Genomic DNA, 68,646 nt, shown 5'->3' with positions numbered 1-68,646 from the left:
ATCTCACGTCCACGGTTGCGCTCTTGACCGATTCGTTTTGTCGAGAACAATCGATGATTATGAATGGATCGTTATGTAGAAAAGACGTGACGGTGAGATGCTCGGCTCGAGATACTCGTATCCGTAGTAACCTTTGAAACGCGCGTACGTTTCATACAACACGGACCATCTGTTTTTGTCGAAATCAAGATTCATATCGTACGGATAACATTCCGAGTTCAGATAGAGTTTTACGTTGGTTAAGTTGCAGTCGTCGAATCGGCTCGTGTCCTCAGCCATGACATTTTTGCGACCTGCTTGCAGAGCGAAGATGACGTATCGCGGCTTCTCGAGCTGAGTAGCGGTCTTGATGACTCACGAATGCTTGATTGTACGCTGTAACAGCAGAAACTCGTACAGATCCCACGAGCGAAAAATCATGCTCAAGTATCGTCCGCTCTCCAAAGTGCGCAGCATCGATAGTTTTTTTATCTCGCTCAATAACACGTGCGACATTCGCCATAGTATCTTGAATAAGTCGACCACAGGATCCAACGCCGAATTTCCCATCAGGCAATTGTTGTCGTTACGCGATCGTACCAAGATCAACTCGTGACGAGCGTTCATTATCACGCGTCTCTAATCCTCGCAAAATCCCAACAGTGCGTAGAGAGGTACGCAAAAGTTAAAATATTGTTGTACCCCGGATGGGCTACAACGTTAATTTTAGAGATAGTCGGGTTCGTTAAGCCTAAGGAGTTGGGACTCCGAGCAGGATTAAAAGAATGGAAGGAAATCTTCTTGAAATCACTAACACACTTTCTTTAGGTTACTTGGTTTATTTAACAATTGCACAATTTTTTGGATTTAGTATTACTTATTTTATTTCTTTCACACATGGTTAGACGTCGGCGGGCGCGTATCGCGTTACTCTGGCGGCTGTCGACCGAATATGTCACCTGAGACGCTGATAGTACGGCTCGCGTGAACTTCGCTGTGCTTGTGTAATATCTTGCGCGATAATTTATAATAACGATTCCGAACGACACGTCATGCTTGATTGACTCCTGACTCTGCTGATTCCGCCTTGTGTAACCGGTTATATAGTCTGATCGATGCATCGATCGGTTGCGTGATATTGATTAATCAATATTACGCTCGATTTGATCATCAAATTTAGGCATTTGCTGATCAGCTTTTTCGCAATGTTCTCGCGATGCATTTCTGCGGTCTTTCGAAAGACTGGTCGCAATTTCGGCGGTCACACATTTGTGTCATCTTTCGAAAGACTTTTCGAGATTCATGCGACCTAATTTTGTTGCCATGCGGATTACTTTTATTATTGGTTGTAGACCTGGCTACAACAATATCCATCCGCGCTAGTATGCGCATCCCAACCGGCATTCCTCAGAATCACGCTTCTATTGGATGATGTCGTTAAGTAATGTTTGAGCGTGCTAGTTACGCCCACGTTTCTGTTACGATCAATCTCCACACCATCAAGCTCGTATCGAATCTCATCGAACAGGAATGCGACAAAATTATTTCCCAACACCACATCAGATCCTCCGACAACTCTGTTCTTCGTTAGTTTTCCCTCGATATATAGAAAGCTTTCGTACGGCAATGTGTACAGATCCTGTTGCTGTATAGGTATTCTTATCTCATTGCTGTACCCGAACGTCGTATTGGCGAACGGGTTGTACGCATGAGTCTCAATCTTGATGATGCGATCGTCAAAAATTGGCTCGTCTTCGATGTTTAGGATATCAATCATTTCACAAGTTGCGCACCGCGAATCCTAAAGCTTGTAAAAATTTAACGTTCGACGCGTTAAGTTTCTTCCTCTTCTTGACGCAGCCGGATGAACGAATATTGTTGATCGATGTTTTCTTTGTAAAAGATGCGTTATCTCTCTGCGTATGCTTCGCTTCGTTCAACACGAGCATCTCAAATGTCACGCTCGCGCCGTTATCGCTGTCGCCGTCGTACGTGCAATCTGATGGTGATTTCTTCTCCTCTCGAGCAATCGTCCGTTCTGATCAACAATGCGTATCGTTAGCTCCGTAATGTTCCGTACGATGACTGGCAGGTAAATGATCGGCCTTTCCGATATCTTATATCCTGTCGGTACGCTCGGCGAAAATTCGTGGATCGTGTGCACACTTTTGTCATTGCTGTATGCGCCCGCGATCACGTTGCATTCTACACGGATAATGTTTACGTTCATTATGTTGATCGACATGTCCGATTCATGTCACCTTCGCGGTTGCAGTATACGCCTCGAGAAATCCGCAGCAGCGATCCAATGTTATGAGACTTGTTAAAGTTTATTCTGTAGGCGCATTTAATCTCACACCTCATCGTGTTGTAATTTGCGCGGAGCATTATTCTCCAATCTCGTCATCGCCGCGCGCGGTGTCACCAGCGTTACCCTCAGGCGCGTCGCGTCGCGGACGTTTCCGTAAAATCTCACGTTTCAAAAATTCATTTATGGCATGCAGTTCATACGACCCCTTGGGAATCATAATTTTTGCGTCGTCTTTGCCAAAATAAAATGTATTGTTCGAAACGTTTATATTCGGTATCGTGTGATAAGTCTCCAAAATTGTTAGACCAAGCTCGTAGTCATCGTCGCTCAAATCTATGGCTGGAGAGTAATTTGTCGCGAGAACGCTACTCTTCCCGCTCAGCGTAAGCGACATGTTGAAAAAACCGTTCGATGAATACTGAGACGCCACGACATTTCGGACTTTATAAATTCACGTATGTCGGCCGTTTTGGAGAAGAAACCACAAGCACAGCTGTCCGCAGACGCTCTGATCGTACGTCTGATAGGACGTTCGATTGTACTCTATTGTAGCATCGTCTCCGAAATATCGTATCAGTTCCTTGGGCGGTTGAAGATTACCAAAACTGTCAAAGTACACAACGCGATTGTTTCTCTTTGCATACGCTACCCAATGATTACCGGGACTCGTCGTGTCATCCAGATTTACGATACCATTTTCGTTTCGACGAGCGCCGCTAATCGGTAATGCGTCACGCATGAAAACACCTCTAAAGTACGGTACGCGCATACGCTTCGCCAGCTGGTCCAATTGTACGTTGGTGGTTACACCCGTAGGTATTTTTATTGAATCTTTGATGTTTTTTTTTCTTTTTTTCTTTTTTTCGCTGTTATGCCTCGTCCGCCTTTGTACGGGACGAGATACAGTCCCCGTCCGTATTTGTATGGAGCAAGATACAGTCCCTGTCCGCGCGTTTCCATCGCGCGACGTTGCAGTTCCTCGAGTTGCGCGGCTTTCCTGTCGTTTATCGCTTTCACCACGCTGGTTGCTCTGTCGATTAAGGACCCGAGAGCACCCAAAATTGGCAAAATCGGTAACACGCCGCCTCGTTTCGCCATTGGAAGTATTCGTTTCTTTTTTTTACCGACTTTTTTCTTCGCCTTCATACCCATGTCGATCTTGGTCTTGGCTTTCATCGCTGCCCAAACGGCTGCAGCTGCAGCTCTTTCGCCCAGAGCCGAATCTCGCGCGATTACGCGTCTTAAGGCTTTATCGGCCAGTACCTTGTCCGCCGCGTGTCTGTCGGTGAGATCGTTGCTCTGAGAATACGCAATGTCGTGTTCATAGCACGCCGCCTCCAATGGATTCATGCCCGTTTCACCTCTGGCTAATCGCTTTTTCAGTCGAGTACTCGGACCGCAAAACTGATAGCCGGGGATATGTAGTTCGAAAGGAAGCGCGTTTGATCGCTCGATTGAGCAGACCTCCAATGTAGCCTTCGTTTGACGCTGCTGCTGGCATAGGCCACAATCCTTTATCTTCGGTGCAGGACCGTCTATATGATCTCGATCCCACGATTGATTATAATGCTCGACACAGCGACGATAAATTTGAACCTCCAAATCCTTTATATGTTCGGGAAGCTTGTCCCACACGTGGTTAATATAGTCGCCGCACACGCGTAACAGTATGACTTTCGATATATATACCTCTGACGGCCGTGAATGCCGCCATATTCTTCTGGCATTACATCTGACGGCCGTGAACGCCGCCATATGTATCTCGCTTTTCTTCTACGGACGTGTTCCTGTCGGCCGTGAACGCCGCAGTCTCACCACGTCCAGGAAGGGTTCTCGCGGCCAGCGACGCCGCTCAATCCGCCCGTGTCCGGGCGACATGCTCCAGGCCGCGGTCTCAGCACACCGATCTCCATCGATTCGGGAAGCCGCTGCGCAACAGGAGGACCTCCGCCGGCGTGCATCCTCTCTAGGCGTGCATCCTCATCCGCCCACGATGACTCGTCATCTCCGGGACGATCGACGCTGCCCACCATCCGGCAGTCACCGGCACCACGATGCTCGCCGCCGCCGACTTCGCGACCATCTACGCCGCCGCCTGGGCGCACACCTCCCTCGCCATGCACAGACGAGGAGGGACGGGTTTCCGGACGCCAAACCAGGTGCTCAACCGGTCGCTTCAAGCAACGGCTCCTGGACCTGTTTGAGTCAGCTTCCTCCTCAGAGGATAGCCTGCCCCGGCCGCCTACTCCACACGAAGAGGACGCACCCTCGACCTCCTCGAGCTCAACCGCACCCGAGCGACCACCGACTTCTGGCTGCTCTTTGGAGTTTGGCGCGCCACAGGACAGGCCGTGGCACATCTGCGCCATCGAGCTCGGCCACGTGCAGCATTGGCCGCCGCGCCGTGACACTGGCCGCTTCTACGCCGAAGCCGCCACGGAGACCGCGGGACTGCCACCGGCCCAGGTCGTGCCACTCACCCCCCGGCCACGCCGAGGAGCCGGGGCTCGTGAGAGACACAGGGAGCGGCTACAAGAGCTTGCGCGTGCACGCGCAGAGACCGACTCGCCCACGCGTTATTCTCGCGGGACTCAACCAAGTCCCGATAGTCTTTTGTAACATTTTTTTCTTTTTGTTTGCGAGAATATAATGGCTTTATATTAACTCGGAGTTCCTTGATTGTTAGCGTGCATGCAACCTTCACATATCCTTCAGCTTGCGCTCCTATTGTTAAACGCATAGCGACACTTGGCTGCTAAACCTTCCGCTTTGCTTGGTGCCGACACTCGTACCGTTGGTCTGCCACACAGCTAGTCGAGAACAGACACTCCCCTCGGACTGAGAACCAGCTTTCACCAGCCGATTGCGGGCGACGCAGTGCAGCAGGCCACACACACTCGCTCGAGATGCGTAGTGTGCAACACACGATCATCATCCACACCATCAAGCACACCAATGCCAAATACAAATTACTGTAACACACACACACACACACATACAAACAACAACCCACATTATAAATTAATCGCATATCGACGAAACGAGCCAGTCGATTAACGTCAGTGAGGAAAACAACAATTTTAAATTGTATATCTTATTTACTATTAAACATCGTCGAAACATACGATCTGATGGACGTGAAAAAAATGTTAGCTCCGAGAGGCGACGACTCGTTGAAGAATTGCACGCTCCGGCGAGGAGAAATTTTCCACGAAGACGTGTCATAATTCGGGGATACGACGATCTGTGGCAGGCTGATATCGTCGAGATATCACCCGTACTCGAGATTCAACAGAGGCCATCACTACATACTCACGGTCATCGATGCGCTGAGCAAGCACGCCTGGACCGTACCACTCAAGAGCAAGGCCAGAAACGAGACGGCTAACGCTATCGCTAAGATAATTCGAGAGAGCGAAAAATGTCCGAAAAACTTGCAAACGGATATGGGGAAGGAGTTTTACAACGCTGATGTGCAGAAACTCTTGAAAAAACACAACGTTAATCATTATTCTACGTACATGTTGTTGAAGTCATCGATCGTCGAACGATTCAATCGCTTAAGAACGACATGTGGAAGATGTTTACGCTCAATGGCACTTACAAGTGGATAAACGCTCTACCGCGTCTCGTGTCAGATTACAACGCGCGCAAGCATCGCACTATCGGCATGCGACCCGCTGACGTAACTCCCGCGATCGCCAAAAGACTCTTGGATACGGTATACAGCGCGATAAAGATCGCAGGTCCAGCAAAATTCAAAGTAAGCGAATCGGTATGCGTGAGCAAGTACAAGACAATTTTCGAAAAAGGTTACACGCCAAATTGGACCACCGAGGTGTTTAAGATCGTTAAAGTGCAGCGTACTAATCTCGTAACTTATCTGCTCGAGGACTATTGCGGAAAATCGGTCGCGGGCGTGTTCTACGAGCACGAATTGCATCGCGCAACTCATCCGGACGTGTATCTCGTGGAGAAAGTACTACGCAGGAAGGGAGACAAGGTTTACGTCAAGTAGTTGGGATTCGATGGATCGCACAATTCGTGGATAAACAAAAGCAGTGTGATTTAAGTTATTTTTTTTATTTTACAATGTATAAAAAATAAATATACAATGTATACATGTATACAAAGAGTTTTTATTATTTTTTTCTTCCATTACATTTTTTTAAACTATACATACAACTTACGAGAACACATGTAAAACTACATGTATTATAAACAATGTATGTATTAAGCCGAGTATACATTAAATAAATCGAAGAGAGAATTAAAGCTAATTCCTCAGCAAGCAGGATCTTGGTTGCTATTATAAATTTTATATATAAAATAAATTTGAACAGCTAAATTTTATTATAAAATTACATATAAAAACTACAAAAAATACATACATCTATACTATATATATAACAGTATCATATAAAACTACAAGAATACATACATAAAAACTACAAAAAATACATACATCTATACTACATATATAACAGTATCATATAAAACTACAAGAATACATACATATGTTCATACATACGTACATAGATATGATACATAGGTACGTACATTACATATATACGTACATACGTGTATATATATAAGCTATATAAAAAAATATAAAAATATATGTACATTGCATATACATGTATATTACAATAGAATCCGCCAATGTCCCCACGGTAACGTCTCCGTCGAATCCGATACGATATATCGTTTATCATCGTACGGACTCAGAGCGATTTTCGACTCGGACACCGTATATACTTGGTGTAACTTGAATCTTATACGCGACTGGCGACTGGCGAGTCAATCTCTTCATTCAAGCACCGCGTGTAATCGTCGAACGTTATTGTTCCCGCTACGACGTTATTCTTTACACCTTTCGCCTTTTTAATGTCTTTTCTGCCGTCCACCCTCACCGCGTACATCTTCGCTCTGAGTCCGACGAATTTCGTCATTATCGCACCGTTATTCTCATCCTTCATTAGACCGGGTACTTTTTTATTCACGAGAGGCATCCCGTACGCGTTGCCCGGCGAATAATCGCTCGTATCGAATCCAGCGATATCGCGTTTCATTGTCTCGTACACATCGACGCACTCGATGTGGTATACGAGACTGTCCGTGTCGGTGTACATTACTTTACATTTCTCGCGATACAACGGTGACATGTATTCGTAGTGAAATTCGTAGCAGATTTTCGATATGTCGAGTATACACATACCCACATAAATCGGTTTGTCGAATTTCACCTCGAGTGAACGTTTACGCAGTTCGACGGCGATTAAGTTTTCCGCAAAGACGCTGCGGCTGTTGAAATTTGGTTTCGTTCATTGTTTCCGCGCCATACCGTCCATCCCATTTTGTTATCAATTTTACATCCACGTGATTCCGAACATTTTCTATTGTTTTACCGAATACCGCATTGTTCATTAATTTGTACAAATTTTTCTCAAAATCATTTTTCGCGCACGTTCTAAAGTGTGTGTTGAGTTCGATGTAATCGCGGAGCCAAGTGAATTGAACAAATTATAATACGCGGTGTATCTTTGTGATACGAAGACCGTAGCGCGTACAATGTTGCAGATTGCGATAATGGATGACGTACCGCTTCTTGTCATATAACATGGCGAGAAGTTTATCCTGCCGCATGCCGGGTGCTTTATCGCGCATCGGACAGAAAGGTAAGTCAGTGTGTCGATCGTGCAAATGACAAAGAAATTGAATCACGATTTAAAAAAAAGTGAAAAATTTTTTTAATATTCATTTAATGCAAAAAATAAATCATACAATGCACTTTTATTTATTGTATATACATTCATTTGTGGATCTTTATTAATTATGTAATTATTCAATTAATTATGTAATTATTCAAAGTGAGAATATCCTGTAGAAAAATTTCACCAAACTTCTTCATCATCATCTTCATATCAACGTAAACCAAAAAGTATCTGCAAATCAAATACGTCTTCGCGAGTAATTTCTCCCCATAAAAAGTATAAATACTCCTTATATTGGCGACGCTGATATCGTATCCACCGCCGATGATTAATATTCATAAAGTTATTAATTTTGATATCATATATGCACAAATACTACAAAAAATAATAAAAAAAATCTCAATTTCACAATTCACAAAATACATCACATATCAAATAAAGGAAAAAAGAAAAAAAGAGAGAAAAAGAAAAAAAGGAGAAAAAGTTACGTACCCCATTCGGGTGGTGTCTGAATTTTTATAAGATTCCGTACTTGCACGGTTTCCACAACTGAGATACCATCGAGATATAATATCTGTCAAATTACAAAAATATTGAATTTAATATTTTTACAATATTGAATTTAATATTTTAAACATTAGAAAGATACATGTGAATAAATATACGTACTGCTTCAGTTGAATAAGTAATTTTTAATAAATCTCTAATATAAGTCAAATAATCAAATTCCTGCGATGCATTTTCATTTGCCATTTCTTCTCGTTGAGCGTTAGATACTATGCGATACTTTTGCGTTTTTTGTATGCAATCACGTTTTTTTTGTATGCACGTCAGCTTTCTCTCTCACATTAGACTTCTGTGATTCTGCACACCCCATGACCCATGATATATCATCGACAATTTCTTTGTCCCTTTGTCGGAGCATCATCATAGGTCTCCCCGATTTGTTTATAGCAGCCGGAGTATCGGCGCTTCTCTTGACACGCCGCGTTCAATCTCATGCAATGAATCTTGTGGAGGCATATCATTGAAACGTCTTCGTGGCATCACTCGATACTAATTTTGTGCGCGAAAAATCACCAGTGCGCGAAAAACAATTGCTTTTGCGTGAAGAACTTTTACTGCAACGTGTCTTCGCAATGACAATTATCACGCATCATTATCTGCGCAAGATACAACGAGGCAGAGTACAACGGTAATTTCGTATATGTGAAGGAAACAAACTATTTATTATGTTGACAACAATCGTTGGTGTTGCGAAACTGCCATGGTCAATACACTTATATGAATATATTAGTTCATTGGCTTCGGCACAGAATGAGGAGGAAGAGGAGGAAGAGGACAATTATTCAGAAGTCTTCCCCCGCAGGTTAATCCCACGGTATGTGGATAAAGTCCCTCTCCTGCGAGTAATCCGGAGGGAGGTAAAATTATTTCTTGGATTACTAACATTTTCTTTTTGTGTATTTGTTAAAGTGACTGAGTGATTTTTTCTTGGATTGTTAAACATTTTTTGTGTGTATTTTTATGTGACATTTTCTTTGATTGTGACATTTCTTTTTGTATTTTTAAGTGACTTTTTTTATGACTCTTCTATCTCAACCTGGTGTCTTTTTTTATTTTTTACTCGGCGGCGGGCGAAGTGGCAGCGATGAACGCGGCGGCGCCCTCCCCCCCTGACGTCATGTCCACGCGCCCTATCCACGCGCAATTTTTTTATATCATCTTCGCCGCCCGTTTATCCATTTGTTTATAGCGCCTTGCTATCTTATCCTATTTATTTATCTCACCTCGTTTCGTCTTTCTTCACTGTCCCCCCCCCCGTGATGTCATGTCCTTTGAGTCGCAATTTTCTATTTGTTTATCTATGTATTTATCTTCTTGTTTATCTATTTGTTTATCTATTTTTTTATTCACTTGTTTATATCCCCTTCACCGAATCCTACTATCTTATCTACCCCCTCCTCCCCCAACGGCTCAGTTCAAAGGATCGCCGCTTCTGACTTTCCCCTCCCCTCTTCCCCGCGCCCTCCGCCCCCCCCCACACACCCGCACTCCCCTCGCAGGACCAGGGTGAGAACCCGCCTATTATTACTACTATTGTATCAAAAATTACAGTCTCGATCCTGCTCATTACACATTGCCAGGTTTCACGTGGGACGCCGTGCTGAACCATACGCGTATAAAATTTGAGTTGCTCACCGACATCGATGGTTATGTTTATCGAGCACGGTGGTCTCAGTCAATGTTCCGGCAGATACGCGCAAGCCAATAACAAGTACATGCATTCGTACGACCCGTCGAAACCATCGTCGTATTTGATATACTACGATATGAACAATCTATATGGATGGGCGATGTGTCAACCGCTGCCCTATGCCGAATTTCGATGTGTTGAAGACGTTGCGAAATTTGACGCGAGCGCGATCGCTCTGGATTCGGGTTATATTCTTGAGGTCGATCTCGGGTATCCGCATCATCTGCACGACCGACACACTGACCTACCTTTCTGTCCGACGCGCTAAGGATGCCATTTCATGTACGATTGCAGCCACGCTGCAGCACGTAGAGAGGATAGGCTGGCACATTAGCGCGAAGACTCGTCCGTGTACGCTCCGCGCTTCGGCCAGCTTCGAGCGGTAGAGAAGGAGTACCAACAACTGCTGTCTTCTTCTTTCTCGAGAAACGCTGTACTGCTGATTTGAAGCTGGCGTCTCATAACATGACACGAATTAATCATGCGAGGCGCGATGCCATTGTCGATCATTTTTACACTTTTATACATTTATTTTATTAAGTTAATAACATATTACAATATATTTTTTTCATACATAAATAAAAATTAAAATTTGTAAATACAAAAATCCATTCTTTGCCAATATATACGCTTTTTATTTGCAAAAAGTAATTATTATATTAAAAAAAATTTATTGTGGTCTTACAAAGATATTTAGATATAATTATTAAAAATTTAGCGTTTGTATATTGTATTCCTTGTACTTTTATTGTATTTATTTTCTATAAATATAAAACGTATATATTGTTGCTCGACGGAAACCGCGAGAAGGTGGTGGTCTCTTCTGTCAGAAGGGAAATGTAAAAAATTATTTATTTAAATTATTAATAAAAAATAATTTAAATAATTTAATTATTGTAATATTAAAAATTAATTTTTTAATATTACAAAATTGATTTTTTACATTTCCCTGTGTGTGTGTGTGTATGTGTGTGTGTGTGTGTGTGTGTGTGTGTGTGTGTGTGTGCGTGCGTGCGTGCGTGCGTGCGCGTGTGTATATGCGTGTGTGTGTGTGTGTGTATGTGTGTGTTATGTATAACTATACGCATACATATTACTGATACAAATTCGCTTTTTTTTTTCTCATAATATCTCCCGCAAACAAGATTTTTTACACGCTTATTCTCTTTAAGCGTGATGTCTGCTATGGACAAGATTTTTTACACGCTTATTCTCTTTAAGCGTGATGTTTACTATGGACAAGATTTTTTACACGCTTATTCTCTTTAAGCGTGATGTCTGCTATGGACAAGATTTTTTACACGCTTATTCTCTTTAAGCGTGATGTCTGCTATGGACAAGATTTTTTACACGCTTATTCTCTTTAAGCGTGATGTCTGCTATGGACAAGATTTTTTACACGCTTATTCTCTTTAAGCGTGATATCTGCTATGGACAAATTTTTTACACGCTTATTCTCTTTAAGCGTGATGTCTGCTATGGACAAGATTTTTTACACGCTTATTCTCTTTAAGCATGATGTCTGCTATGGACAAGATTTTTTACACGCTTATTCTCTTTAAGCGTCATGTCTGCTATGGACAAGATTTTAATAATCTAATATTTAACATTTTTAACCTGTCCACGAGGGACTAGCAATTTCATTGTCATTCACGGCATGTAGCCTTAAAGTACTGCGTTTTTTTTTAGCAATATTAGCATATAATTTATCTGTTGACATAAGAGACAAATACTTTTCTTCAATCATCATGTTTAAACATGTTTCTCCTCTCGCCCTTAATCCTGATTTTAAAACGCACGTGGCATTAATGAAAGCCGACGATAATCTATTTCGATTTTTTGTTTTTAAATTACTTAAAGAGGAAAACATTCTCTCTGGGTCGGCATTTGAATTTGGAAGTGATCGAACAGCATTCAGAACATTTGTTAAATTTGGATATTTAGTAATATTATTTGGATGTTTTGGATGTAAAATTTCCTTCCACATATTATCAAAATTTAATTTGGAAAGATTTTGCTTCTCTTCCATAGTAAAATCTAATGGCAATGCAATCCATTCTTTCTTTAAAGCATCTTCATCAACACTACTTATAGTTTTAGCTATAAAAGAAACATCATTAAATGAAGTTTCTCTATCAGTATTGAATAAGCTTACAAAAGGTCTAAAAACTTGTAATTTTAATAAAAATCTATTATTTATCGGTAATCTTTTACGAATTTCTTCTGCAGCAGTTACATAAAACATCAAACAATTTTTTCGAACAGTTGTAACTGCGTCTTCGTGTCCTTGCAGTATCAGTAATTCGTAAAAATATTCTTCGCATTCTGTACCTAAATTAATTTTATGAAGAATTTTGTGATTCTCTGATAAAGAGAAAACTGTGTTTACAGAAAAATTTTAGGTTTTAAATATTTATCTTTTAAAAAGTTTCGGCAAATTTGAAAAAGAAACTGTAAAGATTTTGGCTGCAATAAATGAATTCGTGTTTTTGATGCTTGAAAAAATGCATTGAATGCGTTAAAGAAATTTAAAACGTATTTTTAAAAAAGAAAATAGGCTTTTGTTTCAATATTACCCGTTATAGACAACAGATGTTCTCCACGTTGTGTTTTTTCACTTACAACCATTTCGTTCAAAAAATATTTAATTGTTTCCCAAGATTCCAGAAGTCTTTCTACACATAAGTAATAAGAAAGCCAGCGTGTATCACATAATTTTAACAATTTGTGATTTGTTTCTTGGAAACACTCAGAAAATTCATTGTAAACAGATAATCGTTTGGGGCTATTGTTAATAAAATTAGAAGTTTTTTGTAATAATTTTTCGCAAAATTCTGGTATTTTATTACATGCAGCATGCGCTATTAATACGGCAGAATGGCAAGAGCATGTTAATAAATGTTAATAAATGTGGACATACTTCTTCTAATTTTTTTTTTAAACAATGAAAATTTTTCTATCATAATAGATGTATTGTCGCATGATAGAGCTATAATATTTAAAAATGGTATTTTCATTTTCCACATTTCACATTTAAATGCTTGAAACAATTTTTCTGCGCTGGAATCTTTGGCATCAATATTAATTACCAGGTGTATGCATAAGTTTTTTCCGGTTTTTTAGTAAAAAAAGACACGTAATTTTCAAGGGAAATTAATTTTTCTTTTATTCAAAATATTGGCCATCGGCTTCTACACATTTCGCCCATCTTTCAGGTAATTTATGAATACCATGCCAGAAAAACTGCTTGTCTTTTGCGGCAAACCATTCGTCGAGCCATTTTCCAACTTCCTCGAAATTGCTGAAGTGCTGCTCTGCGAGCGCGTGCCCCATTGATGCGAAGAAGTGATAGTCAGATGGCGCCAGGTCTGGGGAGTACGGCGGGTGCGGAAGGATGTCCCATCCAAGCGATTTCAAGGTGTCTTTCACTGGTTTTGCTGTGTGAGACGGCGTATTGTCGTGTAACAAAATCACTTTGCCATGTCTTCTGGCCCATTCCGGTCGTCTTTCGATTAATGCGTGGATTAAATTAATCATTTGTTGGCGATAGCGTTGTGTATTAACGGTTTCGCCGGGCTTCAAGAGTTCATAATACACAATACCGCTCTGGTCCCACCAGACACAGAGCATAGTCTTCTTACCGAAGCGATTTGGCTTTGGTGTTGATGGTGTTGATGGCTTCGCCAGGTGAAAGCCACGATTTTTTCCGCTTCGGGTTTTCAAAATAAATCCATTTTTCGTTACCCGTCACAATTCGATACAAAAATGATTTCTTTTCGTGGCGTTGAAGCAGCATTTTACAAGTGACTTTGCGATTTTCCATTTGACGTTCATTCAAATCGTGTGGGACCCATTTACCGAATTTATTGATCTTTCCCATTGCTCGTAAACGTCTGCTGATTATTTCTTGTGATACATGTAATGCTTCTACTAATTGCCGTTGAGTTTGAGTTGGATCATCATCCAATAACTCCTGCAATTGCTCGTCTTCGCATTTTTGTGGTCTACCAGAGCGCTGACTGTCTTTCACATTGAAATCACCACTTTTAAATTGTCGAAACCATGTCTCACATGTTCTAATCGATGGAGCGTGTTCACCATATGTTTCTACCAGCAAACGATGACTTTCAACAGCCTTTTTCTTTTGATTAAATAAAAAAAGCAATGCGTGCCGCAAATGTTCTTTTTCAGGCACAAAACTCGACATGATCACTGAACGATAAAACAAAGACGCTAGTTTTTTGCGGACTCAACTTGTGTGTGTTTGTAGTTTTAAATGTCAGACGACCAAAATAATGTATGTGTCAAATTAATACGTTGCGTACTTTTCGCTGGCGACATCTCTTAGTTAAACTGGAAAAAACTTATGCATACACCTGGTAATTTAACTAATTGTGAACGAACATCTAATGTCTCCGGGTCAACGTATCGTACCATAAAATCGTATCGTACCATCATCTATTTAGTATTACAAATATCAGACGTTTCGTCAATAAATATTGAAAATTTTGTGTTCTGAATTTTGTTAACGTTCCGTTTCAATTGGACAAAACGTTTGTAATAATATTTTTACATTTTGTACGACCGATGCTTATGCTTTTTAATATATTAGGATCTTTTCCTATGTTGAAAAAAATGAAGAATCTCTTTTGCAATTTGATGAGAAATATTTTTATCGGCAATTAATGTGGCATATCTAATTTCTGCTAATTTTTTACGCTCATCAAACGACAAAAGTGATTCATTATCTTCCGTTTGCAAATTTTGATTTGATTTATTTATCTCACTGAAACTTTTATATTTATCTAAACGTGCTTTGGATTCTGCGTGACGATATATTTGTGCTAAACTACCAGTAATAGTTTTATTGCAAATGGAACAAAAAGATAAATTTGCATTGTTAGGTACTTCTCATAACCAACATTTAAATTCTTCGATATCTAACCATTTCTGTTGAAAAACTGGTTGAAATATTTTTTTTTTTTCATCATTAGGTAATGATGATCCTTTTTTAAAATTATTTTTATGACATGCAGAATCTGCATGGCGAGAAATTAATGAACGACATGAAAAATTCTTATTGCAAATGCTACAATGATACTGACTATTATTACTTGATACTTCGCGTATTCATGATTGATATCTATTATCAGTAAGCCAAGTTTTTATAAAGCTTCCTTTCGTTTTTTGATTGATTCGTCACACATTTCCATATCAACTATGAAAGGACAAAAAAATCGAAAAAAGATAAAAAGAAATAGAAATATAATATGAAAATTATATGTATGCATGTGTCACGGAAAGAGATCAGGATTCTGTTATTTGTCAAAATATTTTACGATCCTAAATCGTCTCTCTCCGTATACGTATATGTGAATATATATATATATATATATATATATATATATATATACATATATATATATAAAATATATATGTGTATAAATGTGTATATGGAAAGTTATACCTTTTAATTTCGAATATATTCTTCAATATTAAAAAGATGTATAGGATACGATACACGATGTGATCGAAAGACAAATAAAATCGTCACGCATCGTGAGATAAACAATGGAAAATCGAGATCGTTGTTTCTTTCTTATTCGGCGACACAGCAAGCAGCATACTCGACGACGCAATGACAGGTTAGTTACAATTTATTATTATTTAAGAAATATAAATCACATTTTCAATCTAATTTAATATGCTTCATTATCGTATGCGTGTGCGTGTGCCTGCGTGCGTGCATGCGTGTGCCTGCGTGCGTATGCGTGTACGTGTGTACGCGTGTATTAAAATTTTATCATTATCTGATATCAATAGTATAATCAATAGTATAATAATGTTACTATTATAGTTACTATTATAGTTTATGTATTTTACAGAGCAAAAGAAAAAATTTGCTGATATGCTGCAACAGCAGCAGAAAATATGCATGAGCTGCAAATGTAGCAATTAAGAGAGCAGCATGAGCTGCAATTGCAACAGCTGCGGGAGCAGGTAAACTTGCTGGTAAGAAAAAGAATACTTTTGCTGACAAATATAAAAATTTGAACAGATACTGATATATAAATAATTTTATTGAATCTTTAAAATGATTATCTGTGAAATCTGTTATATTCAAATCGGTTGCTAGATTTGAAATTTGTGAACATTATTATTATATTTAAGTGTCCTACATAATAATATTGATGGTCCAATAAAATTATTTCCAGATCTATATCTGGTTAATTTGTAATTTTTAGATTTTTCAGAAGTTTTTTTTATACAGAAACAACAACCGCAGCAGCAACAGCAGCAGCAGCAAGAGAGTGGTATTATTTATTGAAATAATTATATGTATATAAATACACACATATATGTCATGTATAATACACATATATATATATATATATATATATATATATATATATATATAAACATATTAATATTTTGACATTTAATTATTTTCAGTGCCTTATAGACGAAATAATGGTGAGCGTTCCCGTGCAAGATGGACCTTGCAACGAGGGGGAATGAGATATAGTTGGAGGGAGGGCCGGAGAAGAGAAAGAGGCCGGAAGGAAATAGAGGAGGAAGAGACCGAGGAAAAAATATAATTATAAAGAAATATTATTTTAAATAAAAAATATAAAAATAAATTTAAGTGGATTATGTCAGCACTCTTACCTTTTCATTATTGTTATTTGTTGTTAAATGTTTAATGCTTCTTTGATAAATTATTATTAAATTATTAAAATTATTACTAAAAAGAATAATTATTACTAAAATAAATAAAATTATTACTAATTATTACTAAAAAGAATAATTAATACTTCTTTTAATAAAAATTTATCAAAGAAGCATTAAACATTTAAAAACTAATAACAATAATGAAAAGACAACCGTGTTAACATAATTTGAATTTCTTTTTGCGATATTTGCGATATTGATATATTCATATCAGTTATTAGTTTTATTATTATCTATTATTTATTAATATCATAAAAGCTATATAGCCTTTTTATATTCAGCTCCCTTTTATATAATAATATATCTAATATTTATTTTATATATTTATTGATATATATATATATATATATATATATAATATAAATATATATAATATATATATATTTTAATATATATATATTGTTTATATATTTATATATTTATTTATATATTTATTCAGTTTTTAATAGCTATATCTAAATATCTTTATAAAACCACAATAATTTTTTTTTTAATATAATAATTACTTTTTGCAAATAAAAAGCGTATATATTGACAAAGAATGGATTTTTGTATTTACAAATTTTAATTTTTATTTATGTATGAAAAAAATATATTGTAGTAATGTTATTAACTTCATAAAATAAATTTATAAAAGTGTAAAAATGATCGACAATGGCATCGCGCCTCGCATGATTAATTCGTGTCATGTCATGAGATGCCAGCTTCAAATCAGCGGTACAGCGTTTCTCGAAAAAGAAGAAGACAGCAGTTGTCGGTACTCCTTCTCTACCGCTCGAAGCTGGCCGAAGCGCGGAGCGTACACGGACGAGCGCTCGCGATAGTGTGTGTGCCAGCCTATCCCCTCTATGTGCTGCAATCGTACATGAAATGGCGCTCCGCGGAGACACGAACGTACGCGCTTCGTGTGTATGTGTAGCAGCCGCGCGCCGAGCGCAGGACACCATTCCTGCCGGTGCGTGTACATATTGTTGTACCCCGGATGGACTACGACGTTAATATTAGGGATAGTCGGGTTCGTTAAGCCTAAGGAGTTGGGACTCCGAGCAGGATCAAAAGAATCTTCAATAGAGATCTTCTTGAATTCATTAACACACACTTTCTTCATTTTAACTGATTTATTCTTACAATTGCACAGATACTTGATATATTAATGATTATATTTTACACACGGTTAAACGTCATCGGGTGACTCGATGCGTATCGCGTTACTCTGGCGGCCGACGACCGAATATGTCACCTGACATGCTGATAGTACGGCTCGCGGGAACTTCGCTACGAGATTCGGTAATATCTCGTGCGATTATTATAAGTCCGATTCCGGACGACACGTAGTATTTGACTCTCTTGACTCTGTCTTGTATGGTCGATTATATAGACTGGTCAATGCCCGATCAGCATTCTGACCGATTGCGTCGATTGATCGCGTGATATTGATTGCTCAATATCACGCCTGGTTCGAGCAGCAAATTGAGGAATTTGCTGATAGACTTTTCGCAAATGTTCGCAATGTTCTCGCGCGATGCATTTCTGCAGTCTTTCGAAAGACTGATCGCAATTTTGGCGATCACGCATTTATGTCGTCTTTTGAAAGACTTTTTCCGATTTCATGCGGATTAATTTTGTTGCCATGCGGACTACTTTTATTATTAGTTGTAGATCTGGCTACAACAATATGTACGTATATATGTACGTATATATGTACGTATGTATGTACGTGTGTATATACATATGTATGTATTTCTTGTAGTTTATATGTACATATGTATGTATTTCCCATAGTTTTATACATTTTATATATTATCTTAAGTTTCATCGTAGTTACCATCATGTATAGTTTTTTTACGAAAATGTAATGGAAGAAAAAATAAGACTTATTGTATATATTCCTTATATAAATATTTTTTAATTTGTTTTTACAATAAATGAATTTAAAATTTTTTGTATACATTTATATAAATATTTTTATATTTGTTTACAATAAATGAATTAAATCACATTATTTTTGTGTATCCAAGAATTATATGACCCATCGAATCCCAGCCACTTGACGTAAACCTTGTTTCCTTTCCTATGCAGCACTTTCTCTACACGATACACGTCCGGATGAGTCGCGCGATGCAACTCATGTAGAACGCTCCAGCGACGAATTCTCCGCGATAATCTTCGAGTAGATAGGTTACGGGATTAGTACGCTGTACTTTAGTGATCTTAAACATCTCGGTGGACCAATTTGGCGTGTAATCTTTTTCGAAAGCTGTCTTATACTTGCTCACGCGTACCGAATCACCTATTTAAAATTTTGCCGGACCTGCGATCTTTATCGCGTTGTACCCACCGTGCCCAAGAGTTTTTTAGCGATTGCGGGAGTTATGTCAATGAGTCGCATGCCAATAGTGCGATGTTTGCGTGCGTTGTAATCTGACAAGACGCGGCAGCGTCGATCCATTTGTAAGTACCATTAAGTATAAACATCCTCCACATGTTGTTTTTAAGTGTGCGATTGAATCGTTCGATGATCGATACCTTCAATATCGAATACGTGGAATAATTATTAACGCTATGTTTTTTCAAGAGTTTCTGCACATCGGCGTTGTAAAACTCCTTCCCCATATCCGTTTGCAAGCTTTTCGGGCATCTTTCGCTTTCTCGAATTATCTCGGCGATAGCGTTAGCCGTCTCACTTTCGACCTTGCTCTTGAGCGGTACGGCCTAGGCATACTTACTCAACGCATTAATGATGGTGAGTATGTAATGATGACCTCTGTTAAAACTCGAATATGGGCGCATCTCGATGATATCAGCTTGCCATAAATCGTCATATCTCCGAATTATGACACGTCTTCGTAGAAAATTTCTTCTGGCCGGAGTGTGCAATTCCTCAACAAGTCGTCGCCTTATGGAGTTAACATTTTTTTCACGTCCATCGGATTTTGATGATTTCATGTTTTGACGATGTTTGATATTAATGTGTCTAAATAAGATATTACAATTAAAATTTTTTTTCCTTACTGACGTCAATCGACTGATTTGTTTCGTCGACACGCGATTTAATTTATAATAATGCCGGCTTCGCGAAATTCTTCGATGATCGACAGCATCGCGTTGTCATGAGCAGTGTAACCAGTTCGGTGCGAAGCGTCGAGCAATCGGAATCGATCCACCAGTTCGTTGAGATCGTCCCAATGCACGTAATCGATCTTGTTGTCATTTAACTTCATGGTGGATAATATATTATTCATGTCTGCCCCCTTTTTACTGCTTCTTTTATATACGAACGGAGCGATGATAATGTACTTAATGTTAATGTACTTATATCCCTTGTTGCCCATGATGGGATTATGGGTGCTGTAATCTATGAGCATTCGTTGTTAACAGTACACTTTTATACATTTGTTTGTCATCTTCGGTAAATATAGCCTCATCGGGAAGTCCCTTGAAGATCAATTCGTATAATCCTGGTGTACCATTGTATCTCACATTGTCTATGATTATGGAGTCATTTTTGTCAACGTCAAACTTTTTGTACCGAGCATTGTACCACTTTTGTCGAAATAGATACACATTATCGTACACATTATCGATCGCTTTATCTATGTCGTCACCGAGAAAAAGGCTCACGTACTTTCGTCCCAATGGTCCCAGCTGACCATGAAGCGTCTCACGACTTCCATGCGTTTGCAGACTCTGTGAGGCACTCACTGTGTTTGATGGTTGTTTCGAGTGACGATTCACTAACTTCTTTTGTTTCAAAAATATTTTCATTTCGCACGAATAGCGGTATTTTCGGTGATTCTTTAGATAGTTTTTTCGGTAGTTCTTTCGATGATTCTATCGATGTAAAATCAAACGATGTAGAATGAATTTGACGCGGTATTCAATTGTTTTGTACGCTTTTTAGATTGCGGCGATAATTTCAACCATCCAACATCCGTTCAATACGAATCTCTGTTAGCAGTAATAGTATCGTCATCGTCATCGTCATCATCGCTGTTTTCACGTTTCTTTTTTTTCTTAATACTGATATCCTTTGCAACATTGGCATTTTTTTTAATTAGATGTGTTTCCTCGACAATCTGTTTTAGAGGTTCGACGATGGGTTTGAAGCGTCTCTCCAACGCTACATCTTCATTTATTTTACCAGTTTTCAAAGCACGATATTTTTTGCGAATCAAATCGCTCGTTTTCGCAATCTGTTTTGCTGTTTTCTCGCGATCTTTGATGTTATTCATGTTGCCTAGTTGACGTATCGACATCGACTAATTACATTATGGTACCGCGAACGTGTTAAATTCTTTTCTGTAGCTCGTTGACAAACGGACTGTCTTTGTCTATCATTAGGAATCCGTACTCGCGCCGCCAACATTCGCAGCATAACGCACAGAATTCATTATACGACATGTCAGTATTCACATGATCGTTGTAAACATGTTTCAAGTTGGTACCATTCTGTTTAAATAGAATCAGCAGGTTCGCATTGTCGCGTATCAGATGTTTAAGTATCTTCGTATACATCTGACAGAGATAGAAGCAGTCGATGTTCGAATGATGACCCATCGAGAACTCTCTCATCACATCTTGCTTATCACATGCAATGTCATCGAAAACGAAGATCGAATTGGGGCCTCGCTCGGTGGAATGACATCACTGTTGTTGAAAAACGTAAAATAGCCAATTTCGTCGACCAATACCAATAAAGTTTTGAGATATCGATATTTTGGTTGTTGCAACAACTTCGAGTACACGTACACGTTCTCGAAACGTACACTGTGCGAATTTTCGAGCAAACTTATGAGAACGTTGGTTTTACCGCAATTCGATGGACCGCAAATAATCGCGCGTATAGAACCTACTCGATAGGTTTCACCATACTTGCGATTCGTCACTTCATCCCTTATTTGCGCTTTCTCGTCGTAGTTCACGACGTGTATCATCTGCGGATGCCGCACGAATTTCATGTTCACACTGCGTTATCTAGGCTTCGATTGCCTATTTATAGGCGCGCGAAATCGCTCAGTAGCAAAAATGTATCTCGCGCTATCGCATCTATTTGATATTTGGGATTTGCGCGTTGAACAGTTGCAATATATACCGAAGATCATATTGTTACGCATGTGTGGTGACAAGGGCTGTGTTCCCTTTTTACTGGCAGTACTGGCAGTACTGAAAAATTGTTCCGTTATTGGCATACAGTGTGCTGCGGCATCTAGTTCCAATGACATAATAAATGGTAGCCATATTGTTACTGCGACTACTGCAGCTCTCGAGGTGAGGTAGTTACGGTGCAATATGGCGTCGAACAAAACGGAAAAAGTGGATTTGTTAGATGCGGAAACCAACAAAATATATAGTTTATATTTAAATACAGAAGACGCACATAAAGTAGGAAATGGTAAGTAAAATCTATATATCATGAAATATACCTAACATCATATTGAAAAATTGATTATTTATGTAAACATTGTGTTATCTTCAGTAGTAGTAAACCTTATTAATAGTGATCTTATTAGTTTTTTATTGTCTTATTTAATTAAGATGTAATTAATTATGCTTTATGTATCAATAAAGAATATTTATTTTTTATAAAGTTTTGTTACATACATTTTATAAACTTTGCTTCTGCATTATTAAAATATGCAAAAGAAAATATATCCGATTCTGGTACGTATAATAATTTGTTGTACATATTACAATTTTTATATTATAGTATGATATATTATAGTAAGATTATATTGTATGAAATATAATCTTTTATATATGTATCGAATAATTCCATCAATAGATACGCCAAGTACACGTACAACAAATTCTGTGTCAAATATATCGGACAATAACGAAGAAACAAAATATGATACCAATGAAGGTATTTATTAATAATGGTTTTGATGATGATATAAATTTGATATATTTTAAAAATAATATTTAGTATTAATAAATTGTACATGCGTGCATTCGTGCATGCACAATCATGTACGCTTTATTAATATACAGAATATACTTTTTTTTATATTACATATTATTTACATATTATGTAATATAAAAAAAAACATTAATTCTGTATGTTATATTATGAAGCGTACGTGATTGTACATGCATGAATGCATGCACGTACAATTTATCAATACTAAACATTATTTTTAAAATATATTACGTATTTATATGTATTTATTATGTTTTATATTACAGATGTCATATATGGAATAAAAAGGAAATTTTACTGTTAACAAGCTTATATAAAGAATATGAAGAATTGTTTATCTCGGGAAAGATGGAACAACATTTATATTGGAAACGAGTAGCAAAAGCAATGGCAAAAAAAAGATTACAATATCTCCGCAAAGAAATGTTGTACGAAGTTCCAGACATTAAAAAGAACCTATAAACAAATAAAAGATCATAAAAGATCATAATATAAATCCAGGAACTCTAGAAAAACATGGGAATATTTTAATGTATGTTAGCATGTACTGTAAAGATCTGAGCACAAAGATTATTGTGTTAACAGAGTCATAGTGAGACGTAATTTAATATACAATGATTAATGTATATACAGATACATAATATACAGATAGATATTATATATTTACAGGCTATGGATGGAACTATATGATACAAAATCATGAACTGAACCGATATCAACCACCTCATCTGATCCAAATGATCAGCCTGTAAAATTATTAGGTCCTGTAAGGAAAAATAAAAGTATATATACTTTTAATTGAAACATGTATCATAGTTAAGGAAAACGTCCTAGCGACTGGAAATGTACCTATATCCGAACATTTATACAAAACTACTTACTTATTATTATTAATCTCAAATGCTTTTTTTTATTTAATATTAAAGTTTTATTAAAATAAAATTACAATTAAAATTTTATATAATAAAAATAGCATTTAAGATTAATAATATAAAGTTTTTGTGTAAGTTTTTGTGTAATAAAAAAATTTAATTGAAGAGCATGCTGCAACGGTGAATTAAATCACATTTTATAGAAACGAAGAAAATAAACTCTAAAGTTAAAGTGATTAACTAAAGATTCATTTTCTCCATTTTTACTGAAAATGTAGATTGGCTCACTGTTGTAGCAAGCACTTTAATTTTAAATTGAATTAATAAATTAATTTTTTAATTTACATATTAATATACTTATAGATAAAATACCGTGTTACACGTTACATCAAAACATACGTTATTAGAGTACAAGAAACTTCGTGCAGAAAAAAGAAATGCACAACATAAAGAAAAAATGAACTTATTGAAGGATATATCAAAAACTTAATACAAGAAACATTACGAAAAGAATAACGTTGAACTAAATTATTTAAATAAGACTGAAAGTGTAAATTAGAGTTCCTATATTGTGTTATTTTATAAATTATAATTATTAATCTTACGCAAGAGTTCTATATTTGGTTTTTTGTTTTTTTTTTTACAAATTTTTATGTTCTTTATTTTAGTATTATCGATCTATGTTTATATTATGCATACTTTAAAGATAAAAATAAGATGAAGTTTTATTTGTGTGCTTACATAAGCTGTATTTTTTTTCTTAAATTATACGTGCAATTTTACTTTATATTGTTATACGAATAGTCTCAAAACTAAGCATGTGGACATATATTAAGAGTTTCAATATCTGATTCATATAGACATCTGACAAAATAAAAATAATTGGTGCTATAGATGATACATACATACACATAAACCAAAGAAACATAGAAAGTACATACAATATAAGTAAAGATAAACATTGTTTTTCTTTATTATAATAATATGTGATATAATACATTCGAAATGTGATGTAATTATTTGAATAAAAAAATTTTTTTACAAATACATATATTTATTAAAAAAAGTATTTATAATATGTGTTAGTAGGTGAACAAGGGGGGCCCTATGCCCCTCAGGCATGTGAGGGAGGTGAGGGAGAGAGGGGGGTCGTAGAATCCCCAGGGGACATAGGGCCCCCTCTTGAGTCGGTAAGATGATTTTCTTTCCTCAGAGGGTTCGTATCCGGGAGAGAAGGTGGATCCCTCTGGCGGTCGTCGAGACAGGTTTATCCCTCTCGGTCGGTAAGGTCGCGGGGTTTCACCGGGTCGGTTCCCCCGTTCTCGACGCCGCCCTAGTGTTTTTTTCGAGCGCGTTCTCGACGCCGCCCGCGCCTCTTGTTTCGGGCGCGTTCTCGATGCCGCCCTAGCGTTTCCCGCTAGGTAACCCCGGGCGCGTCACCGACGCCGCCCTAGCGTTTTCCGCGCGGTCTAGCGTTTTCCGTGCAGTCTAGCGTTTTTCGCGTAGCCTCGGACGCGTCCTCGACGCCGCTCTAGCGTTTTTCGCGGGGCGCCGCTCTAGCGTTTTTCGCGGGGCGCCGCTCTAGCGTTTTTCGCGGGGTGCCGCTCTAGCGTTTTTCGCGGGGATCTAGCGTGTCCTTTTTCGCGGGGTGTGGCGCTTCCCGCGTCTGGGCGTTTTCCGCGGGTCTAGCGCGTCCTGTTTTCGCGTCGCCTTAGGCGTATCTGTTTTCCATAACGTCGCGATTAGGCGCGTCATCGAGGCGACTCGCGTTCTTGACAGGATGTTGCGGTTTGTCGCGTCGCCTTAGTCGTGTTTGTTTTCCATAACGTCGTGATTAGTCGCGTCATCGAGGCGACTCGCGTTGTTGACAGGATGTTGCGGTTTGTCGCGTCGCCTTAGTCGTGTCTGTTTTCCATAACATCGCGATTAGGCGCGTCTCGCACGTCGCGATTAGGCGCGTCTCGCGTCCGAGCGTTTTCCGCGGGGCTTAGCGCGTCCTGTTGTGGTTTGGCGTGTTTTTTACGTCACTTTAGAGAGTATTTAACTAGGAGTGTCGACGATATATTGTTAGTTTGCGAGATGGAGAGTCAGTCTAATGTTTCGGAGAGTCAGTTTAATGTTTTGGAGAATCAGTTGAAGGATCCGGAGATAATATCGCTCTTAGACGATTCGCTCGAGTTCTCGAGAGAGATGGAACGCGAGATAGTGGAACGGGAGAAACAAGCGATGACAATGGGAAACGGCCTACGATCGAGCGGGAAGAGGAGAATGAGATATCGGCGGAGGTCGAGAGCGATGCAGTCGACTCGCTCGAGTTGATGCGCGCGATGTGGATGTCTATGCATTCGACGTCGTGTAATTTGCGGCTAATGATGGCGTTTTTGTCTAAACATCTGGCGCTTCATCGAGGAACGGAGCCAATCGCGCGTATACGCGAGGCTGAGCGTATGAGGAACGCTATACGTATCGTTACTGATGTCAAAAGGGTCCATGGAACTCGTACTGTTCTGGGGACAGTATGGTTCGCTTGGTCGAGAGTTCCGCGACGCCGGACGAGCGTGTGTCGCTCATGGAGATCGAGATAACGAAGGAGGCTTCTTCGAATTGGATACGAGATTACTGGGAATGTCTGGCGCGTTTGAAAACGACGAAAGGGAATGATGAGAGTCGTGGCAGTGGTTTAGACGTTGTTCGCGTCTCTATCTGGAGATAAGGAGGCTGATCGATTCGTTCAGTATGTGACGAAGTTGAAGGATGGACGACAGCTCGAAGCGAGATCTCCGGGCGAGAAAGGGATCGATTGCGAGTTGGTTCGAATGTACGTGTACAATGTCAAGGATATAGTTAAGAAGAAGAGACGCAACTGGTGGAAGTACTGGTGCGAAATTGAGAGTTCAATTTTTGAACTCCGTGTCAGATCGGAAGAAGCAATTGATGCGACAGTTGATAGATCGAGTCGCCGATGATCTGAGGAAAATACCCGAAGTGCGCGGGAAAGCGAGAAGCGTCGAGTGCGACAGCGAGTAGGAATGTCGCGAGTGTGAATCGCTATGACGCTCGCGCGAATTATCGTCAGGGGGTATTGATTGTGGCGAAGAGTATATGTAAAAAAAATGTACTAATTTCTATGTAAAATATTTCTATGTAAAAGAATATATTAATATGTATACTAATTACTAAATTGAATATACGTATAAGAATATACATGAATATATGTATACTAATTATTAATTGAATATATGTATAAAAACATACACGAATATATGTATAAGAATATACATGAATATATGTATAAGAATATACACGAATATATGTATAAGAATATACACGAATATATGTATAAGAATATGTACACGAATATATGTGTAAAAGTGTGTGCAAATATGATGCCGAAGTTTTTTCTCGTTCCGAGAACGTATGAGAGAGAGAGATGAGAGTGAAAGTCGCGCGAGAAGAAAATTATCGTAGGAGTATTAATAAGAAGATAATATTTCATTAGGAATGTGAATGTTGTGCGAGGCGTCATTTTCGCGCTCGCTACGCGTGACTATGGGAAGTCTGATCGCAACGGTGATAGAAGATTAGTCAGTCTATTGTTTATTTCGTCGTTCTTTATTTTGTTCTTTATTCTATTGCTGTTTTATCATTGTCATGCTTTTATTTTTGTTCTCTATTGTGTACTTTTGTTCTCTATTTTGTATTGTTAATGATATTGCGTATGGGATCTTTAGCGAGATAGCGCTACTTATATTTGGATTCGTTCGACGAGAATAATCTCACGCGATACAGAATAGAAATTAAAGCGATTTTAATTTCTGATTCGCGACTCGGATCGATTCATCGCGTCGGTCTTCGCCCTCTCGCGACCGATGGCAACATCGATCGAACGGTTCGCGCGTATTTCGATCGGCGACGCGCAGTGTCGATTTGACTTCTGTCTCGCGCAATGACGCCCGCTCGTGGAATCGCGTGCGCGATAGCCGTTATCGCGGCGATTCGCGACTCCGTCGCCAATAGCGACGAGGAGGCGATTCGGTTTTTGCAAACTTACAGATATCTGAACGGCGATAACGTACAAACGATATCAGATAACGCGACGTTGACTCTGAGACACGCGATTGCGCTTTTTCAGGAGTATTACCGTATACCTGGTGATGGTGTTCTTAACGAAGCTACATTGGAACAGATGCGTAAACCGCGATGCGGCGTCAAAGATATATTGAATGACTTGGATAATTTTCCGAGGAAATGGGCGAAGACGCATCTCACTTGGAACTTTCATCTGGCGAGCGAGAGCGTTCTACGAGTCACCGAAGTCGCGTTTGAGATGTGGACTGCGAATTCGTCGCTGACGTTCGAGCGCGATTCGATGAATCCCGATATCGTGATATTGTTTCGGAAAGGTTTTCACACGTTTGTAGATCCTCGGCATAAAGGTAGCCGAATATGTCCGTCGTTGCTGGACGGACCAGGAAACATGTTAGCTCACGCTTTTTTACCATCGTCAGAAGTGTCAAAGGTGCACGTGGATAGCGCAGAGAAGTGGCACATCGAGTTAACTGTTAATCCTGACGATACGATTCATCTGTTGCATACGTTGACGCACGAGATCGGTCACGCATTAAGATTACATCACAGTCCTCTAAAAAATGCGATAATGTACGCTGTTGTTCCCTCTAAGACCTTTCCCGTGCGATTAAGCGAGGCGGATTTTCTCGCCATTCAGAATTTATACGGTTTAAGAAATAAAAGCGAAATTGCGGAACCAGTTACGACGACCGTAGCGACGACCACGATTGCAACGCGCGATACGGGGAATTCCGCGGATCTGTGCGCGTTGCGACGCGATGCAGTGTTGGTATTAGAAAATAGAATGTATGTGGCGTATCGACATTATTTATGGTCGGTCGATCTAAACAGAAAATCTTACGGCAGGTCGTTGTTATTGACTATCTGCGTTTTCTTCCCAATAATTTTACGCGTTTGGCGGGTGCGTATCGACGACCCTCGGGCCAACTCGTATTGTTTGTTGACGATACGATTTATATGATAGAATATGATAGAATATCCGAGTTTTGAGCTAGTATCGGGTTGGCCGAGGAAATTGAAAGATATGAATCTTCTTCCTAATGCGAAAATTAATGCTGTGATTAATACTAACGCGGGACAAACGTTCGCGATTTACAACGACGAGATCGTGGCCGAGATCGACGATTGCTCGATGATAGCCGTCAGGCATAATTCGTTGGACACAATATTTCCTGGGATTCCACCCGCTGTAACGTCCGCCATTCGATACATCGACGATAATCTGTACTTTTTTGTTAAACGACAGTTCTTCAAATATAACGAATTTATTAGAAGTGTAACTATGGCCGGTAAATTTGATTTAGAGATTTTTGGTATCGTGTGTCCAAAGGACGGATTGTTAGAGCAATTGCGCGCTCTTTTGAAAACACTCGCTCAGATGAGGAACGTATTTTCGAGCGAGGACGATTTAGAAGAAGAGAGGGAGGAGGAAGAGGCACGGAAGTTTTCGCATAGTGTATAGAGCAAAGGATACGAAACGTTTACGAACAGTATTGCGCGATCTCTTTGATCGTAAAGATGTACGATATCGAGCGCTCGCAGGATTCCGAGACATGCCGAGTCGACGAGAGCGATGATGCGAAAAGGAAAAAGAGAACGCTCGACGATGACAGATCGATCGCGTCGAGTCATAGTAACGCCCATTATACGAATAATTCAGTTAGAATTCTAGAACAAAAATATTCCTTGACTAAGACGGGATACAAGTTTCTTAATGTATGTGTTACTCTTGAGCGCTCCTCGCGCGTGAATATTATTCTGGGAGATAGTCATGGCAAGGAGATCTCGATGTCGCCCGATACGTGGAGGCAGCTTGTCGAGCAACGAGACGTTCTCTTGAAGTATCTGCAGAATACCAACGGAGAATCGTCCTTTCCAGCCCCGTCGCATATTGGAAATATGACCATGCGTTTCGGAAAAATCAACAACTTGACGATATTACGCCTAGAAACATCCGCGGCTCGCTTGGCCATGTCGAAAGAAACAGTAAATAATATGTTCGAGCTCGAGCATTGCATCAGTCGACTCGTTATCTCATTGACCAAGATATTAGGAAAAATCAATGCGAAATTGGCATGTTTCAAGGATATTGCGTTAACCGCTAAGGATAAGGAAAATATCTCAAAAGTTATACGCGATAGCGATGCCTAAGATCGTAACGACATTATCGATTGCGAACTCATTGCTCTGTACTTTAGGATGTAAGATTGAAATGAAATAAAAGTAAGATATATCATAAACAATGTTTTGTGTATTTCCTCAAGCATGTATATAAGTATAACGAGCGATAAAACAATTCGATTATAGTATAAGCAATGAATCTAATTATAATATATAAGCATTGAATCTAATAATATAATGATTAAAAACTAATTTGACATATGATATAAGTCGTTAATGCGATATTACAATTCGGTGATACATTCCCGTCGTTTTGATCATCAGTCGTACAATTTGCACACGTTCTCCATAGCGCAATGCTTCGCGTGACGCTCGCAGTGAAATGTTCGAACGTTGTCCAGAGTGCTTAGGCGCCCTATATCCTCGAAATCCGCGTCAATAGTCTCGACGATCACGTCGTGATCCGCGATGACGTCGCAGCCGAGAATTTCCTCTAACCATTTCTTTTTCTCCAAGCCTTTGACGTACATTCGTTTAGGCGCGTCTCGCGATTGATCGCACACGCTGTTTCGAATTACGTGCTTCGAGAGTCTGTACGCGACGTCGCCGTCGCTCCACTGCAGGTCGTGATGATTGGAGGTTATCTAACACGCTTGAGATTTTTCCGTTTTTGTAAGAAGATTCCAGAGTATCACTTCTCGAAATATTCGATGGGTCAGCTCTTTTCCATTTTTTAATATTGCCACCTCTTTAACCGTAAATTTTTTTCGAACGTAAAACCTTGCAGATCGACGAAGATCGGTATGTTCGGCATCGTTCTCGTAGGAAAACCGCGATTACGTGAGTTTACGTACGACATTCGTCATTATACCCCCAATGGGTTATACCCTACAACTCTATCGTGAATGATGAGACAATAAGCCGTTGTGTTAGCCGGAACGTTCTCTTTGCATTCGAATTCTACGCGAACGTCGACGGTGGCGCTCTTGATCGATTCGTTCTGGTGAGAGCATTCGATGACCACTAGCGGACCGTATTGCAGAAATCTAGTGACAGACATGAACGGTTCGCAAGTCTCACACCCGTAATACGTCTTTCGAAATTTTAGATACATATCGTACAGTACTGCGAATTTGTTTCGCTCGAAATCTAGATTCATATCATCGTAGGAATAGAACTCGGAATTCAAATAGAGTTTTACATTAGTCAGCTTACAATTGTCGAATTTAGAAATGTCTTCTGACGGTACGTTTTTTTTTCCGGTCTGTAGCGCAAAGATCACATATCGCCAAAGATCACGTTTCACCATTGCGTTGCCGCTTTTACCGCCCAGGAATGCTTGGTCGTATTTTGCAACAGCGGAAATTCGTATAGATCTCACGAACGAAAGCCCATGCTCAGATATCGTCCACTGTCCAATGTTCGCAGAAGCGATAGTTTGTTAACGTCATTAAGTATCACGTGTGGCATTCGCCACTGTATTCTTAACAAGGTGATCTTCGATTTCTGATTTGAATACGCTACGACGCAATTGTTATCGTTGCGAGCGCGTATCAGAATAAGTTCGTGTCGCGCGTTTATCACTATGCGTTTGTAATCCTCGCAGAAACCAAGAAGTACGTTGAGAGGCACACAAAAGTTGAAATCGTCCAACGCTATAGGCGGTATTTTCCATCCGGTGTTTTGTAAAACTCTATCTCTCTCATAGCTCAACGATGCATAGTTTTTCATCAAGGTCGTTATGCCGACGTTTCTACTCTTATCGATCTCCACGCCATTAAGCTCGTATCGAATCTCATCGAACATAAACGCGACGCAGTTATTGACTAACTTTGTCCTCGTAACTTCTTTCGCCGTGCCTTCCTTCGCTGTACCTTCCTTCGCGAATCCTCTCTCGTCGCGAATTTTCCCTCGATGTATAGAAAACTTTTACACGGCAATGTATACAGATCCTGTTGCTGAATAGGTACTCGTATCTCGTCACTGTATCCGAACGTAGTGTTAGCATATGGATTGTAAGTGTGAGTTTCTATTTTCACGATACGATCGTCAAAGATCGGGGCACCTCCGATACTTAAAATGTCGCTCGCCATGTCGATTCTTCACAATGAAAAGATAAAAGATCTTAAAAATGCAACGTTCGCGGCGTTCAGTTCGTTCGCTCTTCCCTCGTGTGCCTTCCTCGTCGCGTTGTTTTGCGGTAGGATCGTGGATGTAGCGTTTGCGTTTCCTCTTCCTCTAGAGTACCACTCATTCAGAACGAGCATCTTTTGTTCTCACGCATTTCTCTCTAATGCCTTCGTCGTTGCACGTGAAATCGCGCCGTTATCTCTTCTCCGCGAAAATTGATCGGTCGCCCGTCTTGATCCACTATTCGAAGCGTGATATCGGTAACGTTTCGCGTGATGATCGGAAAATAAATGATCGATGTTGGAGCGTTCGACAGTTTATATCCCGGAGGAACATTCGGCGAAAACTCGTGTATCGTGTGAACCGCTCGTTATTGCTGTACGCACCTACGGTGATATTGCATTCCACCCGAATGATATTTACGCCCATGATATTCACGGGTCCGTCGGACGTATGCCATTTGTTCGGTCGTAGCACGCGCGACGATGAGAATCCCAGGAGTGAACCGATATTGTTCGGTTTCGCGAAATCGATTTAATGCTCGCATCTAATTTCACTTCTCATAGTGATCTCATTGGCTCGAATGATCAGAGACCGCGCGCCTCTCTCGCCTTCGTCGCTCTCGTCATAGACGATGTCGTCGCTCTCGTCATCGTCGCTCGTCCTCTTGCTTTCGTCGATCTTTCGCTTTTTAGAGATAGCGGCGTTTAGATATCTGTCTATCGCACTTAATTCGTACGAACCTTCGGGAATCACGATCGTTTTGTCGTCGTAATAGAACTTATTATTTGTGGAATCAACATTCGGTATAGTGTTGTACGTCTCGAAATTCGTGAGACCTAACTCGTAATCGTCATCGCTCAGATCTAAAGCGGGAAAATAGCACGCCGTGAGAACGCTACTCTTACTGGTGAACGAAAGACTCAGCGACATCGCGACCGATTTTCGAGAGAAATCGCAAGCACAACTGACCGCAAATGTTCTGATCGTACGTCTGATACGATCCGCGATTGTACGTTATATTTACGCCGCCGAGATATCTGTCGAGTTCCCTCGGCGGTCGAAGATTGCCGAAACCGTCGAAGTAAATCGCGTCGTTTCCCCTCTTCGCATAGGCGACCCAGTGAGTACCCGAACCCATCGAGTCGTCGAGATTCACGATGCCACTCGCGTTACGTCGCGCCTTTAATGGTAATGCATCACGCATAAACACTCCTCTGAAGAAAGGTACTCGTAGACGACGCGCCGAGCGGTTCAATTGTTCGTTCGTCGTGATGCCGGAGAGCGGTAACTTGAGAGATCCTAACGTTTCTTTCCATGATTTTTTTTTTTTTCGTTCTTCTCGTCACATCGCTGCCACTTTTGTGAGGCGCTAGATGCAATCCGTGACCCTCCATCGCTCGATTGTAACGTTGCAACTCCTCCAGTTGACGCCGTGCCAGTTTTATTGGCGTTTACCGCCTTCGCGACATCCGCCGCGCCACCGATTAAAGAACCGAGCGCGCCTAATATCGGAAAAATGAATAACAAGCCTCCAGGTTTCACTGTTGGAAGTATCCTCCTCGTTGACGTCTTCTTCCTCTTCTTTCTCAAACCCATGCCTAGCTTTGTCTTTGTTTTCATAGCAGCCCATATGGCGGTCGCGGCAGCTCTCTCGAAGGTGGAATCTCCGGCTGTTATACGTTCGCACGTTTTCTCGGCAAGAGCTCGGTCGGCGTCGTGGCGATCGGCGAGTTTCTTATTTCGCGAATAGGCAATGTCGTGCTCGCGGCACGCCGCATCCAACGGATTTACGCCTCAATCGCGCCAATCGTTTCGCGAGATGGGTGCCGGGCCCACAAAATTGATACCCGGGAATATGTAGTTCGAAGGGAAGCGCGTTTATCGCCGTATTGAGTAGTCCCATGCCGCTAAACATTCGTTACAATTTTTGATAAGAAGCGCAAGACCGTCTATATGCGATTGTTGCCACGGACGATTATAATGTTCCAGATACACGCGACAACGTTGTACCTCGGGATCCGCTCTTAGATGATCGAGTAATCTGTTCCATAGTAGCTCCACGTATCTGTCGAAATCACGCACGAGAACGAACTTCGGGATAAGTTGCAACTGTTGAATGGATAGATTGAGAATATCGCGTTTGTTTGTTAATAGGGAAAACATACCGATCACTGTGCGCGATCGAATCGCCGTCGAGTATAAGTGGAGCAATTATCGGTCGCGTCTTCTCGAAGCGAGCGCGCGTAAATGCGATTCGTTCGACGGTCGCCAGCTATAGGAGTGCTCAATCTCGATCGTAAGGCTCGACGAATCTCGGACGACGCGGTCGGGAGGGCAGACACGGCCCTCTACTACCGAACACGATACGTTGCATCATTTGCGGCCCCTCCAATTGCGGTAAAACGAACGTGTTGGTAAGCATGCTCGAAAGTCCGCATGGCGCACGCTTTGAGAATGTGTACGTCTACTCTTTGCAACAACCAAAATATCGATATCTGGCGGAACTGCTCGAGTCGATGGACGAGATCGGCTATCGCGCGTTCTCAAACAATAGCGATGTCGTGTCACCGAGCGAGGCGCTTCCCGATTCGATATTCGTGTTCGACGACGTGGCCTGTGACAAGCAGAACGCGATCAGGGAATATTTTGCCATGGGTCGACATTCGAACATCGATTGTTTCTATCTTTGTCAGACATACGCTAAAATTCCAAAACACCTGATACGCGACAACGCGAATCTCTTGATTCTGTTTAAGCAGGATGGCACTAACCTAAAGCACGTTTACAACGAGCATGTGAATATGGATATGTCGTCTGAGAATTTTTATGCCTTATGTCGCGCGTGTTGGAAACGCAAATATGGTTTCGTAGTCATCGATAAAGACAGCACATTAAGAAATGATAGATACAGACGAGGATTTAACGATTTCGCCGTGGTATAAAGCGATCAGTTGTGCTACGAGAATGGACGTTGACGCTACTGCGAGTATGAACGTTGACGCTGCGGCTGGTACGAATGTCGCTCGGCTGGAAAAAACGGCGCGAGAGATCGCGAAGACTCAGAATTCTATACGTAAAAAGTACAGAGAGTTAAAGACCGGTGAGATAGAAGAGGAGATCGCGCTGGAGAGACGACTCAAGCCGATCGTTCAGCCGTTGAAACGAATTGCCGAGAATACTACGCGAGACGAGAGAATCGATCCGATCGCGTTCGTCGGCGCTAAGAGAAAACGCGAAACCGATGACGATGATGAGTCACCGTTTAGATCAACGAGAAGACGCCTCTCGACAAGACGCCTCTCGCCCTTGATCGCGACGGTGAGTCCCGCAACTTGAGAAACGAATCGGAAGAATCAATCTCCAACGCGCAATGGGGACCATTAGGTCGCAAATATATGGGCACGCTTCTAAGCGGGGACAGACAGAGTGAGATCGATCACGTTTACGTGTACTTCGATTTAGACGGCTCGATGCTTGGCGATAGGCGATTCGACGTGACCGCCGACGACAGCGTGATCGTGGGCGACACGCGATATCCGGGTACCCCGGGCTTATACGAATTGATCTTCAAGAGACTTCGCGACAATGCTGTGTACACGGAGAACGACAAGCAAACGTACAAGAATACTGTTAATTAGTAGTTTAACTACGCCCATCGATGTGGTCACAATGCACTTATGCCTATTCTAGGAAACAAAGGTTTCAAGTACAAACATATCATCGCGCCACAATTGCTCGATAAGGACAAAAGTGGCGCTGGTATTAGTAAAGCGAGAAAAAAAGAGATCGACTCTATTCCATCCGCTATGCGGGTGAGAAACAAAGGAATCGAGTACGTCCATTGGGACGTATCCCAACGAACTAGTCGATCGTCTTCGATTGCTCGATGCCTCTAGACGAGCTGACAACGACGCTCACGACAACGAGATTCTATCGATACTTGAGGAACTTCGCGAGATCGACGCGATCGAGTAAAACATGGCGCGCGCTTGTGGCGATCGATATTCCCGTTATGTTGGTGAACAAGTTCGGAAGACCGTTGGAGTCGTTCGGCGGAGGCGACAGGGCACGCTCGCGACCGTCGATCGATTTCTTACGTCGCTATATGCGTAATAATAACGCTCTCTGTCTAAGTGATGATTACTACGACGCTAGAGACAAAATTATACGGTGTTTAGCCAGACCTAGAACCGATACCGACGCCGCGAGTAAAAGTTACGTGGACAGCGCGTTTCGAGACGCGAAAGCGAAAATCTCCGAGACGAGCGAATTTTCGACAAGCACTTGAAGTTTATTGTCGAAGATGAATGAGAGCACGGTTAGATCGATCGGCGAATTGGAGGAATCTATGACGCGCGTAGCCAGATTGTTTCTCAAATACGATATGCAGATCGCCGAAATTACAAGCAGATTATCGCGCGCGGTAGATTCGTCACCCGCGAGGGCATGTCTGTGAATAAATTCGAGAAATCTCTGAAGAAGCAACGCGGCATTGACGATCGTTCGACGATCGCTTCCCTGCGGGCGTACATGCGTTGCAGCGCGCTCTGCCTTAATCCGGACGACTACGACGTCAATAGACGTAAGAAGCCATTTAGATACACCGATGATACCGACGCGACAACTAAAGGTTATGTCGACGAAGCGCTTCGCGTAAGGAGCGAAGAATCGAAAGTTCTAACGAACGAGCTACGAAAACAGCTAGAAGATATGAACAAGCGAATTCGGAATATTCTCCTGCAGTATTACGACATAAAAACCGAGGTGGACGTTCTGCGGCATCTCGAGAAGAAAGCGAAGCCTCGCTCGTCGATTATGACAAACGAATAAAGGAGACGAGAGACACGGTGGAACAAGAGCTCGAAAAACGAGACGAATCGCGAGAGAGAAATCTGAGCGAGATCCGAAGGGTCATCGAGACGCTCGGTGACACAGGAGAAACGAACGCGAAATCTAGAGGCATCACTACGACAGATCGAGGAAAGGAGAGAGGCCTTGTTCGTCGATCTCGATAAACGAATAAGAGAAACGAAACAAGTACTCGATAAACGGAATCAATGTATTAAAGATCTGCTCATGTTTCAACGTGAGTTAGGACGAGTGGAGGAAAAACAAGACAAAGTGCAAACTAAAGATTCGAGCGAGATTCGAAAGACCGTCGAGACGCTCAGCGACGCTCAGGAGAAACGAACACAGATCCTAGAGGAATCACTGCATAATCTAGAGAAATCCGTGCGAAACGAGCTCGACGCATCGTCGACGAGCCGCGAGAAAATATCGACGAACGTGGAGAATCTGGCGCGTAGTGTGACAGATCTGACGAGAATCACGAGAGAGCTAACGAATAAAGCGGTAACGAGAGAGACGCTGGCCTCGTTAAACGTGGATAAAATAGTGACTAGAGAAAAGATAAATGAATTACTAATCACACTAAAAATGGATATTCCAAATATCATGAAATACGATTAACGTTTGGAACGAGGAACAGGAGCGAACACGCACGAATAAAATCAACGCGAATCGCGCCTCCTCGTAAAATCAACGATGAGCGTCGAGAAGAGGAGACTCGTCGAGGAGCTTCACAAGCCCGCGCGAAGAAATTTTCCGCGTCGTCGAGTCGTAGTGCGCGATTACGACGACCTGTGGCAGGCCGATGTCATTGAGATGCGTCCGTACGCGCGACAAAACAAAGGCTACAACTACGTAATGACGGTTATCGATATGTTGAGCAAATATGCGTGGGCTGTGCCGCTGAAGAGCAAGAGCGGAAGCGAAGTAGCCGCGGCGTTATCCAAGATATTTCGCGACGATCATCGCGCTCGACATCCGCGAAATCTACAAACGGACAAGGGCAAGGAGTTCTATAACGCCTCCGTAAAAGCGATTACTGATAGGTACGATATACGCCACTACTCGACGTATTCGGTGATGAAGGCGGCGGTTGTGGAGCGATTTAATCGCACGTTCAAGAACAACATGTGGAAACTCTTCACGCTAAACGGATCGTACAGATGGCTCGACGCTCTACCGCGTTTAATCTCGGAGTATAACAATCGCACGCATCGAACGATCGGAATGCGACCGGCGGACGTAACTCCAACCATTGCCAAGAAACTTTTCTTCACGGTATACAGTCACTTGAAGATCGCAGCCCCCGCAAGATTCAAGGTGAACGATCCGGTACGCATCAGCAAATTCAAAACGATTTTTGAAAAGGGATATACGCCTAACTGGACAACTGAGATTTTTCGAATCGCTAAGGTGCAACACACGAATCCCGTGACGTATCTGCTAAAAGAGTATCGTAAAGAACCAATAGCCGGAGGGTTTTACGAACACGAATTACTGCGAGTTTCCAATCTTGATATCTATCTCGTTGAGAAAGTATTACGTAGAAAGAACGATAAAGTTTTTGTCAAATAGCTAGGAATGGACAATACACATAACTCTTGAATTCACAAAACAGCTGTATTGTAATAAATAAAGAATGTACAGTATCATTTATTCTATATTATTAGTACAAATTTTATTTATTCTATATTGGTACAAATTTTTTTATACTACATTAGTATGTAATAACGGTATCTTATAATGGCCCCACGGTAATGTATTAGTGGAGTCCGGTATTAAGTATCGCTTGTCGTCGTAAGGACTCAAAACTAGTTTTAATTCGGACACGATGTAAACCTCGTGCACCATCGAGCGTATGCACGCCTGACGTCTCGATTGCTGCAACGATTCGTTCAAGCAACACGCGAAATCCTCGAACGTTATCGTTTTCGCGACGGTACTCCTCTTAACGCCCTTTATTCTCTTCGTATCGCTCTTTCCCAAAATTCTCAGAGCATACATCTTCGCCCTAAGTCCTATGAACTCCGTCATGATCGCTCCGTTGTTCTCAGCTTTCATCACACCAAGAACTTTCTTATTCGCGCGCGGTATATCGTACGCGTTGTCGTCGGAATAATCGCTAGTGTCAAATCTCGCGATATCTCGCTTCATATTCTCGTAAACGTTTCGACATTCCAGAAAATATATCAAGCTATCGGTATCCGTGTACATAATTTTGCATTTAGAGCGATAAAGCGGTATCATATAATCGTAATAAAAATCGTACAATCGCATCTTAGATATTTCTAAAATGCACATACCGACGTAGATTGGTTTGTTAAATTGAACCTCGAGTTTGCGTAATTCGATAGTCATAAGATTCTCGTCGAAAACGCTCCTACTGTGAAAATTCGGTTTCGCGATTAGTGCCTCTGCATCCCAACGCGTCACGAGTCTCACGTCTACATAATTGCGCACGTTCTCCATTGTTTTGCCGAAAACCGCGTTGTTCATCAACTTATACAGATTTCTCTCGAACTCGTTGCTCGCGCGTTCTCCGTTCCGTATTGAGCTCGATGTACGCACGCAATCAAGGAGACTGTGCGAATCGCGCGATAGATCTTTGTCACGCGTAAACCGTGTCGCACGCATTGCTGAAGATTGCGATAATATATCACGTAACGCGACTTGTCGTAGAGGGCGAGTAGCTTTTCGTTTCGATTTCCCGGCGGTCTCTCGCGCGTCGGGCAAAACGGAAGATTCGCGTGGTCGTCGTGAAGATATCGCGGATATTCGAGATCGACTTCTAGAATATAACCAATATCTGCGTCAGATGGCACGGACATAATATTGAGACTCTCGACATTCTCGACCCACCGAAATTCCGCATACGGTAAAGATTCGCACATGACCCAGCCATAGAGATTGTTCACATCGTAATACATAAGATACGACGACAGCTGAGACGAGTCATATGATGATTCATATTGATTATTAACTCGCGCGTATCTATTCGAGCATTGGCTTAAACCGCCGCGTATACCGCGCTCTACGAACATCACCATATCGATATCGGTGAGCAGATCGAATCGAACGTTCGTATATTTCAACATAGCGTCCCACGTATATCCCGGTAATGTGAAATAATGTGCTGGATCCGAATTATAACTTTCCATACAAGTATCTCGAAAATTTTCGAAAACATCCGCCAAGAGAAGCACATCCGTTTTCAAATATAGATCGCTGTATTCGCCGAAAGTTTTTACGTGAAAACGTTCCCATATCCTTCGCGCGTGTTCGTAATCACTAACACTCACAGTTTCACCAGTTAAAGAACTGTAAAAAGCTTCGATCGACGGTAATTCGGTCACTAACAGTTTATCAACGCTATCAATATATTTATAAGGAAATACGCCCTTGCGTATGCGTGAGCAACTCGAAATCCTCCGCGATGAGATCAGAAAATTCGAATCGCGAGATCCTCAATTTTTCTCGATACGAAACTACTTTTTCTAAACTAGTATTAAGAAACTTAAACGAATCCACGAAACCTAGCTTAACACAAGTTTTCCATTTTCCGTACGTCGAATCGTTGACGATTTTCGAAAACGCGATGTAATTTTCCTTAGTCAACGGTAACAAATCGACTCTACCCTCGAAAGCGTTCGCTATATTCTTAATAATGAAATGTGCATCATAACCGGATAAATTGTGAAAAAAAAACAGGAATAACGAACGCGTTCTGATAGTTCAAATTGCAACTCGCGTGCGCGGGTCCTCTATATCGTTCGGTAAGATGACAGTGATCACGCACACGAATATCGTACGACTCAAAGTTCTTTCCACACACGTGACAATTCGTTTTGAAAAGCGTTCCACTCGTTCGGCGTGAGCTCCGACATCGGTACGCTCGCGCACAGAATCTTCTTCACGCGACACGCGAGAGCGCGCAGCTCCTCGACGAACCACGAGACGCAGTCGTCGCCTCGACGAAATCTATACGCGGATACGATTCCGTCGTACGTGCTATGCAAATAATATCCTACGCTAAACGCCTTGTGGTGTTGATAGGCGAATCTTGTCGAGACTCCCACTGAATCGTTGATTTCCCTTTTCTATGACACACTCCAGATCTGCATACACGACGAATCGTGTGTATAGTCTCTCCTTTCTGTCGTGATTGTGAAAAGAGAGCAACTTGTCGTCCTCGCTCGGAAGAATAACAGCGCAGTCGTTCGCTCTTCTGCACTCGACGCTATGTGCGACCAATTTCTCATCTGAATAAAAATAATGTAGACATCTGAAAAATACAATTTATAATTAATACAAAATTTATCTCGTAACGAGAATAATCTCTCTTACGCTTACCGATCGCATATGTATTTTTTTTTCCTTATGCTTATTTATTTGCGACGTTAACAATCGAGACAAGTGCTTTATCCATACGAAATAACCGACATTATCGTCGCGCCGTTCGTTCGACAAATAGAGCAAATTTACGTGCGTAGACTTTTTGTTTCCCGTAAGCGACAAAGGAACGATCATGATATCGTTTCTCCCCGTTTTCTCTCGAATAGCAAATACATTAATAGACAAATCATTGAGACATTCGAATCTAGCGATGTTTCGTAGTGTCATAGGAAAATCAATACCATCGAAATTCAGCACCAACGAATAGTGAGGATACGACGATGATCTATCCGAGTGTATATCAATGGGATATAGAGCGGCCATCACCGCCCACGCGAAACATGCATTGTCGTATGAACGTACATTAATCACGGCTCTCTTATATCTTATTTTCGGAGGAAGTAACATTCAACATCCAGCGTGCATAGGATTACACTTATTTATATTAATCATTAAATTTAATATCCGAAGTAACGCCCAACCACTATCGCGTTCCTGAAATTCCTCCAGCGACGTCAGAACAACATTCATAACGTCTCCGTCGTACCATTCTCGTAGATCGGACATACCGAATAGCTGACAATTCTTCGTGCGAATGCTCTTAACGGCGCTTTTATCATTCGCGACGAACTCCCCGTAAAACACGGTGTTGACCTTTAAACACGCGTGCATATCAAGATCGACTCGCACTTGCTCGAACACCGTGACCCTCGCGTCCTCAAGTAACCGTCGAGGATGTGCTCGATGTTTACCACAGCGTCCGTTCGTACGCGATTCGCGAAAGCCGTCTCGATATCCACCCATTCGAATCCCTTCGAACCGTCGTATCCTGCACCCAAGTAACTAAAACATCGACTCAAAGCGAATCTCGCACCCTCCAACTGCGCTATTCGAGAGACTAGAGAATTTATCGTTCCGATAACCGTAGGATCGACTCTATTCTCACATCTTTCTCTCAAGACCTCGAGACACTCGATACACTCCTGTTCCCAAATATGATAGGCGCACACCCCTTCAACTCCCGCCGCGTGTTCGAGAAGATCGCGACTCTTCTCCATGTCGCAACTTCCCACACTGTGTTACTCCAATTGTCCGTAGGAACGACGAATTTAACGTCTCGAACTTTTTTCTCTCTCGCTGTTCTCTCATAGATTACCGCTCTATCGCTCAGAGCGAGCAACGTTTCAATCCACAATTTCTCTCGCGGACTCTCCGTACCGATCCCCCGTCGCAAATGATACGTGGCCACATTCCAGCAAACATTTTCTCTCGTCACGATCCACTCCTTGTCGTTACCGGGCAATAGTCTCGTGACACGCTAAACTATCGTCACTCTCAATAAGCAACTCGCAACGATCATCGTCGAGATCGTCATACGTCACGTTACAATCAAACGCGCGTAAAAACAAACGTCGCTCTCGCTCGAAGACGAACCACCGTTAGGCACGACTACTTCCATATACGTTCCTAACAATGAGAGAAAATGCCTCTCACGACTAGATATATACCCCGAGACAGCGTCGAAAACGCGACAATCGCGACATTCCGAAATGACAAAACACGTGACATCGTACATAATCAAAATGTGCGTCTTCCCGTTGCAACGAAAACAAGATGCGCTAGATCCCTGCGGAAACCGTCTAGACACAGAACGCGCCTAACCGCAACATCCTACAAATAGCTCTTTCCTGTTTTTATATGCCTGATAAAATAATACAACAATAGAGTAAAAAAATAATAACAATAAAGTAATAAGATATTCTCTCATCATTAACACTCCTACGACGATTCCCCCTCCTCGCACGACTTCCATCTCTCATACATTCCCAATACCGTTGCCCTTGATATTGCACATTAAATCTCTCATTATTAATACTCGTGCGACGATTTCCCCCTCGCGCGATCTCCACCTCTCGTTACTCATACGTTCCCAATAACATAACGTCATCCTCGGTATCACTAATTGAAGATTTCGTCGATCCGCCTCTCGTCCCCGCGATACGCCGCAAACGAACGAGGAAAAACTCCGTTTCTCTCTCGCGGTTAATCTTATTCTCTCATATATGTTCATATATACAATTCATAGTTATATTACGATTATAATACATACTTACATACGCGCACACTTAGTTGCGTCAATTGTTGCCAACGCGCTCTCTTCTTTTTCTCTCCTCCTACGCGGCTGACGAAACGACACCGCTTTTCCTCCAATACTTGCGATGAGCGCAAAAAAATATCTCGTCGTCATCGTTATCATTAAATACATCGTAATGACCGCTTTCGTGAAAATTCACCATGTACTCCTGTCATCTGCTAATCTCGATCGGCTTCTTCTTTTCGTAGAGTACCTACAATAAAAGATTATATGCCATCCCTCGATAATGATGACATACGCACGCCTCTATTATCTTTTTAGGCGAAATCTTACGCTGAGGCGGAACTCAACAACCGCGCCTCTTTAATTGATTGGAAATCGGTGCGTATTGTCCTCTCACGACGTATTCCGTCACATTGACCGATGGATACGCCGTCACATTTCGCAATGGAGAAGATGTTAAATCATCCAGCGAATGGCACCAACACATCTCATCGTCGTCGATCATTCGTGTCTCACATAGCTGGTATCGATTCGCCACTTTAACGGTTCTCGTCATCGTAAACACACGGCAACAAGTATCGCTCAAAAAATCGCCTCGACGACGCGTCAAACCACAACGTTCTACTAAACAAGACAAGCGGCATGCGCTATATCCTCATAGTCATCTAGACATGAAACACGCCTAAGGCGATGTAACAAACCGCGACATCCCGCGAAACAGGACGCGCTAGGTCACGCGAAAAACGCTCGGACGCGAGACGCACAAGCGGCATGCGCTATATCATCATAGTCACTTAGACATGAAACATGCCTAAGGCGATGTAATAAACCGCGACATCCCGCGAAACAGAACGCGCTAGACCACGGGGAAAACGCTCGGAGGCGAGACGCGCCTAATCGCGACGTTATGGAAAACAGACACGACTAAGGCGACGCGACAAACCGCAACATCCTGTCAACAACGCGAGTCGCCTCGACGACGCGCCTAATCGCGACGTTATGGAAAACAGATACGCCTAAGACGACGCGACAAACCGCGAAAACAGGACGCGCTAGACCCCGCGGAAAACGCTAGAGCGGCATCCCGCGAAAAACGCTAGAGCGGCGCCCCACGAAAAACGTTAGAGCGGCGTCGAGGACGGGCCCAAGGCTACGCGAAAAACGCTAGACCGCGCGGAAAACGCTAGGGCGGCGTCGATGACGCGCCAGGAGTTACCTAGCGGGAAACGCTAGGGCGGCGTCGAGAACGGGGGAACCGACCCGGGGAAACCCCGCGACCGCCTTACCGATCGAGACGGATAAACCTGTCTCGACGACCGCCAGAGGGATCCACCTCTCTCCCGCATCCCCCCCACATGCCTAGGGGGCATAGGGCCCCCCTTGTTCACCTACTTGTGTTTTTATAATCTTTCACTCAACATATATGTTAACGCATTTCTTTTTTGAATACCTTCTTTTTTATTTTGATCATTAATTTCAACATTATGTGCAATCACGGATAGATTGTTTGTTTCGTTTGCAACGATTACATCATCTATAAAATCTTTATGTAAAATACAAATATTATTATTATGTAGCACACAATAAGTAATAATGTATTGAGGTATCAAGTCTGTCCGTTTCATATATAACTTATCTAAGAGATTACGAAAACGTCCTTTTAACAAACCGATGGCTCTTTCAACCATAACACGGGCCGAACATAAACGTATATTAAAATTAATTTGAGCTTCTGTCAAATGACCATTGTTTTTATAAGGCACCATTACATTTTTTTTTGCAAAACATATGCAGCATCACCTAATAAACCACCTAATAAATGACTATTCTGTGGAAAGTAATTTTCTGTGCACATAGATTGAATGCCGCTTAGTCGGAATATTCGTATCGTGCACAGATCCAGGTTGTCCTGCGTAACAATGAATAAATTTCAAGATAGAATCACATACAACCTACAAGAAAATGTTTAAATATTTAAGCATTTATCAATTTTATAAAATCAATTTTATATAAAACTTTTATTTTTAATCATATTATCCTTTTAGATAAATTTAATACTGGCAATTTTAAATTTATTCGTAATGAATTATTTATTTTGAAAAGCATTATTCATATTTTAATATGCACAATTAATAATTAGTCACATTAATACATCACATTAATATCGTCAGTATTAAATTTCTCTAAAGGTTACATCAAATCTTTCGCTCACTTGCAATTGTATCGAATAATAGCTTTTTCGATTTATGTAACTCTTTGCATGTTTCTTTGGTTTATGAATATGTATGTGAGTACCATCTATGGCACCAACTACTTTTGAAAACTTATATTTGATTTGAATGTCTGTCCATGTATATTCCTCTATATTTGGCCATTTAATAAATTGGGATGCTAATGAATAAATCGAACAGATTCTTCTATTAGCACGCCAAGCAGTTGCACGCCCAATATTAAATCGGTCACAAACTGATCTATTAATTAAATACAGAATATATAAATAATATAATAATAGATAAATAAATATAATAAACATAATGTTCATATTTATTTTTTTTATAGTTATATAGCTTTGTTCTTATTTACATATACACAATTACCTGCTATATGAGTCAGGTGTCATGGTCCATAGTGCTACTAATAATTGTATGTTTGGAGGAATTGTGCATCGTCTGTATCTATTGGATTGCTTTATTAAGATAGGTTTTATTAAATTTAATAAGTATGTAAATACTACACGTGACAGTCTGTAATTGAAGACTTATTAATCTTAAATTAAATAAGTTTTCTTTAAATATTCAAGATAATAAGCTTATTTCCAAGCATTTTATATATATAACTACACAATTATTTATATTTATCTTACCGAAAATGACTCTTAAACTCTACATCTGAATATTTAATTATTATATCCATATAATTTTTAATACACGGTCGAACTGCTAGAAGTGGTGTTAATTTTATTTGGTTTTCTTCTTCGGAAGAATCGCTACTACTTTCGTTTAAAACTTCTAAAGCTATTAAGCATATTGAAAGCTTTGTGCGTTTATCCATCTATTACATAGTATTACTGTTACGCACTATTGTTACAGTCCACTGTTGCTACTGCAGTGCTGTTCCGAAATACGACATCATAATGCTACTGGCAGTACTACAGTAATTTCGGAATGATTGCGGCAGTGAACTGTCATGACGTCATTATGATTGCACTGCCAGTAAAAAGGAAACATAGCCTATATCGACCACGTGTGGAAACAAACTTCCGAAGCATATAAAGGCGGATTTGAAGATTCAAATCTATCGTCACTGCGTCAAGCATTATAACCAATCGTGGCAACGCACGCATATAGACGGTCTCGCACCGAAGATAAAAGATTGTAACATATGTCAGCAGCAACGTCGAACGAAGGCTGCGTTGGAGGTCTGCTCAATCGAGCGATAAATGCGCTTCCTTTCGAGTTACATATTCCCGACTATCAATTTTGCGGTCCGAGTACTCGGCTAAAAAAGCGATTAGCCAGAGGTGAAACGGGCATAAATCCACTTGAGGCGGCGTGCCGTAAACACGACATTGCGTTTTCTCGGAGCAACGATCTCACCGATAGATATGCGGCGGATAAGATACTCGCCAATAAAGCCCTAGGACGCGTCATCATGAGAGATTCGACTCTGGGCGAAAAAGCTGCCGCTACAGCCGTTTGGGCAGCGAAAGTCAAGATCAAAATCGGCATGGGTATGAAAGCGAAGAGCAAGGAAAAAGCCAACAAAAAAAAAACGAATAACTTCCGATGACGAAACAAGGCGGCACATTACTGATTCTGCCAATGTTGGGCGCGCTCGGCTCCATGATTGGCCATTTGTATATACATTTACGATTGTTTGAAATATTTGATACTTTGATTGTGATGATGATTGGTTTGGTCAAAAGCATGTTCTTTTATTTGGAGATTTGCTTCAATTACCTTCTATACATAAAAATGTGTGTTACCTTCTATACATAAACCTTTTATACATTTTTATACATTTATTTAGATGAAAAAATTCGTAAATATCTTGATTCTTTAAATGTTACTAATCTATGGATTAATAAGAAGAGAAGGTGTGCGTCACGACGGGGCCCGACCACAAACCAGTCATGAAAACTCATAATTATTTTGCAAAAAAATACCACCTCAGCCAGGAATCGAACCTGGATCTCCTGCGGGCAGGCATCTTATTCTTTCGACTACCGAGGCATGATGATATTTATCGCAAATAACGTGTTTAGAATAACACGTCAACAATACAATGATATATATATATATATATATATATATATATATATATATATATATATATATACATATATTACAATATACATATATACATATATTCTTTCGAATCCCCACGACCGGTACTCCAGAGAGATGATGAGATCCTATTCTCTCGATGGATGCAGGTCGGACTGCAACGGCGACACCCTCCAACGCCATTGGCAAATATACAAATAATCCTCCTGGAGCACGACAGGAGAGATTGCATCAAGCATGGCTCGAGCTCCCGATCTGGATTAATTTATTTGACTATGATAAATTGACGATCAATCTGCATCAACAAAGAGACGAATCTTACCGTGAATTACTTTCGAAAATTCGTGTTGGTTTATTAATAAAATATGATTATAAGATTCTCCAAAAAAAAAAAATCTGTTTTAAGGGTGAGTCTTTCGAAACAAAAATAAACAAATTGTGTGATTTTATTAATAATTTGCAAAATAATACCGTTTGTTTATTGCCTACTTGTTATATGTTTGACGTTCTTAACACTGCAATGTTAAATCGTATTACTTCAAAAGAAATATTATTAATAGTTGAAGATACAATTGATTGTATTTCATATATGAAAAAAAGGGTAACAAAGATATTGTCAGATAATGATGATGATAATACTAGCTGGACTTTCAAAACAAATTATAATTAAAATTGAAGCAAAAATTATGATAAAACGCAATATTGATGCTAGTTTGGGTCTTGTAAATGATACAATAACTAATCATTTCAGTTATATAAGATACAACTATTAATTACATAGAAAAAATAAAACTTCTTTTACCATTTGGTTTGGAATGTTTTATTGAAAAAGTAAGTGTTAAGTTCCAATTGATGGATAGAGCATATGTTATTAGAAAACAATTTCCATTATCTTTGAATTAAGGCATCACTATTCATAAAAGCCAGAGATTAATTTTGAAAAGTGCTATTATGAATATAGGTAATTCCATATTTAATTGCAGTGTCACGGCGATCTAAATCTTATAATTTTAAATGAAAGAATGCGTGCTATATGATAAAAATATTGATTTATTGATTGAATTCTTGATGATATCAGGCTATGACTATTACCAACGAGGATGACACCTGAGAAAGAACCTTCCTCCTCTTAATTATGGATTCGAAAGAAAGAAGTGGTGAAAAGCGCGCGCGGGGGTTGATCATTTCCACCTATAAATATGCGTGCGGAAAAAGCGCTTAGTAGTTCTTCAGGAAGCTGCAACAGTAGTTAGTAGTAATAGTTCTTCGAAAAAAGCAACAACTAGCTAGGCGTGGCGGCAGCAATAGTCAGTTCAGTTCATTTCAGAGAATATTTTGAATCATAAATTGTGCGTGATCGATCTTAGGGTTGAATTCTTAAATTTATAATAAATTTCTGTTCGTAATATTTCTCTTAGGAGAATTTAAATTTAAAAGCCTTCTCGATTAAATAAAGTAATTTTAAATTAAAATAATTGGAAAACTGAAATCTTATTCTTCTTTCTTAAATAAAATCTGAACTTCTTAATTAAAATCAAGATAATGATTCTAAATCCAAATTCGGTCGCTGACAATAGCGTAGCGTACTATTTAGTCGCAGCCAACGGTATTGTGACTAAATAATTTGAATTTAGAGTTTCAATAATAAATAATTAATTTCAAGATATTCATGCCCAAAAGAGGAGGGCGCAGAGTTCAAATTAAAGACTAAGATTTCAATTAAATCAAACGATAATTTTAAATAAAGATTCCTTCCTATTATTCCTAAAACTTAAAAAATTAGAAAGTCAAAACTAAAACTAAAACTAAAATAATCAAGCAAATTTCCTAAATATAAATTAAGAAAAATTGATTTCGAGATAAATCATCCAAATTATAATCAAATTAATAAGAAAGATCTACGATATAAAATTTATAAAATTCATTTCCTATTCGGAGTTGATTAATTCACAAACCGGTCCAATCCCAGAGTAAAGTACTTAAATGTATTGATGGACAATCAGAACGTAACAGCGGACAGGTTTATGTTGCCTTATCCCGAATGACATCTCTAGATGAATTTAATTAATTTTGATCCTTCATCCATATTTGCTAGTGAAAAAACTATTATAGAATATAATCGGCTAAAACGAATATATAATCAGAAATAATTACTTCGAAGGGACGTTATCGTAAAGTTAAACATGTTCCATGGATATTATTGAAAACAATTACTTCCATTCAAGAGTCAGCTCAAAACGCGCTCTCAAAAGGTACTAATTGGATTATGTATGGTTTTCAAAATATAGACAAGGTTTCATGTTACGCAAATACAGTATTACAATGTTTATTGCATTTACATATTATCAGACAACAATTATTAAATTGCGATAAACTAAATGTATTAAATTTACTTGCACATCGATATGAACATAGAATGAACAATTTGGATACCTATGAAATACGGAAATCTTTAGGAGAGAACTTTTCAGTTGCTATTAAACAAGACCCATTCGATTTTCTTACACCTCTCTGTACAAAATACGATTACATAAAAAATTTTGTAGAGCATCAAGTTATTGCAAATTATCAATACAATCATTTGTGGTAATACAAAAGTTATTACTGAGACTAACACTATTCTTTCAATTTCTATTATTAATATTTCTATTAATAATATAAAAAAGAAAAGTTTTAATCTTAATGATTTACTAAAAATTACATTTTCATCAAATCAGTGTCAATCGTTTAACAAATCATGTGAACGTTGTGGAAGAAATGATATATTATTTAAAAATGAATTTTATCAAAGAAAATACTTATTATCCATTTAATATCATTTTCTTTACAAGATAGAGAATTAATAAAAATACTACACAAATTCAGTTTGTGTGCAATGCCGAAAACTAAAACTAATACTGGATTACTAATAACTGGACAAGCATAACATAAAATTATAAATGCAATTTTTCATTATGGAACTTGTATCAAAAAAGGTCATAATACGAATATGTGTAGAGACGGAACATCTAGCACTTGAATTTTGGAACATCTAGCGCCAAGTATTTTTACATAAAAATTTTTTTTATTCAAATAAAATTTTATCATTTATTTTGTACTGTTACTCTTTAATTCTTTGTGATAAAAACTTAGGTTGAGTAAAGCAATTTTGTGAAAATGTAACGGAACGTCCCTGCGCGCTCGGATTTTTGTCGCTAGGCACGGACGCGGGGACGTGCGCTCGGATTTTCGCTCGTCGGATGCCGGGTTCGTATCGGTATGCGTGTTGCCAGGCAACCGGGCCCGCGCGTGTGCGTTGCTAGGCAACCGCTGATGCTCGCCATGACACGTGGGGCGGACGTCGCGGGAAAGTCCGAGAACGCTTCGACTTTCGAGATGAGATGAAGTGACAATATTGAGAACTCTCGGTATTGTCGGGAGGAGGAAAATCTGAGAACACTCTGATTTTCCTTAGACGGGAGATGCAAGAATATCGAGAACGCTCGGTATTCGTTGCGAGAGCGAGAAAGCTGAGAACACTCCGAATTCTCGAGAAAGGATAGAACAGGAATACAGAGAACGCTCGGTATTCGCTGAGAGAATCTTCTCTCGCTGTTCTGATCAGAACGGTTGTCGGTGTTGGTCAGGTCGGAGGAGCGGATAGGACTGGTCTCTTGTCTTAAAATTCGTCGGGTATTTATACCCCTATCCGCGCCACGTGTCACCGTTTAGTTTGTTAGCGTTTGTTAATGTAACAATAGCTGTCACGTTGTCGCTGCGTGACAGCTCGTCGGCGCGCGTGTGTCGGTCGGTCGCGGTCGGGAGTGTTCGGGCGGCCTCGGATGGCGCGGGCCGTATTTGCGCGCGCTAGTAACAGAGCATCTTTCGGATGCTTTGTTACAAAAATAATAATATTTTAAAGCTAAATAATTACTACTACTTGGGTTAGAAAAGAGAGTCTTGAATGAGTAAAAAGATATACATATCATTTGGATTTTATTATTTTTAAATTAAAGATACTACTGCTTAGATTTTATTTTTTAAAAATAGTGGTATATCAAATCTTTTATGAATAAAATATCTTTTACAAATGAAATATATAATTTGATTAACCGTTTGAGTCCCAGGGGGTATTGAAAAAACACTGTCGAAGAATCCTAAACAGCGCAACTGCGCTTTCTCTAAATGAGTACAAAAAGACCCAAGCAGCGCGATAGCGCTTGTTTTATTTTATGTCGAGAAATACCAAGCGGCGCGATAGCGCTTTGTTTATTTTATATCGATGAATCACAATCGGAGCAATAGCGCTTCTTGTATGTGTTAGGTAACGTGATTCTCGTCTTTTTCTTATCGCTCCGTCACATTTATTGCAGTTTGCAAAGTGATCGGACGTATTCTTCCGTAAGTGTTTCTCATTGTTCATAATTGTGTATTTCAAAATGATTAGACAAAGCAATGCAAAAAGTAAGTAAAAAATTAATCTAGATTTACTATTTAATTTTTCTAAATTTGGTGTATCCCCAAAAAGGTACAATGAATCGAAAAAGAAAATCTATGAGCATAATCACAAATCCATGTGATCATATTATTGACGACGATGACGACTACATTGTTCCTGTAAGCGCAAAAGACAACGCATTTTGAGTACTTCAGAGGATAGTGATAGTGATTTATCGCATCAATGTCCACTGAACAGTCTACGAGTTGCTGAAGACGTTTCTAATCAACGTGATTCTCTCGAGCATAGCAAAGAATCTGGTTCGCGATGTAACTTCTCTAGCCAGAGTAAACCCATTGAATACTTTGAACTATTCTTTGATTTGACACTATGGTCACTAATAGTTGAAGAAACTAATAAATATGCGGAGTATTCAAGGCATTTACCTAGAGAATTAGAATCATTTGAAACAGAGATTTGGACATCAGTTACCGTTTTAGAGATGAAGGCATTTATAGCAGTGCTGTTGGAAATGGGAATTACAAGAAGACCCAGTATACGTTTGTATTGGTCCGAAAATTCACGTAACATACCGTGGAAGAATGTTCTCTCGAAATAGATTTCAACAAATTTTGAAATATTTTCACTTAATTGATAACTCTTTATGTTTTCCACCTGGTCACGAGAAATACGATCCCTGTGCAAAATTTAAGCCACTTGTTGAACACGCTAATAAAGTATTCAAATTACATTATAAACCACACAAAGAATTATCAATTGATGAATCATTAGTTGGGACGCTGTGTCATTCTAGCATAACGCAATACTTGTCAAATAAAAAGCATCATCGTTGGGGAATAAAATTCTGGATACTGTGTGATTCCGTATCAAAATATTGTTTGGCGTTCTCTTGCGTTCTCTATAAAGGTGCAAAAGAAACAACTACTAGTGATAAAAAAAAGTTTGGACTTGGATATGATGTTGTGGTAAATTTATTAAAAGATAGTTATTGTTTGAATACGGGGCATCACATTTTTGTCGACAATTTTTTTACTAGCGTAGAATTAGCTAGATATTTATATTCTATGGATACCTATTTAACTGGAACTATTAGGAATAAGAAATGTATTCCCGATAACTTGACACAAACTAATGTAAACGAGGTAAAATATTTTCGAAACAATGAAGTATTGTTCTGTGCCTATCGCGAAAAAAAGTGTAAAAAGTCCTGTATTATTAATTTCAACGAAAGCAGAAGAGCAAAATGTGACTATAACAAAAAATCGACATGGCAGAGAAATACGTTCGACAAAACCCGCTATTATTCAATCTTACAATGCCTTCATAGGTGGTGTCGATGAATCGGATAAAATGCTATATACCTATCTCGATGAACGAAGATCAGTTAAATATTGGAAAAAGGTAGCCTTTAACATAATCAACCGCATGATTTTAAATGCATATATAATCTACAAGGAAAGAGTTAAGAGTAAAGCAATATCTCGGTTAGATTTTATGTCGAATATTATTTTTGAAATTGAGTGTCAGTGGATGAACGAAAAGCAAGCACATAGTTATGTAAGGGAAAAAACATTTGGTTTAGTAAAGTTGCCACAACGTAACTTGCGACAATGCGTAGTCTGCAGCACCAAAAATGCAATAAAAAGATCACATTTAATTTGCGTGCGATGTAAAAAAGAAATTCATCCAATATGTTTTGATAAACACCGATGTCACAAATTATAAGTGTTACTCTCCATTTAAATTGTTTGTTCATAACACAAAAATATTGTTAATTTGTAATTCGTTATTTTATAAAATACATCTGTATTATTACATATGCGTACTGTAAATTTAAAAATATTTCAAATTTTGTTCGATAAAAATTATTGAGGAGATAACAATGAAATAAAAATTTTTATTTTGTAATGTATTATTGCATTATTATAGTATTATTCTACCTATTGTAAAATGTACTATTTACATTAAAAGGAGCTGTATGATGTACTTGCGTCAATAAATCTGACCGCGCGACTTCAACAATCGGTAACGCACCGTCAGTTGTCCACAATGCTCGAAATGTGCTGGGTTTTCTCGACATAAAATCTCAACAGCGCGATCGCGCTACTTGGGACTCAAACGATTAAGGTGAACTTGTAGCTTAATGTTTATGAGACTATAATAAGAGAATATAATATATACTTGGCGCCAGTTATTGATATCAAGTCTTTTATACAAATAATAATGATGACGTTTCTTAAAGTAAAAATTTACGAATCGAACTTTATGTAGTAATATCTCCAAATAAGAAGGGAGGATGTGCGTCACGGTGGGGCCCGACCACGAACCAGTCGTGAAAACTCGTAATTATTTTGCGACAAAATACCACCTCAGCCAGGAATCGAACCTGGATCTCCTGCTTACCGGTCAGGCATCTTATCCTTTCGACTACCGAGGTATGTGATGATATCGCAAATAACGTGTTTAGAATAACACATCAACAATACAATGATACACACACACACACACACACACACACACGCGCGCGCGCGCGCGCGCGCACACACACACACACACACACACACACACATACACACACACACACACACACATACACATTACAATATACATATTACAGTATACATATATACATGTATTCTTTCGAATCCCCACGACCGGTATTCCAGAGCGATGTTGGTCTCTCATTCGATGGATATCTCCGCTCGTAGGGCACGTATGTGCTCCCCTCCCCCCTTACTTGATACACATCACTTGGGTTTAGTAGAATGATGCAATTTTAGTAGGATTATAACTTAGCACCAATTATTGATATCAAATCTTTTATAAATGATATCATTTGAGTTAAGTTAGCAATGTTGAAATCAATTTTTTTTTAAAAGAATTAAAGCTATTATCACTTGGAATAGGAAGACTCTTCAATGAAAATACAAAGATCATCACAAAGATACTAGCACTTAGATTTTATTTTTTAATTTGATCACAACTAGAATTGAGTTAAGTATGACAATAAAAAAACTCTTCAATGAAGAAACAGATATACGTACCACTTGGGTTCTATTTTTTTTAAATAAAAGATATTGTTAGTTACATTCTATTTTTAACTTGATACAGTTTTTTTCAATAAAATTTTACAAGAAAATAGAATGCACGCATTTCATTATTCGAAAATGCAACATTTGATGCCACAAGATTATGCACGGCGAATAAACTTTTAAACACATGGTTATTAAATCAAGGACAACAACTTGCATTTGTACATCATATAATGTTTAGCGATAAATGTTATTTTACCCGTGAAGGAATTTTCAACAGACATAATTGTTACATTTGGGCAAATGGAAATCCTCATGAGCATAGTAAATTGCAGTAAATTACTAGCATAGATTTAGTATCAGTTTATGGACTGGTATAGTGGACAATATTTTAATATTTTTAGTATCTATTATAGTGTTATCTTTTAACATGTTTATATTCTTTAATTGTCAATCATGTCATTGAATATTTAGATTTAAAAAAATAAATAATTTGAACTTTCTTTAGATTGGACCATTCGAATTAACAGCAAAATTTATTTAAATGATTTGCCAATATTGTTGGAAAATGTCCCGTTGACAATAAAAAAAAATATGTATTTTCAACAAGATGGCGCACTTCCACATATAGAGATACAAGAAATGTTACAAATTATTTGAATGTAATATATCCAAACAAATGTCGGACGCCATGAGTGGGCCTCAAAATTAGTCAGATTGGCTAGATCGCCAGATTTAACCCCATTAGATTTTTTTCTGTAGAAACATTTAAAAAGTTATATCTATCGTGAACCATTACAAAGCCGAAGAGAATTAAATGATAGAATTTAGAGATTTTAACAAATTTATTTTGAATTATTATGCATATTACTTCAATAAAAACATAAAAACATTTAAAATAAATTATAAACATTTAAAATAAATCTTTGTTTTCAGAATAGCATGCTTAGGTTCTGTTTAGATAAAAATGGAATTATTACTAAATCTTCAGTAATGTTAAAAAAGTTTATAACAGCACAAATTGCAATGAAATTTACAAGTTCTAAGAAAGTTAATAAGTTTCTTATGTAATACCGCCTTTTTTTAATTGCATGAAGAGCATGAAGAGACATGTTTTTAATATCTTTACGTTATAAACCATATTTTATTCAATTTATATAAATGTTTCAATTTTTACTTTTATCAATTTTCTTTTTTATATTATTATGTGATACCACTTAACGAAAGTATTGTAGAGATATCTGTATCAGAAAAGGACATTTTGAGTTCCTTAGGAAAAGTGTTATCAAATGCTCAAGACTGGGATAGTGGAAGAAAGCAAGTTAATAATGTCACTGCAATATCACCTACTTCAAATTTAACATATAGTATGTCAGAAAATAAAAGTAATAGAACGGCACAAACATTTCTTTAATAAATTAATAAAAAATAAAATAGAAAAAATAGAATTTGTTCAATCTATGTAAGAAGAATCGAACAATTACAAGAAAAAAAATAAGAAATTATATAAATTTTTTTCTTATTCTATATACAATTTTTCCATTCTATTGTGATATTTTAAAGTTAGTGTTCCTAATAGGTTAGTAACATTGTTCTCAACATATCCATTCTTTAATTTCTACTTTTGTCAACATTATATCTTATAATTTGTTTTTATTATTAGCAAATATATATAGTTATAATTAATTTTTGAAAATAAAATTTTTTTTAGAAAAAAAATATAAAGTTTTCATGATATAGGCAATCCGAATGTAACAATAAGGTTAATGAGAACCATAGTGCAAAAAATTTTCAGAATATAATGCTTTACTATTTTTAATATAATATATATTATGCATAAAAGATTTCTTGCATTATGAATCTCTTAGCCTTGAAATTTTACAATTAGCAAATAAACACAAAATATGAAATATTATTGGAACAAAACTGCTTAGTTTATGAGCAGCAAGCTTGCTTATTAATCAACTGAAGAGTTCATTTATTTATCTTATTTTTGTTCAGTAAATGGATTAATGCTTTTGTGCATTTTTTGTGTGAAGTAACTGCACGAAAAATATCTGTACATTACATCCTGATAATCATTGATGACATCTTGATTTCTATAAATAAAAATGTTAGGGATATTAAGTAGCACACATACCTTGCTAATCCCTACGCACTCTCTATTTAAATGCATAGATCAAAATTATGATCCAAATTAAGCTTGCCTAACAAGAAAGATTTAAATAAATTACTGAAATACAGCAAAAAATTACACAAAATAGGTACAATAATGATTAAATAATAACATCAATTCATCAAAATCAAATTAAAAGGCAAATATATAGGCAGCAAGTAAAAGGTGTGCAAATGTGCATATAGGGGCAGCCAGAGAATAGCATTATAATACAATAGCTATCCGGCGACTGATGTGAACTTAACGCCCAACTTTAAAAAATTAAAAAATTGTTTATACCATAGGTTTGTACCACTTTTTATTTTGTTTGTATCTAACGGATTAAAAAGTTACAAGGGGAGTCAGCACTTAACTTTAAAAAATCGTCAGCATTTAACTTTAAGATATTTAAAAATCACCAACACCGAAACAGCATCGTACCTCTTTTCAAATCGTTTGTACCTCAACAGAATCGGAAGTACAGTCTTTTCAAAATACATCCAAGAGATACTTTTGTCATTTTTCAAGATAGCTCAAAACGGCCAATGCCATTCGAAAGAGCATTGTTTGTACTGACGAGTTTTTCACCCCCTTGTAACTTTTTAACCCGTTAGACACAAACAAAATAAAAAGTGATACAAACAGGTACAAACGAGGTACAAACCTATGGTATAAACAATTTTTTAATTTTTTAATTTTTTAAAGTTGGGCACTAAGTTCACATCGGTTATCCGGCGCCCATGAAAATAGTTTCTCAAAAGAAATTAATTGATAGATAAGTAAAGTAAAATGAAATTAATGGATAGAATGTAATTATATCAATAAAAATTACATCAAATGAGCTAAACCTGATTAAAATAAATTAAATCAAAATCAAAGTTAAATTAAAATTAACATATGAGAAAATTTGGAATTATTCATTTAATAATCAAAGATAATTAAAATTAAATAAGATAAATTAGAATAACAATTAATGATTAGAGTAAGAAGATTTAGGTAGTAAATAGTGTAAGAATATAAGAAATTTGAATAAAACTCCAATTGAATTAATTAGATTAAATTAAAGTTAAGCTGAGTTAAACTGAATCAGAGATTGAAATAGAAATGAAAATATTGATGAGTATATATAATACTATAGAGATAAATAAAAATTATATAAATTTAAACAGAAACAATAAAATAATAAACAAACTAAATTAATATGCAATTTAATAAGTAAAAGAAGTTAAAATGATGCATACTAAAAATGTAAACAAGCATAAATCAAATTAAATAAATATACATTCCATATTGCAGATAGTATAATACTGTCAAAACAATTGATAATAAAATGTAAATAAATAAATAAATGAGTAAATAAGGCCTAATAAAACAAGTGATTAATCAAGCAATTTATTAAAGTAAAGCAGTATGTATCAATATCTGATAATCAATATAAAGATAATTAAATATAATAGTGATGCAGTATAAGAAAATTAAATAAACAAGAGTGAAAAAGTATATTATTAATAAAATCAAAGAGTTTAAAAAACAGCACATACAAAAAATTTATTATCAGCAAATAGTTGAATATATAGTTGAAATAAAATCAAAATAATATTAGCAACAAGAGCTAATAAGCAAATCACTAAGATTAATAAGCTACAAAGAATAAGATATAATAATTACGGTAATAAATAAGCTATTATCACTCACTGTAAAAGGCATAGTACACAGCGTCACAATTCAAATAAAGTGAAATAAATAAAAAAGAACATACCAGGTTTGGATTGAAACAAACTTGTAGATATGATATGTAGATATATGATAAATATCAGAACTTCAATATTTCAAAGCAATTTCAGACTGAATCCAATATGTAGATGTATGTCGACATTTGTCCGCAGAGGGAATGTAAAAGATATCCAAGAGCACGAACTTCAAACCACTCCACCGCCAGATCGGCAAAATGATATTGACGGAATAATTCGCTGAATCCGTCACAGTAGATTACATACTACATAATATCCAGAGGACGCGACCTACTCGCAAATATTATACGAATATTGCGTATTATTTATTGCCACATGTCGATGTTTCGGTCATTGTATTCACTTATATCACACAATCTAATGATAAAATATATTAACAGTAATCAAGCCGCGCACAGTCATACCGACTTCTCGGACAACACACACGGTCCCACTCAAGAGAGTTAAAAGCTATATACCATATATATTTCTAGCAAAGTTCACTGAAATCTAGAATTCACTTCAGACATTCCGGTCAATCGTTATTCACGGCCATATTAATTTCGCTTTCATTTCCGGTGTTTCAACTCATGCGCATGCGCCATGTCGCATTCACAATACGCACGCGCAAGCTAGACTGGCTATCGAGCAGATAAATGTTGTGTCCTTTTACAGGGGACAGAGGTACTTCTAAAAGCAGTTACAATCCAATACATAAAATCTCTCAATCAAATGCATTTCAAAGGCAACGAATGACAATTCATTCCATTCAGTAAATTGTACAACTATGGGTCTGTTCTTTTTAGTTGAACTGGCTGCACTAGTTCAAAGTTTATCTTTCTTCTTTTAGTGTAAAAACTAGTATAATCAGTTCAGCCAAAAAGAATTCTTATCTATTCTTATTCTTCAGGTCTTATCTTATACGTACACGTCTCGCGCATATGCATAACATCCGTACCAACATATTGAAGAATCATAAAAATTATAAAAACTATAGAACTTAAATGCCGTTCACAAAGCTTATCACTTATTTATAAAGAATAAGAAGAGCTTTATAAAGAACAATTAGATACCTCTAACACGAACTCATTGCCTCCGAACAAAATGTTATCAGCCAACGCACACACATGTACACATACATACGTCGCCACACTCACATCAGTGTTTATTTCTTCACTACTTTTTTATTCCAGGACGTATTGTTCTTTTTATTTAAAATCTCAATCAAAATATTCATATTCTCATTCATTTTTTCACAATTATTCTTCAAACGTGTAAAACTTGTAAAATTCTTGTATAGATTAAATGTTATTCTTAGAAACTATACAAATAGTGAATAGCACTCAATCTGTGCAAGAATAGAATTTTTATAAGTTTTACAAGTTTGAAGAATAAGTGTAACAATGAATGAGAACATAGAGAATATTTTGAATGAAATCTTAAATAAAAAAGATTTAAATATAATGCTATGGTCAGCATTTTCCGACGTGTTCGTTTTTAAATCTAATTTAAGTAAAAATAATAACTTTGTATTTGCTTGCAAATTCTGTATGAGTAAAAAAATTATCCACCAAGCAAGACTTCATTAACAAATTAAAAGAAATATATAAGTTTTTAATTACATCCTAATATTTATATTATATTTTATATATCAGGAAACACGGTAGTGTCGGTAGTTCTCGGATGTCAAGTCAACCGAGAACTACCGTGTGACTTTATGCGAGTCGGCGAGATGCGAGCATCCGAAATTATCGAATCTCAATAACGGCTAAATTGATCAAGTTCTAGGCTTGATCGAGAGCTTGAGTCCGATTTGCATAATAAAAATAAAATATTACAAAAATCAAAAAAATAGATGAAATTCTTTTCATGAGAAAGTTCATAATCCTTTAATATTATAATAAATAATGAATTAATTTTTTAAAATTTGTAAAAAACACCCTTTTTGATGTAGATGAAGAAATTGATTTCCATTCACTTTTACGATTAAAAGCTGGCTCAAAAAACCTTGAAACTCTTATACCAAAAATAGATAAAAGAATCTTATTTAAAGAAAACTTTAGAAAAATTTAGAAAAATTTCAAAAATCTACATCTAAAATGCAGATAATTTGCGATAACAAGGTAAATTACTTTTATTTTTATTATTATTATATTAATAAAAATAATTTGATAATTTGATTAATATTGTAAGAAAGTTACTAAGAAGTCCCTAGGACAACCGGTGGATGGCACCATGAGTGCTGTTCAGTGACCAAAAGGAGCGCCTCTCGATCGAACACGACACGAGTGAGTGATATTAGGAAAGGACCAATCAGACAAGGGCTGATGCAATCTTTGTTAGCTTTGAAATCACCGAACGTGCTCCGATGCGCGGAGCAGCGAGCGACGGGAACTCTCTCCCTAGTCGGCGAATAAGACAGATGTGTCATCCGTGAGAGTTCAAGTCGTATAGTCGAAACCATTGTAGTGAATATAGTCGAGATATCGTTACAGGCGATATCTGTTTAATCGTTGTATTACGGGTAGACTCAGTAAAAATATAGATAAACGGCATTATATTAAAGTTGTTGAAAAGTTATTGTGCCTGCTCCATTATCCAACACGTGCCGGTTACCTCTCTCAGTGCGTGTATTAAACCATAGACAATAATTATAAAAACGGACATTAATTCCTGACAAACGGTTACTTTATTTAAATTCAAAAAGTACAAGAATCTTACAGTCAAAATTTCAGAAGTGGGATTTGAATTTGCGTCATCATTAAAAAAAATAAATATAATAAACGCTGTGTTGATCACGGGTACGGAGTAAGGTGAGCACGTGCACAGAACGTGATGCCGAGGACAAGGATGATGGAAAGAGCGACACTTGAAGCACCACTGGAGCAACTCCAAAAGGAAGCGAAACGCTTTCGTCTCCCGTTGTCGGAGGATCGAAAAACACTTATTGAGACAATTATGTCTTATTTAGAGAAAATAGGCCCGACGAAGCTAGCAAGGGAAGAAAGAGGAGAAGCAGCCTCGTTGGAACATTCAGTAACAGCAACCGCATTATACCACGCGCTCGCGAGGATCACAGAAACTATCCTGCAACAGCAAAGAGATATGCAAAAAGCGCAAAACCAGTTTATGACACAGGTACTCCAAGAAGTTAGATCTAATTGTACGGGAAACGAGAGACAAGAGGTGGTGTCGCGTAATGAGATGGGCGAAAGCGGGGAGTCGAGATTACCAAGGGCTGGCTCAGGAGCTATGGACTGCTCACCAACTCGGCAGGAGATACGGCCGGCTCCCTACGCAGCAGACGTATCAACGGGGAATGTAGTGAATTGGTTGGCTTCACAAATTCCCGAATTCGGTGGAACTGAAACAGAAAATATAAGTGCGTGGGTGCAACGTGTAGACAAGGTAGCACAAGTACACGGTGCGTCCGATGGAGCGACCTTACTCGCGGCGTCGAGCAAGTTAATAAAATTCGCACGCACGTGGTACGATATCCAGAACGGAGTTGCAATTGAATCGTGGTTCGGACTTAAACCGGAGTTAGTGAAAGTATTCGGGAAGAAAGTGCCCTTCTATAAGCAGATGCAGCGAATAGAAGCACATAAATGGAACCCGAACAAAGAAACGTTCGATCAGTACGTCATTGCTAAAAGAGCATTGATGCAAATGTTAGACTTACCTAACAGAGATGTGATACATATTCTCATAGGCGGGATATCGCAGAATGCGTTAAGGGCAACAGCACTCTCCGTAGCAGATACCTCGTTAGACGTATTCCTGGAGAAAATGAGAAATATTACGGAAGGTATGTTGGATAGTGAGAGAAAATCGTGTGTGACACCGAACGTTAACAAGACTAAAGACATAGTGTGTCGCAATTGCGGAAAACGGGGACATACACACAAGGAATGCAGAGGCGATCCTACCTGCTTTTTCTGCAAGGAAAAAGGACATCGCCAATTCGACTGTCAGGCCCTGCGGAATCGGCAAGGGGCGCAAGGAGCACGCAGGCAGCAAACAATGCAAGCAGCAGCAGCGGTGTTCGAGGAGGCAGAGGGAGATTCGGTGGCCCTGGTATCGGAGGACGAAAGCAGCAGATTGGAACTGTCCAGACCACTCATCCAGGTGAACTCGATCTGTAATAAAGCATGTGAGTTAGTGGCGTTAATGGACACCGGAAGTCCTGTTTCTTTTGTTAGTTCAGATATATATATAAAGAGCGGATCGAGCCATACACCAAGGTCCTCTTACCAGTCGATCGCTGTCTAGTTAACTTAAATCGCGCTCCACTAAATATAGTCGGGATCGTTCCAGAGTTAACGATTAGCGCCCTGAGCGGTCGTAAGTTTGAAATAAACCTATATGTAATAAATGAAAAAGCGTTTAACGTTTAAGCGACTTAATTTTAGGAAGAGATTTTATAGCAAAAGAAAAACTCATTCTAGTATATAAGTTGCACCAGACGGAGGTTGGCGAACCGGTGGCTGATGTGACCCTCTTTGACAACCTACCTCTCTATGTTGCGGATTCACTTAGCAACCTGCAACAAGTAATACAAGATAGCGAAATAGATTATGATTTAAAGACAAAGAAACGATTGATGGAGGAAATATTAGCAGTAGAGAATTTGAAGGTAATACTGATTGAAGATGGTTATTCCGTTCGCGTTCATTTGAAGGACGACTCTGTATACGCTTTTGCGCCGCGACGATTTGCTTATGTCGAACGGCTACAAATAAGGAAAGTCGTGGATGACCTGTTGAATCGAGGGATCATCCAGCCGAGTATCTCACCATATTGCGCAAGGATCGTACCTATTAAAAAGAAAAACGGCGCGATCAGATTATGTGTTGATTTGAGACCGTTAAATAGTCGAGTAATAAAACAGAAGTACCCTTTTCCGGTAATCGAGGATTGTTTGTCAAGACTTTATGGAAAGTCAGTGTTTACGTTGTTAGATTTGAAGGACGGGTTTCATCATATCAAAGTACATGAGGAATGTACAAAGTATTTTGCTTTCGCTACGCCTGATGGGCAATACGAATACAAATATTTACCATTCGGGTATTCAGAAGCTCCTGCGGAATTCCAGAAGCGTCTTTTGCAAATATTGGATTCGCTCATACGGCAAGACAAGGTTATCGTTTATATAGACGATATTCTTATACCGTCGGAAACCATAGACTAGAATCTAGCCGTCTTGAACGATATATAATTTCTGAAAACGGGGTCACTCTTAGCCCGCGGCATATCGAAGCTGTACGAAATTTTAAACAATCGAAAAACGTACACGAAGTGCGCAGATTTTTAGTCTTAGCCAGTTATTTTAGAAAATTTATCAGACACTTTGCAGTGAAAGCCGGGCCGATGCAAAATCTTCTTAAAAAAGGTATTGCATTTGATTTCGATGAAACATGTATTAAGGCATTCGAAAACTTAAAGAAAGAACTTACCTCATTTCCCGTGTGCTTGTATAATCCAGCAGCTGAGACTGAGCTGCATACAGATGCCAGTCATGCCTTGGGCCTTGGAGCTATACTGCTGCAGAAGCAGCAGAATAATAATTGGGCGGCAATAGCTTTCTTCAGCCAGATTACGAACCGAGCTGAAAGAAATTATCATAGTTATGAGTTAGAAATGTTAGCCATGGTTAGGGCAGTGGAGAGATTTCATTTATATCTTTATGGGTTGCGTTTTATTATAGTCACTGACTGTAACGCGATAGTTGCAGTGAATAAAGCAAATTTGAATCCGCGAATAGCGTGGTGGACGCTTGCTTTGCAAAATTATTATTTTAAAGTTGTTCATCGTCCGGGTAATAAGATGCAACACGTCGACGCTTTCAGTCGCGTGGGTTACGTAGACGAACGCCCCATAGAAAGAGAGCTTGAATTTCGGCAATTGGCAGATCCTAAAATTCAAGAGATAGCAAATAAATTAGAAAATGAAGACGATGATAAATTGAAATTGATAGACAGTCTGGTTTATAGAAAAGAAAATGAAGATATAAAATTCGTAGTTCCGGAATTAATGATATCATACGCGCTCATCACGATGAAATGGCGCATGCAGGGTTCGAGAAAATTACAAGGAGTAAAAGAATATTTTTGGTTTCCCAGTATGCGTAAGCGCATAAATAGTTATACAGAAAATTGTATTACCTGTCTAATGGCTAATGACTCCATGAATCGTTTCGAAGGGGAGACATCACTGTATCCGTCCTCAACGGTTGTAATGGAAATAATTCACATTGATCATTTCGGTCCGTTACAAGAAACTTGTGATAAATATAAACATATACTAATCATAGTCGATGCATTCTCTCGCTTTACTTGGTTAAATGCAGTCAAATCCACATCGACTCGAGAAGTACTCGGTATATTAAGCGATATCTTTGCAACGTTTGGAAATCCGACTGAAGTTGTAACTGATCGTGGAACGGCATTCACTTCAAATGAATTTTGCGAATTTGTCGAATCAAATCGAATTAAATATAGGAAAATTGCAGTAGCTGCCCCCTGGGCTAATGAAATAGTCGAGAGAGTGAATCGATTTATCAAGACTTCCTTAACTAAGTTAATAAATAATTCGTCGGAATGGAAAGATAGGGTTAAAGACATACAGTATATTATAAATAACACTTACCATGCTGTAACAAAAACGTCTCTGACAAAACTGGTATTGGGGTACAGTCAGCGTTCCCATACAGACTATCCGCTTGCAAAATTTACTCAAAAATTAACGTCAATCGATGTAGATATAGAAACTGAAAGAAAGAAAAATTGTGATATGGCATTGACAGCAACGGACAAAATACGTCAATACAATAAAGAGTACCGCGACGAACGATCTCGAAAACCGTCCAAGTTCGAACCAGGTGAATACGTACTAGTATGAGACACACAAATGAAACCGGGTGTAAATGCGAAATTAAAGGCTAAATATAAGGGCCCGTATATAATAGGAAAAATACTAGGTAATCATCGTTACGTTGTGCAAGATATACCTGGTTTTAACTTGACAACACGTCCATTTAACACAATTCTTTCATCCGATCGTCTCAAACTTTGGAAATGATAAGCGAAGGAAATTAGTTATACTTTAAGTACGGCATACATATAGTATTAATTAGTATAAGAGCAATGTAGATAGATTATGTTAAAATAAGATTAGGTTAAAAATTGTTTAAATATAAGATTAAGAAAATAAGAGACACTGCGTTATTTACAAGCGATATTACTATAAATAAGAGATGCGTCTATGAAACTGTGATAATAAAAAGCGATAGATAAATATGTATCTTCGGGAACGAACATAAATGCAGGATGGCCGAGCTGTAAGAAAGTTACCAAGAAGTCCCTAGGACAACCGGTGGATGGCGCCATGAGTGCTGTTCAGTGACCAAAAAGAGCGCCTCTCGATCGAATACGACACGAGTGAGTGATACTAGGAAAGGACCAATCAGACAAGGGCTGATGCAATCTTTGTTAGCTTTGAAATCACCGAACGTGCTCCGATGCGCGGAGCAGCAAGCGACGGAGACTCTCTCTTCGGCGAATGAGACAGACGTGTCATCCGCGAGAGTTCAAGTCGTGTAGTCGAAACCATTGTAGTGAATATAGTCGAGATACAGGCGATATCTGTTTAATCGTTGTATTACTGGTAGACTCAGTGAAAATATAGATAAACTGCATTATATTAAAGTTGTTGAAAAGTTATTGTGCCTGCTCCATTATCCAACACGTGCCGGTTACCTCTCTCAGTGCGTGTATTAAACCATAGACAATAATTATAAAAACGGACATTAATTCCTGACAAACGGTTACTTTATTTAAATTCAAAAAGTACAAGAATCTTACAATATGGTGGCATGTTTTTGTTATTGTACATCTAATATTAATTTATTTAAAAAAAGATTTATTCAAATAAATAAATATAATTTAATAGCAAAATCATATTACTAATTCAGAGTATATTTTAATATATTCTATTAATATAGTATTAATATAGATATTTAATGCTTAGCAAAATACAATATCATCTGATATCGATACAATATCCAGATCAGAAAGCCCTGTAAACATAAAAAATACAAGGAATATTGTGATATTTAAAACATTTAGTCTTAAAATTGATGAAAACATGAATAATCGTGAAACAGTTGATAATACATACTGAGAATATTGTATAAAATATTAATAAAGGATATGTTTGTTTAAATAATGAAAGACATATTAAAGAAAAAAAAAATCAAAACAATCAAAATATAGAAACTGAAACATGTAAAATGGATGAATTACAGCTTTTCGAAGCAATTTATGAGCTGGTATTTACATTTAACATATTATTATTTTGCCTTATATTGATTAAACATTTGAAAAATAAATATTTATTTTTATCTTGTAAACTTTGATTACAAAATTTTTACTTATAAGATTTTTATATTTAAAGATTTAAAATAATTGTAAATTATAATTATTTATATTATTATTATTAACTCGATTTATAGGATATAGAAAAGTTTTTAAAAAAAACTGGCCTTGTAATTTTAAATCATAAAAAGTATGGTCGATTAAATACAAAAATACGTAGAAAATTAGCAGATGTTATTATAACACATTTATCAATTGCTATTTTTAAGAAACCATATCCGTAAGTAATACAATGCATAAAATAAATAAAATAAATAAAATATGTATACATATATGAGTATGAAAAATATAAAATATTTAAATAATAATTAAGATTGATAAATAAAATTTAAATTATTTGAATAATATAAATAAACTAAAATAATATAATAATATAATGTAAAATAATATAAATTGATAAAAAATATTTTTGTTTATATTATTATTATTATTTAGGCTCGAATTAAAAATATACATTAAAAAGTTTGCTATAAAAGTATCTATGTATTTTAAAGAAAAAATGGAAATTTATTATGTGCCACCATTGCATGAAGGGAAATATCAAAAAATAAATAAAGGGATATTTGTTGATCGATATCGCAATAATCACAGAGACTGTATGATCTCTGGAGTAATAAAAAATGTAAGGTCCCAAAAAAATAACAATACAACAACTTTATCTATAATTAATGCTGTATATGAAATGAATACTGAATGTAAGTTAAATATTTTTTTTGCATTGATTAGTGTGATGATTATGTATTTAAAAACTCTATATATATATATATATATATATATATATATATTATATATATGTAGTATATATATAATATGTATATAGTATATACATAGTATATATAGTATTTGTGTGTGCATGTATACATATATACATATATATATATATATTTATATACACATATATATATATATATATACATATATATATATATATATACATATTTATATAAAATATATACATATGTACATATTTATATAAAACATACACATATATATATATATATATATATATATATATATATAAATGTATGATGTATGTATGTATGTATGTATGTATGTATGTATGTATGTATGTATGTATGTATGATGTATGTATGATGTATGTAT

The 68,646-nt window shown here is 38.4% G+C and overlaps 3 protein-coding genes, 2 long non-coding RNA genes and 1 pseudogene across 5 annotated transcripts; 3 read left to right on the top strand and 3 right to left on the bottom strand.

The window, feature by feature from the left end:
• Positions 1–15,776: 15,776 nt before the first annotated feature.
• LOC148936212 (uncharacterized) lies at positions 15,777–16,729 on the top strand. Its single transcript, XR_016139695.1, has 3 exons — positions 15,777–15,906; positions 16,147–16,273; positions 16,533–16,729. It is a non-coding gene; the product is annotated as an uncharacterized LOC148936212 (long non-coding RNA).
• An 11,002-nt stretch (positions 16,730–27,731) lies between these two features.
• On the top strand, positions 27,732–29,336 carry LOC148936211 (matrilysin-like). The gene is made up of 2 exons (XM_089078670.1): positions 27,732–28,643; positions 28,839–29,336. The coding sequence occupies exons 1-2, from the start codon at positions 27,732–27,734 to the stop codon at positions 29,334–29,336; spliced, it is 1,410 nt and encodes a 469-aa protein (XP_088934796.1).
• A 979-nt stretch (positions 29,337–30,315) lies between these two features.
• LOC148936210 (uncharacterized) lies at positions 30,316–32,088 on the bottom strand. Its single transcript, XM_089078669.1, has 4 exons — positions 31,870–32,088; positions 31,381–31,789; positions 30,867–31,333; positions 30,316–30,639 (listed from the first exon to the last, which is right to left on the bottom strand). Exons 1-4 carry the CDS (start codon positions 32,086–32,088, stop codon positions 30,316–30,318), a joined length of 1,419 nt encoding a protein of 472 aa, XP_088934795.1.
• A 6,595-nt stretch (positions 32,089–38,683) lies between these two features.
• Positions 38,684–42,426, bottom strand: LOC148936209 (uncharacterized). Its single transcript, XM_089078668.1, has 5 exons — positions 42,121–42,426; positions 41,851–42,022; positions 39,597–40,328; positions 39,246–39,390; positions 38,684–39,170 (listed from the first exon to the last, which is right to left on the bottom strand). Exons 1-5 carry the CDS (start codon positions 42,424–42,426, stop codon positions 38,684–38,686), a joined length of 1,842 nt encoding a protein of 613 aa, XP_088934794.1.
• Positions 42,427–63,547: 21,121 nt separating this feature from the next.
• On the bottom strand, positions 63,548–64,306 carry LOC148936208 (uncharacterized). The gene is made up of 3 exons (XR_016139692.1): positions 64,168–64,306; positions 63,751–63,924; positions 63,548–63,650 (listed from the first exon to the last, which is right to left on the bottom strand). It is a non-coding gene; the product is annotated as an uncharacterized LOC148936208 (long non-coding RNA).
• Positions 64,307–67,301: 2,995 nt separating this feature from the next.
• LOC148936207 (uncharacterized) overlaps positions 67,302–68,646 on the top strand; it is an 8,773-nt pseudogene continuing 7,428 nt past the window's right edge.

Source organism: Pogonomyrmex barbatus, unplaced genomic scaffold (genome assembly GCF_055798465.1).
Source record: "Pogonomyrmex barbatus isolate J1 unplaced genomic scaffold, ASM5579846v1 scaffold27, whole genome shotgun sequence".
Lineage (NCBI taxonomy): Eukaryota > Metazoa > Arthropoda > Insecta > Hymenoptera > Formicidae > Pogonomyrmex > Pogonomyrmex barbatus.
Note: the sequence above shows the minus strand (reverse complement) of the source record. Positions and strands in the feature narration are given on the sequence as shown.

What these genes read in the sequence shown, in the direction of transcription:
- LOC148936211 (XM_089078670.1), top strand. Translation starts at nt 27,732, where the DNA reads ATGACGCCCGCTCGTGGAATCGCGTGCGCGATAGCCGTTATCGCGGCG. An exon ending in TGCGACGCGATGCAGTGTTG is followed by an intron (nt 28,644 to 28,838) that starts GTATTAGAAAAT and finishes TTTATATGATAG; the next exon opens with AATATGATAGAATATCCGAG.
- LOC148936210 (XM_089078669.1), bottom strand. Translation starts at nt 32,088, where the DNA reads ATGGCGAGCGACATTTTAAGTATCGGAGGTGCCCCGATCTTTGACGAT. An exon ending in GAGAGGATTCGCGAAGGAAG is followed by an intron (nt 31,790 to 31,869) that starts GTACAGCGAAGG and finishes ATGTTCGATGAG; the next exon opens with ATTCGATACGAGCTTAATGG. An exon ending in ATATCTGAGCATGGGCTTTC is followed by an intron (nt 31,334 to 31,380) that starts GTTCGTGAGATC and finishes AATACGACCAAG; the next exon opens with CATTCCTGGGCGGTAAAAGC.
- LOC148936209 (XM_089078668.1), bottom strand. Translation starts at nt 42,426, where the DNA reads ATGGAGAAGAGTCGCGATCTTCTCGAACACGCGGCGGGAGTTGAAGGG. An exon ending in GCGTACGAACGGACGCTGTG is followed by an intron (nt 42,023 to 42,120) that starts GTAAACATCGAG and finishes GCGTGTTTAAAG; the next exon opens with GTCAACACCGTGTTTTACGG. An exon ending in GAAATATCTAAGATGCGATT is followed by an intron (nt 39,171 to 39,245) that starts GTACGATTTTTA and finishes GGATACCGATAG; the next exon opens with CTTGATATATTTTCTGGAAT.